The sequence below is a fragment of the Taudactylus pleione genome, unplaced genomic scaffold, assembly GCF_031769625.1.
Source record: "Taudactylus pleione unplaced genomic scaffold, aTauple2 ptg000768l, whole genome shotgun sequence".
Lineage (NCBI taxonomy): Eukaryota > Metazoa > Chordata > Amphibia > Anura > Myobatrachidae > Taudactylus > Taudactylus pleione.
The window spans coordinates 5,534-66,481 of record NW_028285170.1 but is presented as its reverse complement, the minus strand read 5'-3'; the positions used below and the strand labels follow the sequence as shown (position 1 = coordinate 66,481).

Sequence of the window (60,948 nt, the reverse complement as noted above, 5' to 3'; positions counted from 1 at the left end):
ATCCCCATGACACCACATTATACACGGGTCCTCGTCCCCATGACACCACATTATACACGGGTCCTCGTCCCCATGACACCACATTATACACGGGTCCTCGTCCCCATGACACCACATTATACACAGGTCCTCGTCCCCATGACACCACATTATACACAGGTCCTCGTACCCATGACACCACATTATACACAGGTCCTCGTACCCATTACACCACATTATACACAGGTCCTTGTACCCATTACACCAAATCATGGACTTTACTTACATTTGTAGTTTTTTTTCCCATGAATTATATTTATTGATTACTGACCATTATATTATTATATATCACCCTCTACCTCATTCCCCCCACACCTCGCCTTTTCCTTTATACACAAGTTATAACTAAACACAGCAGTGCGGCAGAATTTTCTACATCAGAGTCATTTTATTGCAAGATTACAAGAATATAGTTTCCTCCTGTAGTAACACTTGGAATGTTATTTATTGAATATTTAATACTACAGATTACTATAATATTGTGTGAATGCGGCATGAAAAGCAAATTATAAAATGAGCAGCTGCTGTATCCTGCAAACCTGGGGGCAGACACACAAGCAGCAGATAAGGTGGGTGGAGCTGGAAATCTGTAACTAAAAAGAGAATGGTAACAGCAGCACAGAGTAATTCAGCTCATATAACTCCATTACAGCTATGATCAGACAAGACTGACATGGATACAGCTAGGTAGTACAGAGTAATGATGTGAGGCTCCCGGCATACTGGTGCAGTGACGCTGTGCTGTGCACCTGTATATAGATAACAGATCATACATCCAATGCTCAGAGATGTGCAGTATCCTGGCATTTTCCATCAGGTGGGGTCTGTACATATTAGGAGCCATCCATGAGGAATAGCTGTCCTGGCTTTCTCTCTTTGGTATAATATGGTCCTTACATTAATGATGAGAGTAACATCCTGCACATAATAGTCCTGTAACGTCCAGTTACTCATACAGAGCAATTCCTGTTATTATTCATGGCTTGTGTACAATGTGTCATTTCTGTATTACTCATGTATTATAAGCTGCAGGATATGATACTCGCACAGTGCTGTCATTCCCTCCATGACACACATACAATAGAGATGACATATTATCTAATATATATGTACTAACAACATGCTGATATATACCATGATTGGAGGTAACAACAGGACAGGACAGTGCATCCATGCAGGTGCCCATCAGAGAGCAAATCCCCAACACCAGAGCGGTGTCACAGTGACAGGAGACAGGAAAGAGGAGAGAGGGGCACACGTGTAAGACAAAACCTTTCTTGTTTGGGTATGAGAAATGGATACTAAGACAGTCACAGTATAAAGATACTAAGAGCAAAGTTAGGATAAAGCTAAAACACAAAATAAAAACTACATAACAAGAACCTGGGAATAGGAAGAGCTGGTGCAGCCCCAATATATACCTATAATCACCCCAATATATATACCTATAATCACCGGTACCTAAAGTGACAGAGTAATACAGCTTTATGTCAGTTTATATCCAGTTCTGAATGAGTCATAGTAAATGTCTGACTGACCAATACTGACCCGGCTTATGCCTGACGTTTGTTCTTCGGTGGCCCTGACCTCGGCTCATACCCTGGTCTATAGCTGACTGCCCAGTCCCTATCTCTGTTATTTTCTCCTGCCAGCTGTGGCCTAGTGTGACCAGCCCGTGAGACACAACTCACCCTCATGCAGAAACCTCTATACCTCCTTGTGACATCTCTGGTAACATCAGAGTTTCCACTAAATCCCGTCTTACAGCAAATCACTAGATCTTACACCTAGGCCATCACAGAACATGTGCACCACCGAGAGGACAACTGGAGTCTATTCCAGCTTTACTAACAATGTACAAAAACTTTCAGGTTAAAAAGTGTGGTAAATACTAACAAGCGCCACATGCAGCTGTGTTACCCCACATGGACGTCAGACAGGTCTGTGCAGCGTTCGTTTTTCTTACTTGTTACCAAACTCTTTATCTCATATATTTGTAGGTGTATAACAAAGCTTGTATGGTCCTTTCTGTGATTTCCTCACTACCAAATAATCTCCATCTCCTGACCCTGCACATTACTGGTGGTGCCACCACTGTGGGATGTGAGACAGTGCAGGACATACTGAGGAAAATCTGTACTGATCCTACTTATCCTGTGATGTCCCTGTATTATTCCCCCATTACTACGTACCCTGCTCACATCTGTATTCTGCTGTGGATATCGGGAGCTGGATGCACATTACTGGTGGTGTCACCACTGTGGGAGGGGAGACAGTGCAGGACATACTGAGGACAATCTGTACTGATCCTACTTATCCTGTGATGTCCCTGTATTATTCCCCCATTACTACGTACCCTGCTCACATCTGTATTCTGCTGGGGATATCGGGAGCTGGATGCACATTACTGGTGGTATCACCACTGTGGGAGGTGACAGTACAGGACATACTGAGGACAATCTGTACTGATCCTACTTATCCTGTGATGTCGATGTATTATTCCTCCATTACTACGTACCCTGCTCACATCTGTATTCTGCTGGGGATATCGGGAGCTGGATGCACATTACTGGTGGTGTCACCACTGTGGGAGGTGAGACAGTGCAGGACATACTGAGGACAATCTGTACTGCTCCTACTTATCCTGTGATGTCCCTGTATTATTCCCCCATTACTACGTACCCTGCTCACATCTGTATTCTGCTGGGGATATCGGGAGCTGGATGCACATTACTGGTGGTGTCACCACTGTGAGAGGTGACAGTGCAGGACATACTGAGGACAATCTGTACTGATCCTACTTATCCTGTGATGTCCCTGTATTATTCCCCCATTACTACGTACCCTGCTCACATCTGTATTCTGCTGGGGATATCGGGAGCTGGATGCACATTACTGGTGGTATCACCACTGTGGGAGGTGACAGTGCAGGACATACTGAGGACAATCTGTACTGATCCTACTTATCCTGTGATGTCCCTGTATTATTCCTCCATTACTACGTACCCTGCTCACATCTGTATTCTGCTGGGGATATCGGGAGCTGGATGCACATTACTGGTGGTGTCACCACTGTGGGAGGTGAGACAGTGCAGGACATACTGAGGACAATCTGTACTGATCCTACTTATCCTGTAATGGCCCTGCACTATTCCTCCATTACTACGTACCGTGCTCACATCTGTATTCTGCTGGGGATATCAGGAGCTGGATGCACATTACTGGTGGTGTCACCACTGTGGGAGGTGAGACAGTGCAGGACATACTGAGGACAATCTGTACTGATCCTACTTATCCTGTGATGTCCCTGTATTATTCCTCCATTACTACGTACCCTGCTCACATCTGTATTCTGCTGGGGATATCGGGAGCTGGATGCACATTACTGGTGGTGTCACCACTGTGAGAGGTGACAGTGCAGGACATACTGAGGACAATCTGTGCTGATCCTACTTATCCTGTGATGTCCCTGTATTATTTCTCCATTACTACGTACCCTGCTCACATCTGTATTCTGCTGGGGATATCGGGAGCTGGATGCACATTACTGGTGGTGTCACCCACTGTGGGAGGTGACAGTGCAGGACATACTGAGGACAATCTGTACTGATCCTACTTATCCTGTGATGTCCCTGTATTATTCCTCCATTACTACGTACCCTGCTCACATCTGTATTCTGCTGGGGATATCGGGAGCCTGATGCACATTACTGGTGGTGTCACCACTGTGGGAGGTCACAGTGCAGGACAAACTGAGGACAATTTGTACTGATCCTATTTATCCTGTGATGTCCCTGTATTATTCCCCCATTACTACGTACCGTGCTCACATCTGTATTCTGCTGGGGATATCGGGAGCTGGATGCACATTACTGGTGGTGTCACCACTGTGGGAGGTGAGACAGTGCAGGACATACTGAGGACAATCTGTACTGATCCTACTTATCCTGTGATGGCCCTGCATTATTCCTCCATTACTACGTACCCTGCTCACATCTGTATTCTGCTGGGGATATCAGGAGCTGGATGCACATTACTGGTGGTGTCACCACTGTGGGAGGTGAGACAGTGCAGGACATACTGAGGACAATCTGTGCTGATCCTACTTATCCTGTGATGTCCCTGTATTATTTCTCCATTACTACGTACCCTGCTCACATCTGTATTCTGCTGGGGATATCGGGAGCCTGATGCACATTACTGGTGGTGTCACCACTGTGGGAGGTGAGACAGTGCAGGACATACTGAGGACAATCTGTACTGATCCTACTTATCCTGTGATGGCCCTGCATTATTCCTCCATTACTACGTACCCTGCTCACATCTGTATTCTGCTGGGGATATCAGGAGCTGGATGCACATTACTGGTGGTGTCACCACTGTGGGAGGTGAGACAGTGCAGGACATACTGAGGACAATCTGTGCTGATCCTACTTATCCTGTGATGTCCCTGTATTATTCCCCCATTACTACGTACCCTGCTCACATCTGTATTCTGCTGGGGATATCGGGAGCTGGATGCACATTACTGGTGGTGTCACCACTGTGGGAGGTGACAGTGCAGGACATACTGAGGACAATCTGTACTGATCCTACTTATCCTGTGATGTCCCTGTATTATTCCCCCATTACTACGTACCCTGCTCACATCTGTATTCTGCTGTGGATATCGGGAGCTGGATGCACATTACTGGTGGTGTCACCCACTGTGGGAGGTGACAGTGCAGGACATACTGAGGACAATCTGTACTGATCCTACTTATCCTGTGATGTCCCTGTATTATTCCTCCATTACTACGTACCCTGCTCACATCTGTATTCTGCTGGGGATATCGGGAGCTGGATGCACATTACTGGTGGTGTCACCACTGTGGGAGGTGAGACAGTGCAGGACATACTGAGGACAATCTGTACTGATCCTACTTATCCTGTGATGTCCCTGTATTATTCCTCCATTACTACGTACCCTGCTCACATATGTATTCTGCTGGGGATATCGGGAGCTGGATGCACATTACTGGTGGTGTCACCCACTGTGGGAGGTGACAGTGCAGGACATACTGAGGACAATCTGTGCTGATCCTACTTATCCTGTGATGTCCCTGTATTATTTCTCCATTACTACGTACCCTGCTCACATCTGTATTCTGCTGGGGATATCGGGAGCCTGATGCACATTACTGGTGGTGTCACCACTGTGGGAGGTGAGACAGTGCAGGACATACTGAGGACAATCTGTACTGATCCTACTTATCCTGTGATGGCCCTGCATTATTCCTCCATTACTACGTACCCTGCTCACATCTGTATTCTGCTGGGGATATCAGGAGCTGGATGCACATTACTGGTGGTGTCACCACTGTGGGAGGTGAGACAGTGCAGGACATACTGAGGACAATCTGTGCTGATCCTACTTATCCTGTGATGTCCCTGTATTATTCCCCCATTACTACGTACCCTGCTCACATCTGTATTCTGCTGGGGATATCGGGAGCTGGATGCACATTACTGGTGGTGTCACCACTGTGGGAGGTGACAGTGCAGGACATACTGAGGACAATCTGTACTGATCCTACTTATCCTGTGATGTCCCTGTATTATTCCCCCATTACTACGTACCCTGCTCACATCTGTATTCTGCTGTGGATATCGGGAGCTGGATGCACATTACTGGTGGTGTCACCCACTGTGGGAGGTGACAGTGCAGGACATACTGAGGACAATCTGTACTGATCCTACTTATCCTGTGATGTCCCTGTATTATTCCTCCATTACTACGTACCCTGCTCACATCTGTATTCTGCTGGGGATATCGGGAGCTGGATGCACATTACTGGTGGTGTCACCACTGTGGGAGGTGAGACAGTGCAGGACATACTGAGGACAATCTGTACTGATCCTACTTATCCTGTGATGTCCCTGTATTATTCCTCCATTACTACGTACCCTGCTCACATATGTATTCTGCTGGGGATATCGGGAGCTGGATGCACATTACTGGTGGTGTCACCCACTGTGGGAGGTGACAGTGCAGGACATACTGAGGACAATCTGTACTGATCCTACTTATCCTGTGATGTCCCTGTATTATTCCTCCATTACTACATACCCTGCTCACATCTGTATTCTGCTGGGGATATCGGGAGCTGGATGCACATTACTGGTGGTGTCACCACTGTGGGAGGTCACAGTGCAGGACATACTGAGGACAATCTGTACTGATCCTACTTATCCTGTGATGTCCCTGTATTATTCCTCCATTACTACGTACCCTGCTCACATCTGTATTCTGCTGGGGATATCGGGAGCTGGATGCACATTACTGGTGGTGTCACCACTGTGGGAGGTGAGACAGTGCAGGACATACTGAGGACAATCTGTACTGCTCCTACTTATCCTGTGATGTCCCTGTATTATTCCCCCATTACTACGTACCCTGCTCACATCTGTATTCTGCTGGGGATATCGGGAGCTGGATGCACATTACTGGTGGTGTCACCACTGTGAGAGGTGACAGTGCAGGACATACTGAGGACAATCTGTGCTGATCCTACTTATCCTGTGATGTCCCTGTATTATTCCTCCATTACTACATACCCTGCTCACATCTGTATTCTGCTGGGGATATCGGGAGCTGGATGCACATTACTGGTGGTGTCACCACTGTGGGAGGTCACAGTGCAGGACATACTGAGGACAATCTGTACTGATCCTACTTATCCTGTGATGTCCCTGTATTATTCCTCCATTACTACGTACCCTGCTCACATCTGTATTCTGCTGGGGATATCGGGAGCTGGATGCACATTACTGGTGGTGTCACCACTGTGGGAGGTGAGACAGTGCAGGACATACTGAGGACAATCTGTACTGATCCTACTTATCCTGTGATGTCCCTGTATTATTCCTCCATTACTACGTACCCTGCTCACATCTGTATTCTGCTGGGGATATCAGGAGCTGGATGCACATTACTGGTGGTGTCACCACTGTGGGAGGTGAGACAGTGCAGGACATACTGAGGACAATCTGTGCTGATCCTACTTATCCTGTGATGTCCCTGTATTATTCCTCCATTACTACGTACCCTGCTCACATCTGTATTCTGCTGGGGATATCAGGAGCTGGATGCACATTACTGGTGGTGTCACCACTGTGGGAGGTGACAGTGCAGGACATACTGAGGACAATCTGTACTGATCCTACTTATCCTGTGATGTCCCTGTATTATTCCCCCATTACTACGTACCCTGCTCACATCTGTATTCTGCTGGGGATATCGGGAGCTGGATGCACATTACTGGTGGTGTCACCACTGTGGGAGGTGACAGTGCAGGACATACTGAGGACAATCTGTACTGATCCTACTTATCCTGTGATGTCCCTGTATTATTCCTCCATTACTACGTACCCTGCTCACATCTGTATTCTGCTGGGGATATCGGGAGCCTGATGCACATTACTGGTGGTGTCACCACTGTGGGAGGTCACAGTGCAGGACAAACTGAGGACAATTTGTACTGATCCTATTTATCCTGTGATGTCCCTGTATTATTCCCCCATTACTACGTACCCTGCTCACATCTGTATTCTGCTGGGGATATCGGGAGCTGGATGCACATTACTGGTGGTGTCACCACTGTGGGAGGTGACAGTGCAGGACATACTGAGGACAATCTGTACTGATCCTACTTATCCTGTGATGTCCCTGTATTATTCCTCCATTACTACGTACCCTGCTCACATCTGTATTCTGCTGGGGATATCGGGAGCCTGATGCACATTACTGGTGGTGTCACCACTGTGGGAGGTGACAGTGCAGGACATACTGAGGACAATCTGTACTGATCCTACTTATCCTGTGATGTCCCTGTATTATTCCTCCATTACTACGTACCCTGATCACATCTGTATTCTGCTGGGGATATCGGGAGCTGGAAACACATTACTGGTGGTGTCACCACTGTGGGAGGTGACAGTGCAGGACATACTGAGGACAATCTGTAAATAGTCATGATGACAGATTAGTTATGTTCCCATATTACATCATGTGGTCTTGTTATTGCACAAATAGGCCAATAGTACTATAATAATCTAATACAGAGAGTTTTCCAAATTCCGCCATTACAGGCCATGGTTTAAGGATATCCATGCTTGAATCCATATGGTTAAATCAAACTGACTGAGGCACTAATTGAGTAACCTGTGCTCAAGCATGAAATTCCTTTAAGTCTGGCCTGTAATAGTGGAGTTTGGGAACCTCTGATCTGATAGAATAAGGAAAGTGAAAGCCATTACATGAGGAACCTGTTGGAGCCCTATGTTGGTGACATCCGTGTGGATATATAATCAAGTGTAATATATTAGTATATAGGGGCTGATTCACCAGAGGACACAATGACGATAGTTACACAGATAGAGCGAATGTTTGCCATCACACCTGCGTATAAGTCACACAGCGATCACACTGCAATTACAGAAGCAAAGAGGAATACATCACATAGTGAGTGGCAGGGTGACCGTTTGGGGGAGGTAATGGGGGTGGACAGAATTCTACAGGTGTGTCTGTCCGTGTGATCGCCATGTCATGGGCGTGTGTCTGTGTGATCATCATGTCATGGGCGTGTTTGTCCGTGTGGTCGCCATGTCATGGGCGTGTATAAATTAGCCATAGAGATGGCAGCTGCAGCATGAGACCTCTCTGTGTGTCAGGAGAGCTGCAGTGTTTGTGGCTGGTCAGACCTGATGTAAATGTTGTGTGCCTGCTTGATGTGCGGCGATGGTACCGATGATTACACAGGAGGGTGACATTGGATAATAATGAGAATGCAGCAGTGGGCGTGGTTATGGCGGCTGTGCCTCGGCATTAGCATATATTATCACCTGCGATCTGTAAGAGACTGCAGCTGCATTTGCTTCCGCTGCTGAATCAGACCCATAGTGTGATAATGCAAATGTAATTTATTCTTCATCAAGCAGGGACAGCAATCTAGGCTAACATTGTATTTATGCTTGTTCTGATAATTCTCAATATTACAGTACTGTAAATACCGCTGCAATTTCTATATATTTCTAGACGCTCATACACATTGTTTTTCTCCTGTGTGACGTCGCTGATGTGTAACTAGATATGATTTCTGTGTAAAACATTTCCCACACTCAGGACATGAAAATGGTTTCTCACCTGTGTGACTTCTACGATGTACTACAAAATGTGATTTCTGTGTAAAACATTTCCCACACTCAGGACATGAATATGGTTTCTCACCTGTGTGACTTCTCTGATGTGTAACAAGAGTGAATTTCTTTGTGAAACATTTCCCACACTCAGGACATGGAAATGGCCTCTCACCTGTGTGACATCTCTGATGTATAACAAGATCTGATTTCTTTGTAAAACATTTCCCACACTCAGGACATGGAAATGGTTTCTCACCTGTGTGACTTTTCTGATGTGTAACAAAATGTGATTTGTCTGTAAAACATTTCCCGCACTCAGGACATGGAAATGGCCTCTCACCTGTGTGACGTCTCTGATGTATAACAAGATCTGATTTCTCTTTAAAGCATTTCCCACACTCAGGACATGAAAATGGTTTCTCACCTGTGTGACGTCTCTGATGTGAAACAAGAACTGATTTGTGTGTAAAACATTTCCCACATTCAGAACATGAAAATGGTTTCTCACCTGTGTGAATTCTCTGATGTATAACAAGAACTGATTTGTGTGTAAAACATATCCCACATTCAGAACATGAAAATGGTGTCTCACCTGTGTGACTTCTCTGATGTTTAACAAGAACTGATTTGTGTGTAAAACATTTTCCACATTCAGAACATGAAAATGGGTTCTCACCTGTGTGACTTCGCTGATGTGTAACAAGTTCTGATTTCTGTGTAAAACATTTCCCACACTCAGAACATGGAAATGGCCTCTCACCTGTATGACTTCTCTCATGTACAGCAAGTGCTCCCTGCTGTTTAAAACATTTTCCACACTCAGAACATGCATATGGTCTCTCACCTGTGTGACGTCTCTGATGTATAACAAGAGATGATTTCTGTGTAAAACATTTCCCACACTCAGAACATGGAAATGGCCTCTCACCTGTGTGACTTCTCTGATGTACATCAAGTGCTCCCTGCTCTAGAAAACATTTCCCACACTCAGAACATGAATATGGTCTCTCACCTGTGTGAATCTTTGTATGTCTACTAAGATAACTTTTCAGAGTAAAACATTTCCCACACTCAGAACATAGAAAAGGCCTCTCAGCTGCGTGAACTTTCTTCTGATGTATAGAAAGACTGATCTGCTTGGTAAAACTTTTCCCACAATCAGAACATGAGAATGGATTATCACCTGTGTGATCTGAGCTGTGTGTAACACTAATGGGATTATCAGGAGAACATTCCTCATGGTTAGAGGGATCAGAGGATAGATAAGCACTGTGAGATGCTGGATGTATACTGGGGATAATGGGTTTTTCTCCTGGAGAGTCCTGTGAGAAGTTATTGTCTAGGTCACAATCTGTAGATAATATGAGACGTCTCCTCAAATTATTCCTGCTGCTGTGTCCATCTGCTGGGAACAGAATAATTATATGGGAATTACCATCACTGCAGAGCTATACCATACTGTGTAACTATAAGACGTGCCCGGCTGTACCCCAACATCTCCATACTGTGTAACTATAAGACGTGCCCGGCTGTACCCCAACATCTCCATACTGTGTAACTATAAGACGTGCCCGGCTGTACCCCAACATCTCCATACTGTGTAACTATAAGACGTGCCCGGCTGTACCCCAACATCTCCATACTGTGTAACTATAAGACGTGCCCGGCTGTACCCCTACATCTCATACTGTGTAACTATAAGACGTGCCCGGCTGTACCCCAACATCTCCATACTGTGTAACTATAAGACGTGCCAGGCTATACCCCAACATGTCGATACTGTGTAACTATAATAAGACGTGCCCAGCTGTACCCCAACATCTCCATACTGTGTAACTATAAGACTTGCCCGGCTGTACCCCAACATCTCCATACTGTGTAACTATAATAAGACGTGCCCGGCTGTACCCAACATCTCATACTGTGTAACTATAATAAGACGTGCCCGGCTGTACCCCAACATCTCCATACTGTGTAACTATAATAAGACGTGCCTGACTGTACCCCAACATCTCCATACTGTGTAACTATAAGACGTGCCCGGCTGTACCCCAACATCTCCATACTGTGTAACTATAATAAGACATGTCCGGCTGTACACCAACATCTCCATACTGTGTAACTATAATAAGACGTGCTTGACTGTACCCCAACATCTCCATACTGTGTAACTATAATAAGACGTGCTTGACTGTACCCCAACATCTCCATACTGTGTAACTATAATACGTGCCCGGCTGTACTCCTACATCTCCATACTGTGTAACTATAATAAGACGTGCCCGGCTGTACCCCAACATCTCCATACTGTGTAACTATAAGACGTGCCCGGCTGTACCCCAACATCTCCTACTGTGTAACTATAAGACGTGCCCGGCTATACCCCAACATCTCCATACTGTGTAACTATAATAAGACGTGCCCGGCTGTACCCCAACATCTCCATACTGTGTAACTATAAGACGTGCCCGGCTGTACCCCAACATCTCCATACTGTGTAACTATAATAAGACGTGCCCGGCTGTACACCAACATCTCCATACTGTGTAACTATAATAAGACGTGCCCGGCTATACCCCAACATCTCCATACTGTGTAACTATAATAAGACGTGCCCGGCTGTACCCCAACATCTCCATACTGTGTAACTATAATAAGACGTGCCCGGCTGTACCCCAACATCTCCATACTGTGTAACTATAAATAAGACGTGCCCAGCTGTACCCCAACATCTCCATACTGTGTAACTATAAGACGTGCCCGGCTGTACACCAACATCTCCATACTGTGTAACTATAATAAGACGTGCCCGGCTATACCCCAACATCTCCATAGTGTGTAACTATAATAAGATGTGCCCGGCTGTACCCTAACATCTCCATACTGTGTAACTGTAATAAGACGTGCCCGGCTGTACCCCAACATCTCATACTGTGTAACTATAATAAGATGTGCCCGGCTGTACCCCAAAATCTCCATACTGTGTAACTATAATAAGACGTGCCTGACTGTACCCCTACATCTCATACTGTGTAACTATAAGACGTGCCCGGCTGTACCCCAACATCTCCATACTGTGTAACTATAAGACGTGCCCGGCTGTACCCCAACATCTCCATCCTGTGTAACTATAATAAGACGTGCCCAGCTGTACCCCAACATCTCCATACTGTGTAACTATAAGACGTGCCCGGCTGTACCCCAACATCTCCATCCTGTGTAACTATAATAAGACGTGCCCAGCTGTACCCCAACATCTCCATACTGTGTAACTATAAGACGTGTCCGGCTGTACCCCAACATCTCATACTGTGTAACTATAAGACGTGCCCGGCTGTACCCCAACATCTCCATACTGTGTACCTATAATAAGCCGTGCCCAGCTGTACCCCAACATCTCCATACTGTGTAACTATAATAAGACGTGCCCGGCTGTACCCCAACATCTCCATACTGTGTAACTATAATAAGACGTGCCCGGCTGTACCCAAACATCTCCATACTGTGTAACTATAATAAGACGTGCCCGGCTGTACCTCAACATCTCCATACTGTGTAACTATAATAAGACGTGCCCGGCTGTACCCCAATATCTCCATACTGTGTAACTATAATAAGACGTGCCCGGCTGTACCCAAACATCTCCATACTGTGTAACTATAATAAGACGTGCCCGGTTGTACCCCAACATCTCATACTGTGTAACTATAATAAGACGTGCCCGGCTGTACCCCAACATCTCCATTCTGTGTAACTATAATAAGATGTGCCCGGCTGTACACCCAACATCTCCATACTGTGTAACTATAATAAGACGTGCCCGGCTGTACCCCCAAAATCCCCATACTGTGTAACTATAACACATGCATGCTCTATACATTATATCACACACAGGACATACTAGCTGCACCCTGCTGTGTCCTCACACTCTCCTGATCTCCATCTCAGTATGTGTAACAGAGTGCAGGCATGGTCTATACATTATATCACACACAGGTCATACTAGCTGTATCCTGCTGTGTCCTCACACTCTCCATATCTCCATCTCAGTATGTGTAACAGAGTGCAGGCATGGTCTATACATTATATCACACACAGGACATACTAGCTGCACCCTGCTGTGTCCTCACACTCTCCGTATCTCCATCTCAGTATGTGTAACAGAGTGCAGGCATGGTCTATACATTATATCACACACAGGACATACTAGCTGTATCCTGCTGTATCCTCACACTCTCCATATCTCCATCTCAGTATGTGTAACAGAGTGCAGGCATGGTCTATACATTATATCACACACAGGACATACTAGCTGTATCCTGCTGTGTCCTCACACTCTCCATATCTCCATATCAGTATGTGTAACAGAGTGCAGGCATGGTCTATACATTATATCACACACAGGTCATACTAGCTGCACCCTGCTGTGTCCTCACACTCTCCATATCACCATCTCAGTATGTGTAACAGAGTGCAGGCATGGTCTATACATTATATCACACACAGGTCATACTAGCTGCACCCTGCTGTGTCCTCACACTCTCCATATCACCATCTCAGTATGTGTAACAGAGTGCAGGCATGGTCTATACATTATATCACACACAGGACATACTAGCTGTATCCTGCTGTGTCCTCACACTCTCCATATCTCCATCTCAGTATGTGTAACAGAGTGCAGGCATGGTCTATACATTATATCACACACAGGACATACTAGCTGCATCCTGCTGTGTCCTCACACTCTCCATATCTCCATCTCAGTATGTGTAACAGAGTGCAGGCATGGTCTATACATTATATCACACACAGGTCATACTAGCTGTATCCTGCTGTGTCCTCACACTCTCCATATCTCTATCTCAGTAAATGTAAAATAACCAGTTTGTATCTCTCTAGGAATTAATATCTTCACTGGAGGTTAGATACGCTCTAACCTCTAAGGGGATCTACTGGAACATGCAAAAGAACCAGCTGGACTCAAATGAATCAGCAAAAACACAATGGAACAGAAAAATCCACATTTTAAACAATCGGGATCCACCATTACCCTCGCTGTGGACCTCCAGGCAGAAAATGTAATACTTTCCTAAAAGATAATTATACAGGTCTGGTTCATATCTCTGGTAAAACAGAATGAAACCAGTACAAGAAATCACATTCAAAGATGTTATTACCATCAGTGATCATTGATAATGTCAGGCAGTAGTGGTCAGGAAGGATCATGGGTAATATCCCATTGAAGGGCATGGGGAGGACCATCAACAAAGGTCATTTTTGAAGTGGACAGTAAAGAACATGAGTAGCTGGTAGAAGACAAAGATATGATGAGTGTGGGGAGGAGACTGGTCAGATCTCTGGGCTGGTAACACAGTGACATGATGTGAGGAGGAGAGCAGGAGTATAATAGGGGCTGATGGCTCCTGATGTATGAGATACACCAGAGAGTGTGGGGAGGAGACTGGTCAGATCTCTGGGCTGGTAACACACAGTGACATGATGTGAGGGGGAAAGCAGGAGTATAATAGGGGATGATGGCTCCTGATGTATGAGATACACCAGAGAGTGTGGGGAGGAGACTGGTCAGATCTCTGGGCTGGTAACACACAGTGACATGATGTGAGGGGGGAGCAGGAGTATAATAGGGGCTGGTGGCTCCTGATGTATGAGATACACCAGAGAGTGTGGGGAGGAGACTGGTCAGATCTCTGGGCTGGTAACACACAGTGACATGATGTGAGGGGGAGAGCAGGAGTATAATAGAGGCTGATGGCTCCTGATGTATGAGATACACCAGAGAGTGTGGGGAGGAGACTGGTCAGCTCTCTGGGCTGGTAACACACAGTGACATGATGTGAGGGGGAAAGCAGGAGTATAATAATAGCAAATGGCTCCTGAATCCCCCACTGTGCATATACATTTTATTCATTAGTTTGTACTGACAGAGGAGGGTGTAGGATAAGAGATTGCTGTAGTGACTGAACAGAGTATGTGACTCTTTTCTGCAATAAGTGTTTATTACTCACCTGTGCTGATATCTGTAGGGATTTCCTCCTCTTTACACTTCTGATCACCCCTCACATACGTCTCTTCTTCTCCCTCTATATCTTCTGCCTTTATATCAATCACATACGTCTCTTCTACCTCTATAACTTCTACCTTTATATCATTCACATACGTCTCTTCTTCTCCCTCTGTATCTTCTGTCTTCATATCAGTCACATACGTCTCTTTTTCTCCCTCTGTATCTTCTGCCTTCATATCAGTCACATACGTCTCTTCTCCCTTCATATCAGTCACATACGTCTCTTCTTCTCCCTCTGTATCTTCTGCCTTCATATCAGTCACATATGTCTCTTCTCCCTCTGTATCGTCTGCCTTTATATCAGTCACATACGTCTCTTCTTCTCCCACTGTATCTTCTGCCTTTATATCAGTCACATATGTCTCTTCTTCTCCCACTGTATCTTCTGCCTTTATATCAGTCACATATGTCTCTTCTTCTCCCTCTATATCTTCTGTCTTCATATCAACAAGATCTTCACTCTGAATGACACATAAAATAATCAAGTCTAATTTAATTGAGAATAAACAGTAAAATAATCAGTGTATAATACACACACAGATTCTCTATAGATCATATAGTCACAGTCACTTTGGTATACTGGTATCTACCTGATGCTCCTGTGGGGTCCTGCGACTCTCCTCTGTACAATCCTGTGAATAAAGATGATGGGGACATCTCTCTGTGGTATTTCTATTACTGGGTCCATCTATAGGAAACACAGTGACTGAGTACATTGTATATATGTGCTTATCAGGTAATGTGTGTATATAGGGCTCCCAAACCTGCTCTACCCTGTACAATAAATGACAGTCTCCTCTTACCCAGTGATGTGAGGTGCAGGTGATTCTCCATCATCGTGTCCTTGTACAGACCCATGTTCCTCTATATATTCCCTCTTCTGCATGGAGACATAGACAGTGACATCCTGACACCTTATAGGAACCTGACACACACAATGATATAGTCATCTCCCAGACACATCCCCTGGTTGTACTGTCATGTATTATTACTACAGATATAAGTGATGTTACAATGACACTCTCAGATCCCCTCACCTCCCCAGTCATGTCCCTGTATTATTACTATAGATAAAAGTGATGTCACTGTGACACTCCCCTGGATTTAGTCGTCGATCCAATTAGACATGACAGTCGCATCCACGAGTAAGTACAGCTATATGCCACACTTACGGTCCCACCACACACATATAAATATCCATGGTTGCGGGGCTAGATCGGGCCATGAGTGGAGCAGGTTGCAGGTTAGTTGGTGGCGATAACTCACCCCTTTGCGTCTACTTGAATCAAAGCCATAGTATTCCCAGTCATTTCACTCCTGTCTTTGTCTTTAATATAGCATATACACTAGATAAGCTCACTTAAAAAAACAGGGATCATATTTAAACATGCACCACCGAAAGATGTAATTTGAAATCTGAGAGCTCTCATGGTAAAGGTTGTTTTAAATTACAAAAAAACCCTCTATTTACTCAGGTAGTTACTGTAAGAGGCAATATGTGTATGTGTGTGTGTAGGTGGTCGAGTGATAAGTGAGGGGTTATATTTTGCAACAAAGGTTAGTTTCTTTGTATCACTCTATATCAGCTCTAAGAAATATGATGATAGAGAATCAGCCCTTAGTCACATCTCCATCTAACACCACTAGTAATACATGTGTCCTGTTATTCCCTAATAACTACAGGGTTATTACATCTGATGCTCCATCTACCACTGATCTGTATTATTGTATTACTGAGAATCAGACCTTAGTCACATCTCCATCTAACACCACTAGTAATACATGTGTCCTGTTATTCCCTAATAACTACAGGGTTATTACAGCTGATGCTCCATCTACCACTGATCTGTATTATTGTATTACTGAGAATCAGCCCTTAGTCACATCTCCATCTAACAGCACTAGTAATACATGTGTCCTGTTATTCCCTAATAACTACAGGGATATTACATCTGATGCTCCATCTACCACTGATCTGTATTATTATATTACTGAGAATCAGCCCTTAGTCACATCTCCATCTAACAGCACTAGTAATACATGTGTCCTGTTATTCCCTAATAACTACAGGGATATTACATCTGATGCTCCATCTACCACTGATCTGTATTATTATATTACTGAGAATCAGCCCTTAGTCACATCTCCATCTAACAGCACTAGTAATACATGTGTCCTGTTATTCCCTAATAACTACAGGGTTATTACATCTGATGCTCCATCTACCACTGATCTGTATTATTGTATTACTGAGAATCAGCCCTTAGTCACATCTCCATATAACACCACTAGTAATACACGTGTCCTGTTATTCCCTAATAACTACAGGTTTATTACAGCTGATGCTCCATCTACCACTGATCTGTATTATTGTATTACTGAGAATCAGTCCTTAGTCACATCTCCATCTAACACCACTAGTAATACATGTGTCCTGTTATTCCCTAATAACTACAGGGTTATTACATCTGATGCTCCATCTACCACTGATCTGTATTATTGTATTACTGAGAATCAGACCATAGTCACATCCCCATCTAACAGCACTAGTAATACATGTGTCCTGTTATTCCCTAATAACTACAGGGTTATTACAGCTAGTGCTCCATCTACCACTGATCTGTATTATTGTATTACTGAGAATCAGACCATAGTCACATCTCCATCTAACACCACTAGTAATAAATGTGTCCTGTTATTCCCTAATAACTACAGGGATATTACATCTAATGCTCCATCTACCACTGATCTGTATTATTGTATTACTGAGAATCAGCCCTTAGTCACATCTCCATATAACACCACTAGTAATACATGTGTCCTGTTATTCCCTAATAACTACAGGGATATTACATCTAATGCTCCATCTACCACTGATCTGTATTATTGTATTACTGAGAATCAGCCCTTAGTCACATCTCCATATAACACCACTAGTAATACATGTGTCCTGTTATTCCCTAATAACTACAGGGATATTACATCTAATGCTCCATCTACCACTGATCTGTATTATTGTATTACTGAGGATGATATTAGTGGTATTTGCCAACCAAGAGGAAATTGTTACCTACATGTGCATCTAAATTGGCAAAAAAATGTATGGTATGTACTAAGGGTCACATCTGTGAGAGAACCTGGCAATCGGGTCCCTTGTTTCATCCTCGTCTACCCAGAGGCCAGACTTTGTGAGAGAGAAAAGATCCAGACTAATATATAGTAATGTTCTTTATTGTGTTATTTATTAATGTGTGACATCCTGTACAAGGAGACGGCTGGGAGACGGGAATAATAATAAATCACAGGATAGTGACAATCTTACCTGTGGAAGTGTTCTTATGTCCACTTCAAGTGTCTGCAATAATCAGAGGCTTGGGTAAAACCCCTGTATAAGAGGGAAGAAACTACATATGAGATAAATAGAAAATGTCAGATATCAATTACCTACATAACGCATAAACACAAACAGGACCTAAATAAAGCATAACCACAAATAGCACCTACATAGAGCATAACCACAAATAGCACCTACATAGAGCATAAACACAAACAGGACCTACATAGAGCATAACCACAAATAGCACCTACATAGAGCATAACTACAAATAGCACCTACATAGAGCATAACCACAAATAGCACCTACATAGAGCATAACCACAAATAGCACCTACATAGAGCATAACTACAAATAGCACCTACATAGAGCATAAACACAAATAGCACCTACATAGAGCATAACCACAAATAGCACCTACATAGAGCATAAACACAAACAGGACCTACATAGAGCATAACCACAAATAGCACCTACATAGAGCATAACCACAAATAGCACCTACATAGAGCATAAACACAAATAGCACCTACATAGAGCATAACCACAAATAGCACCTACATAGAGCATAACCACAAATAGCACTACATAGAGCATAACCACAAATAGCACCTACATAGATCATAAACACAAATAGCACCTACATAGAGCATAAACACAAATAGCACTACATAGAGCATAACCACAAATAGCACCTACATAGATCATAAACACAAATAGCACCTACATAGATCATAACCACAAATAGCACCTACATAGAGCATAACCACAAATAGGACCTACACAGAGCATAACCACAAATAGCACCTACATAGAGCATAAACACAAACAGGACCTACATAGAGCATAACCACAAATAGCACCTACATAGAACATAACCACAAATAGGACCTACACAGAGCATAACCACAAATAGGACCTACATAGAGCATAACCACAAATAGCACCTACATAGAGCATAACCACAAATAGGACCTAGCGTTCCCGCTAGGCTGTTTCAGCGGGCGCCTTGCTCTGCCCTATTTTTGAAGGGCAGAAAGCACCCTGCCCTCCAGCGCGGAGCCCTGCTGAAACAGCCTTCGGGTTCCGTCCTCCATCCGCGGGCTGCAGTGTCCCGTGGGTGGGGAAAACGGCAGAGCGGAGGTCACCGCCGGTGAACGGATTCCATCACAGTGACCGCAGTGCTTGGGGGCTGCCCGGCTTGTCCGTAAGTACCGGGCATGCCCCCAAGAGTGACGAAAAGGGGACGCGTCACTTTTCAGTGACCATGCCCTTACTCTAGGTCTGGTTCCCTGCCTGTCACCGGACCTAGAGTGAAAACTAAGGACCTACAGAGAGCATAACCACAAACAGAACCTACATAGAGCATAACCAGAAATAGGACCTACATAGAGCATAACCACAAACAGGACCTACATAGAGCATAACCAGAAACAGGACCTACATAGAGCATAACCAGAAATAGCACCTACATAGAGCATAACCAGAAGCAGGACCTACATAGAGCATAACCACATACAGGACCTACATAGAGTATAACCACATACAGGACCTACATAGAGCATAACCACATACAGGATCTACATAGATCATAACCAGAAATAGGACCTACATGTAATCAGAGCAGCGATATAATAAATCAAGAAGCATCACAAAAAACATGTAAAGGATGACAGATCATTAATGACCCGGTTGGACAAGAACTCCGGCAACTGCTGACTGACACTAAATGGACGCGTACGCGCAATGTAGCAAATTTCAGCAAATCTCTATTCAAAAACATGGTTGAGATTCAGGTGAGAGGGAATACTATATGGAGGTGTTGGAATGGGCATTTCAGTGCAACACAAAAGGTACTGCTGCCCATTCCTACCATCACTTTGGTGGCAGTCGCCTTGCACGTCCGCTCTTTCTATACGCCAGTCACTAATCTGCTCAGGGTTAGTACTGCTCATGGGCAGGATGCGGGGGCCAGGTTAGAGGACAGAGCTGCAGACAGAACTGTAGTGATCAGCCTAGCACCCTGCTCCTGTCACAACCCATGCAGTTCCTTTTTCCTGTCTGGGGTGTCACTAACTGATCTGGTGGTTCTAGCACACTATGGTATGTATCTCAGCAGTTTGTTGCATTAGCAAGTAATATCACATATCAGTGTGTGCTGGGAGCTGTGTTATTCCCCCTCATATATCACTTACAGTGCCCTCTCTGTTATATAATAATAATAATAATACCACATATCAGTGTGTGCTGGGAGCTGTGTTATTCCCCTTTATATAGCACTGTACAGTTCCATCCCCCTATATAATAATAATACCACGCATCAATGCCCGCATCCCCCTATATAATAATAATACCACGCATCAATGCGTGCTGAGAGCTGTGATATTCATCCTCATATATTACTGTAAGGTCCCCTCTCCCCTATATAATAATAATACCACATATCAGTGTGTGCCGGGAGATGTGTTATTCCCCTTCATATATCACTGGGCCTGATTCAGCATTTATAGCAATAGCAACTGTATACGCAGATTCAGCAATAGTTACTGCGCATTCACCACACGTGTGCAGCGATAACACTGCCATTATGGACGCAGAGCAGAATCCATCGCAGAGTGAGTGACAGGCTGTAAGCGGTTTGGGGTGGTGACGGGCGAGCTTGTCCGTTTGAATGGGCATGCATAAATTAGCCACTGCGATGACATACACAGCTTGAGTACTCACGGCGTGACACAAGGCTTGAAGTTCTGCGTAGGGTCTGACGTGCCTTAATTGCGTGATGGGCCGATGTTCGTCAATGTTACCAATGTTTACACTAGATTGCAAGGTAAGACGGATGTGAGTAAACAGAAGTGGGCGTCTTAATGGCGGCTGAGCTTTTGCAATTACTAACATTGTCGCAGTTTCAATGCATGCGTATTTGCAGCTAAGAATGCAGTTGAGAGCCGTGCTGAATCAGACCCACTGTATGGTCTCCTCTCACATATATAATAATACCACATATCAGTGTGTGCTGGGAGCTGTGTTATTCCCCCTCATATATCACTGTACAGTCCTCTCTTCCCTATGTAATATTGACACCACATATCCGTGTGCGCTAGAAACTGTGTTATTCTCCCTAATATATCACTGCACGGTCTTCTCCCTAAATAATAATAATAATATCACATATAAGTCAGTGCTGGGAGCTGTGTTATTCCCCTCATATATTACTGTATAGTCCCCTCTCCCCTATATTATAATACCACATACCAGTGTGTGCCAGGAGATGTGTTATTCTCCCTCATATATCACTGTACAGTCCCCTCTCTCCCTATATAATAATAATACCAAATATCAGTCTGTGCTGGGAGCTGTGTTATTCCCCCTCATATATCACTGTATGGTCCCCTCTCCCCTATAGAATAAAACCACATATCAGTGTGTGCTGGGAACTGTGTTATTCCCCTCAAATATCACTGTACAGTCCCCTCTCCCCCTATATAATAATACCAAATATCAGTGTGTGCCGGGAGCTGTGTTATTCCCTCTCATATATCACTGTACAGTCCCCTCTTCCCTATATAATAATAATACCATATATCAGTGTGAGCTGGGAGCTGTTATTCCACCTCATATATCACTGTAGAGTTCCCACTTCCATATATAATAATACCACATATCAGTGGGAGCTGGGAGCTGTGTTATACCCCCTCATATATCACTGTACAGTCCCCTCCCCCCTATATAATAATAATACCACATATCAGTGTGAGCTGGGAGCTGTGTTATTACCCCCTCATATGTCACTGCACAGTCCCCTCCCCCCTATATAATAATAATACCACACATCAATGCGTGCTGAGAGCTGTGATATTCATCCTCATATATTACTGTATGGTCCCCTCTCCCCTATATAATAATACCACATATCAGTGTGTGCCGGGAGATGTGTTATTCCCCTTCATATATCACTGGGCCTGATTCAGCATTTATAGCAATTGCAACTGTATACGCAGATTCAGCAATAGTTACTGCGCATTCACCACACGTGTGCAGCGATAACACTGCCATTATGGACGCAGAGCAGAATCCATCGCAGAGTGAGTGACAGGCTGTAAGCGGTTTGGGGTGGTGACGGGCGAGCTTGTCCGTTTGAATGGGCATGCATAAATTAGCCACTGCGATGGCATACACAGCTTGAGTACTCACTGCGTGAGACAAGGCTTGAAGTTCTGCGTAGGGTCTGACGTGCCTTAATTGCGTGATGGGCCGATGTTCGTCGATGTTACCAATGTTTACACTAGATTGCAAGGTAAGACGGATGTGAGTAAACAGAAGTGGGCGTCTTAATGGCGGCTGAGCTTTTTCAATCACTAACATTGTCGCAGTTTCAATGCATGCGTATTTGCAGCTAAGAATGCAGTTGAGAGCATTGCTGAATCAGACCCACTGTACAGTCCCCTCTCACCTATATAATAATACCACATATCAGTGTGTGCTGGGAGCTGTGCTATTCCCCCTCATATATCACTGTACGGTCCCCTTTCCTCTATATAATAATAATACCACATATCAGTGTGTGCTGGTAGCTGTGCTATTCCCCCTCATATATCACTGTACAGTCCCCTCTTCCCTATGTAATAATACCACATATCAGTGTGCGCTAGAAACTATGTTATTCTCCCTAATATATCACTGCATGGTCTTCCCCCTAAATAATAATAATACCACATATCAGTGTGTGCTGGGAGCTGTTATTCCCCCTCATATATCACTGTATAGACCCCTCTTCCCTATATTATAATACAACATACCAGTGTGTGCCAGGAGCTGTTATTCCCCCTCATATATCACCGTACAGTCCCCTCTCCCTCTATATAATAATAATAATAATATTATCACATATCAGTGTGTGCTGGGAGCTGTGTTATTCCCCCTCATATATCACCGTACAGTCCCCTCTCCCCTATATAATAATAATACCACATATCAGTGTGTGCTGGGAGCTGTGTTATTCCCCCTCATATATCACTGTACGGTCCCCTCTCCCCTATATAATAAAACCACATATCAGTGTGTGCTGGGAACTGTGTTATTCCCCCTCATATATCACCGTACAGTCCCCTCTCCCCCTATATAATAATAATAATACCACATATCAGTGTGTGCTGGGAGCTGTGTTATTCCCCCTCATATATCACTGTACACTCCCCTCTCCCCTATATAATAATACCACTTATCAGTGTGTGCTGGGAGCTGTTATTATGGGACCCCCAGTGCTGCTGTATGAGGAGACTGTGTGACAGTACAGGGTATATAGCCCAGGCCTCCCCTCACTGGTATATACTATAGGTACAGAGACCCCCAGTGCTGCTGTATGAGGAGACTGTGTGACAGTACAGGGTATATAGCCCAGGCCTCCCCCCACTGGTATATTCTATAGGTACAGGCCACTCCCCCTGTATAGTAGGACACCACAGGCCGCTCCCCCTGTATAGTAGGACACCACAGGCCGCTCCCCCTGTATAGTAGGACACCACAGGCAGCTCCCCCTGTATAGTAGGACACCACAGGCAGCTCCCCTGTAGGACACCACAGGCTGCTCCCCCTGTATAGCAGGACACCAAAGGCTGCTCCCCCTGTATAGTAGGGCACCACAGACCACTCCCTCTGTATAATAGGACACATTACCTGCTGCTGCTGGACACAGAGACGTCGCCTTCCCCGCGCTCTATGTAACTCCGCCCACTTCCTGTCGTCACTTGTTGTTAATCTGTAATAGGCTTTATCTCTGCTTTGTAATTTTAACAATCTGATTGGCTCCTCGAAACGTCACTCACCTCATTATCAGGGAGGAGTGGAAGACTGCAGCCATAGAGACGGCGGGTGGGCGGAGCCGTGTTAATCAGCCCGGTAATCCTCTCTAGAATGACAGTCTTCTCTATAATACATGTCCTCAGTGTGGGAGGGCGGCGGCCATTTTCCTGTATACCAGTCCAGCTGCAATATCATGTTCCCTGGCCCTGAGGTTACATTAGGAGCGGCGGCCATTTTCTCCTGGTCTGAGGTCTCCCTCCTCCTATCATTCCCACAGGAAGCAGCAGGGACAGGGAGCAGCCAGTGTTGTGTCTGACAGCAGGTAATTATATTATTATTATTATTATTACTATTATTATTATTATTATTATTATTATTCTGTAGGCTGAGCAGACATTGGTGTCACTTTGCTGTACTACAAGGAGACCAGACACTGTTTCATTGCTGTAGTACAGCTGGAGCAGACTGTGGTGTTGCATTGTCACTGTGCAGGTAGGATACACTCTAGTGTCCTAATTTTCTAATGCAGGTGGCGCAGACCCTGCTGTTACTATAATACAGGTGGCGCAGACCCTGCTGTTACTATAATACAGGTGGCGCAGACCCTGCTGTTACTATAGCACAGGTGGTGCAGACTCCATTGTTACTATAACAGGTGGTGCAAACTCCATTGTTACTATAACACAGGTGGCGCAGACCCTGATGTTACTATAATGCAGGTGGTGCAGACTCAGTTGTTACTATAATACAGGTGGAGCAGACCCAGTTGTTACTATAATACAGGTGGCACGGTCTCCGTTGGTACTATAGACTCTGTTGTTACTATAATACAGGTGGTGCAGACTCTATTGTTACTATAATACAGGTTTAGCAGACTCAGTTGTTACTATAATACAGGTGGTGCAGACTCTTGTTACTATAATACAGGTGGTGCAAACTCCATTGTTACTATAATACAGGTGGAGTAGACCCTGCTGTTACTATAACAGGTTATGCAGACCCGGTTGTTGCTACAATACAGGTGGTGCAGACTCTGTTGTTAATATAATACAGGTGGAACAGCCCCAGTTGTTACTATAATACAGGTGGTGCAAACTCCATTGTTACTATAATACAGGTGGCGCAGACCTTGTTAATATAAAGAGAAGGAAATCGGGAGCGCTGATAATTTGTTTTAGTATCATACAAGACATCTAACAAAGATCACAAATCCAAATTCTAAGAGATTATTAACTCTGGATCTTTAATAAAATATTCTAAAATATTGACCAATAAAATTCTGCTTGTGTCACTAAGTAGTAGCATTTATCATATTAAATACAAACATAAAAACAATTTCAAAGTAAAAAAGAAACAATTGTTGCAGATCAAGGAAGAAGAAATCCTGTAACTCCTGGTGGAGGATAAATATATATGTTACACGTCCAGTTATTGTAACAGAAATCCGGATAATAAGTATGTTGGATAATGTTTCCCGGGATAATGGATGACCCGTATATTTGTATGCAGGATGAAAGGTTGAATAAACTTTATATAAAGCGGGTAATAAGTCTTATTTGTGGTTAGAGGTTCTTACCCGGTAACCTCCTGTGACTCCAATCCTGTAATAGTCAGGGGAAGGAGCACCCGCTGTCTGCTCCACAACTGATCCCGGCCGGTAACCTCCTGTGACTCCAATCCTGTAATAGTCAGGGGAAGGAGCACCCGCTGTCTGCTCCACAACTGATCCCGGCCGGGTAACCTCCTGTGACTCCAATCCTGTAATAGTCAGGGGAAGGAGCACCCGCTGTCTGCTCCACACCAGATCCCGGCCGGGTAACCTCCTGTGACTCCAATCCTGTAATAGTCAGGGGAAGGAGCACCCGCTGTCTGCTCCACAACTGATCCCGGCCGGGTAACCTCCTGTGACTCCAATTCTGTAATAGTCAGGGGAAGGAGCACCCGCTGTCTGCTCCACAACTGATCCCGGCTGGGTGACCTCCTGTGACTCCAATCCTGTAATAGTCAGGGGAAGGAGCACCCGCTGTCTGCTCCACAACTGATCCCGGCCGGGTGACCTCCTGTGACTCCAATCCTGTAATAGTCAGGGGAAGGAGCACCCGCTGTCTGCTCCACAACTGATCCCGGCCGGGTGACCTCCTGTGACTCCAAACCTGTAATAGTCAGGGGAAGGAGCACCCGCTGTCTGCTCCACAACTGATCCCGGCCGGATGACCTCCTGTGACTCCAATCCTGTAATAGTCAGGGGAAGGAGCACCCGCTGTCTGCTCCACAACTGATCCCGGCCGGGTGACCTCCTGTGACTCCAATCCTGTAATAGTCAGGGGAAGGAGCACCCGCTGTCTGCACAACTGATCCCGGCCGGGTAACCTCCTGTGACTCCAATCCTGTAATAGTCAGGGGAAGGAGCACCCGCTGTCTGCTCCACACCTGATCCCGGCAGGGTAACCTCCTGTGACTCCAATCCTGTAATAGTCAGGGGAAGGAGCACCCGCTGTCTGCTCCACAACTGATCCCGGCCGGGTAACCTCCTGTGACTCCAATCCTGTAATAGTCAGGGGAAGGAGCACCCGCTGTCTGCTCCACAACTGATCCCGGCCGGGTAACCTCCTGTGACTCCAATCCTGTAATAGGGGAAGGAGCACCCGCTGTCTGCTCCACAACTGATCCCGGCCGGGTGACCTCCTGTGACTCCAATCCTGTAATAGTCAGCGGAAGGAGCACCCGCTGTCTGCTCCACAACTGATCCCGGCCGGGTAACCTCCTGTGACTCCAATCCTGTAATAGTCAGGGGAAGGAGCACCCGCTGTCTGCTCCACACCTGATCCCGGCCGGGTAACCTCCTGTGACTCCAATCCTGTAATAGTCAGGGGAAGGAGCACCCGCTGTCTGGTCCACAACTGATCCCGGCCGGGTAACCTCCTGTGACTCCAATTCTGTAATAGTCAGGGGAAGGAGCACCCGCTGTCTGCTCCATAACTGATCCCGGCCGGGTAACCTCCTGTGACTCCAATCCTGTAATAGTCAGGGAAGGAGCACCCGCTGTCTGCTCCACAACTGATCCCGGCCGGGTGACCTCCTGTGACTCCAATCCTGTAATAGTCAGGGGATGGAGCACCCGCTGTCTGCTCCACAACTGATCCCGGCCGGGTAACCTCCTGTGACTCCAATCCTGTAACAGTCAGGGGAAGGAGCACCCGCTGTCTGCTCCTCACCTGATCCCGGCCGGGTAACCTCCTGTGACTCCAATCCTGTAATAGTCAGGGGAAGGAGCACCCGCTGTCTGGTCCACAACTGATCCCGGCCGGGTAACCTCCTGTGACTCCAATTCTGTAATAGTCAGGGGAAGGAGCACCCGCTGTCTGCTCCATAACTGATCCCGGCCGGGTAACCTCCTGTGACTCCAATCCTGTAATAGTCAGGGAAGGAGCACCCGCTGTCTGCTCCACAACTGATCCCGGCCGGGTGACCTCCTGTGACTCCAATCCTGTAATAGTCAGGGGATGGAGCACCCGCTGTCTGCTCCACAACTGATCCCGGCCGGGTAACCTCCTGTGACTCCAATCCTGTAACAGTCAGGGGAAGGAGCACCCGCTGTCTGCTCCACAACTGATCCAGGCCCGGTAACCTCCTGTGACTCCAATCCTGTAATAGTCAGGGGAAGGAGCACCCGATGTCTGCTCCACAACTGATCCCGGCCGGGTAAAGTGAATAGTATTGCAGGCTGTGACTCCGCTCTGTCCGGTGCTGTATGTGACAGTGGATATTAGTGATAGAAGATGCTAGAGAGCTGCTGGATTCGCCATGTAGCGCTGAAAGCACGGTTAAAAAAACGGTAATCCGGTGTCAAAAACAAGTATCCCAACAAGTAGAAATAGGTCGTGGTGAGAGTATCTAACGCGTTTCTCGGCCTTGTATAAACTGACCGTTATCTCACAAGCAATTAATCTCACTCTCAAGGACTTGTGAATTAATTGTATAATTCTGTGAACCTACAATGTATGACAAACGGATGGTTCATCCTGATAGAATCACTACATCAATGTGCTAAATGTATATAAACATAAAATATATACATACTGGCAGGAATGTAATGTATAACGGTGTCCTGCCAGTGTGACTAAGTGACGGTATAGTACACTAGTACATCTGTGTCATGTGCAGGAATGTAATATATAACGGTGTCCTGCCAGTGTGACTAAGTGACGGTATAGTACACTAGTACATCTGTGTCATGTGCAGGAATGTAATGTATAACGGCGTCCTGCCAGTGTGACTAAGTGACGGTATAGTACACTAGTCATCTGTGTCATGTGCAGGAATGTAATGTATAACTGTGTCCTGCCAGTGTGACTAAGTGACGGTATAGTACACTAGTACATCTGTGTAATGTGCAGGAATGTAATATATAACGGTCCTGCCAGTGTGACTAAGTGACGGTATAGTACACTAGTCATCTGTGTCATGTGCAGGAATGTAATATATAACGGTGTCCTGCCAGTGTGACTAAGTGACGGTATAGTACACTAGTCATCTGTGTGATGTGCAGGAATGTAATGTATAACGGTGTCCTGCCAGTGTGACTAAGTGACGGTATAGTACACTAGTACATCTGTGCGATGTGCAGGAATGTAATGTATAACGGTGTCCTGTCAGTGTGACTAAGTGACGGTATAGTACACTAGTCATCTGTGTGATGTGCAGGAATGTAATGTATAACGGTGTCCTGCCAGTGTGACTAAGTGACGGTATAGTACACTAGTACATCTGTGTCATGTGCAGGAATGTAATGTATAACGGCGTCCTGCCAGTGTGACTAAGTGACGGTATAGTACACTAGTCATCTGTGTAATGTGCAGGAATGTAATGTATAACGGTGTCCTGCCAGTGTGACTAAGTGACGGTATAGTACACTAGTCATCTGTGTCATGTGCAGTAATGTAATATATAACGGTGTCCTGCCAGTGTGACTAAGTGTTAGTATAGTACACTAGTCATCTGTGCCATGTGCAGGAATGTAATGTATAACGGCGTCCTGCCAGTGTGACTAAGTGACGGTATAGTACACTAGTACATCTGTGCGATGTGCAGGAATGTAATGTATAACGGCGTCCAGCCAGTGTGACTAAGTGACGGTATAGTACACTAGTCATCTGTGTCATGTGCAGTAATGTAATATATAACGGTGTCCTGCCAGTGTGACTAAGTGACGGTATAGTACACTAGTACATCTGTGTCTTGTGCAGGAATGTAATGTATAACGTTGTCCTGCCAGTGTGACTAAGTGACGGTATAGTACACTAGTACATCTGTGTCATGTGCAGGAATGTAATGTATAACGGTGTCCTGCCAGTGTGACTAAGTGACGGTATAGTACACTAGTCATCTGTGTCATGTGCAGGAATGTAATATATAACGGTGTCCTGCCAGTGTGACTAAGTGACGGTATAGTACACTAGTCATCTGTGTCATGTGCAGGAATGTAATATATAACGGTGTCCTGCCAGTGTGACTAAGTGACGGTATAGTACACTAGTCATCTGTGTCATGTGCAGGAATGTAATGTATAACGGTGTCCTGCCAGTGTGACTAAGTGACGGTATAGTACACTAGTACATCTGTGTCATGTGCAGGAATGTAATATATAACGGTGTCCTGCCAGTGTGACTAAGTGACGGTATAGTACACTAGTCATCTGTGTCATGTGCAGGAATGTAATATATAACGGTGTCCTGCCAGTGTGACTAAGTGACGGTATAGTACACTAGTCATCTGTCTCATGTGCAGGAATGTAATGCATAACGGTGTCCTGCCAGTGTGACTAAGTGACGGTATAGTACACTAGTCATCTGTGTCATGTGCAGGAATGTAATATATAACGGTGTCCTGCCAGTGTGACTAAGTGACGGTATAGTACACTAGTCATCTGTGTGATGTGCAGGAATGTAATGTATAACGGTGTCCTGCCAGTGTGACTAAGTGACGGTATAGTACACTAGTCATCTGTGTCATGTGCAGGAATGTAATGTATAATTGTGTCCTGCCAGTGTGACTAAGTGACGGTATAGTACACTAGTACATCTGTGTCATGTGCAGGAATGTAATGTATAACGTTGTCCTGCCAGTGTGACTAAGTGACGGTATAGTACACTAGTCATCTGTGTCATGTGCAGGAATGTAATATATAACGGTGTCCTGCCAGTGTGACTAAATGACGGTATAGTACACTAGTCATCTGTGTGATGTGCAGGAATGTAATGTATAACGGTGTCCTGCCAGTGTGACTAAGTGACGGTATAGTACACTAGTCATCTGTGTGATGTGCAGGAATGTAATGTATAACGGTGTCCTGCCAGTGTGACTAAGTGACGGTATAGTACACTAGTCATCTGTGCCATGTGCAGGAATGTAATGTATAACGGTGTCCTGCCAGTGTGACTAAGTGACGGTATAGTACACTAGTATATCTGTGTGATGTGCAGGAATGTAATGTATAACGGTGTCCTGCCAGTGTGACTAAGTGACGGTATAGTACACTAGTCCTCTGTGTCATGTGCAGGAATGTAATGTATAACGGTGTCCCGCCAGTGTGACTAAGTGACGGTATAGTACACTAGTACATCTGTGTGATGTGCAGGAATGTAATGTATAACGGTGTCCTGCCAGTGTGACTAAGTGACGGTTTAGTACACTAGTCATCTGTGTCATGTGCAGGAATGTAATATATAACGGTGTCCTGCCAGTGTGACTAAGTGACGGTATAGTACACTAGTATATCTGTGTGATGTGCAGGAATGTAATGTATAACGGTGTCCTGCCAGTGTGACTAAGTGACGGTATAGTACACTAGTCATCTGTGTGATGTGCAGGAATGTAATGTATAACGGTGTCCTGCCAGTGTGACTAAGTGACGGTATAGTACACTAGTCATCTGTGTCATGTGCAGGAATGTAATATATAACGGTGTCCTGCCGGTGTGACTACGTGACGGTATAGTACACTAGTCATCTGTGCGATGTGCAGGAATGTAATGTATACGGTATCCTGCCAGTGTGACTAAGTGACGGTATAGTACACTAGTCATCTGTGTGATGTGCAGGAATGTAATGTATAACGGTGTCCTGCCAGTGTGACTAAGTGACGGTATAGTACACTAGTCATCTGTGCGATGTGCAGGAATGTAATGTATACGGTATCCTGCCAGTGTGACTAAGTGACGGTATAGTACACTAGTACATCTGTGTCATGTGCAGGAATGTAATGTATAACGGTGTCCTGCCAGTGTGACTAAGTGACGGTATAGTACACTAGTCATCTGTATCATGTGCAGGAATGTAATATATAACGGTGTCCTGCCAGTGTGACTAAGTGACGGTATAGTACACTAGTCATCTGTGTGATGTGCAGGAATGTAATGTATAACGGTGTCCTGCCAGTGTGACTAAGTGACGGTATAGTACACTAGTCATCTGTGTCATGTGCAGGAATGTAATGTATAACGGTGTCCTGCCAGTGTGACTAAGTGATGGTATAGTACACTAGTACATCTGTGTCATGTGCAGGAGTGTAATGTATAACGGTGTCCCGCCAGGGTGACTAAGTGACGGTATAGTACACGAGTCATCTGTTTCTGAGTACACTAGCCTGCTATTCCAGGTGACGGTATGGAGCTACAGTACTTTTACCTGCTTTTCCGGGTGCTGGGATGGAGCTCTGAGTATATTAGCCATCTGTTCTGGGTGCTGGTATGGAGATAAAGTACGTTTGGGACTTGGTGCCAAAATACAGTTTTGAGTGCATTAGCATCCGTCCTAAGTGCCGGAATAGACCTCTGACCATCTTTACCAAATGTTACAGATGGCGGATGGAGCTCGGAGTACGTTAGCCAGCTTAGCTGAGTTCCAGAATGCAGCTCTGTGTACGTTAGCCATCTGTTTCAGGTTTCACTTTAGTATGTTAGCCAGCCATTCCTGGTGCCGGTAAAGAGCTCTGAGTGTGTAAGCTACCTGTTCGGGAGCCTAGATGGAGCAGTGAGTACTTCTGCTGTTCTTTGTGCCGGAATAGAGCTCTGATAACCTTAACCAACTGTGTCAGGTGGTAGATGGAGCTGTGCGTACGTTAGCCAGCTGTTTCAAGTGCCAGAATAGGGCTATGAGAACCATCTCTTCCAGCTGTCCCATTGGGTCTCCCAGTACCTTAGCCATCCATTCTGGGTGTCAAAATAGGGATCTAAATACTCACGCCCTTTATTGCAGCTGCTGGAATAGGTGTTGGAGTAGTAGCTATATCTATTTGCCAGAACAGGTGTTAGGTTACTAATTCCATCTCTTCCAGCTCCTGGAATAGATGTCTCAGTACCATAGGTGGACCTAGAACTTTGTCCCCACAGCAACATTTTGAAGGGACCCCTGCAGAACAAACCCACTCTGAGGGAGGGAATCTGCATACGAGGGGTCCACAATAACAAGTCACCCATTAGTCTGCCCCCAATACTGGAACACTGTTGATAACATCATCATAACTAGGGAGGGAGCTATTAACCCTCTCACCTAGGAAGGCTCAAGCCAACCATGGTTACCAAGTCACTAATAGAGGGAGGGCACCTGAGAAGCTGGGTCAGTGAACTTCTGAGAAACAATGACCAAGACTCTATGGCTCTGGGATTGAGGGGATTTAGTGGTCACTCAGTGTAATCTTATGTTTTTATGGACAACATGATAGCATAGTGGACAGCATTTCTACTCCGCACTGGGGTCATGGATTTAATTCCTGCCCAAGGTCCTGTCTGTCTGGATTTTGTATGTTCTACCCGTGTTTACATTGGTTTCTTACACTGGTAGGTTAGTTGGCTTCTGTCATAAATACATATTAAAGGGAAGGGAAATGGGAAATGTCACCGCACAGGTTTCAATTCACCGTATAATAAAGTAATTAATTATATGGGATAAAAATAATTGCTATTGTATCCACTCTATAATCAATTATTCCCCTCAGGGTATGTGTAGAATTGTGGAGGTGCTTCTCAGAGTAATTAGAACAATGTAAAATAAAATGTGGGAGGTCTGGGCCAGCCACAAAAGACTCTATAGAGAGAGCACGCAAAATAGCAAGTTATCACCCATTATTATCTGACTAAAGTTTAACCTTTAATTGGATTGTTAGAAACAAAGTAGAATTGAACTCACACTTGCATATAACAGATATAGACAAGTTGACAAAACTACAGTATATTGTAATCACTGTAGTTATTGGTCATTTAAAGGTGAAGTATTACAAAAATTACATAGATACATCACTAACATAAATGTTAAAAGGTCTTAATGTAAAAAACACCAGGTACAGAATAATAAAACAAAATTTGTTCCCTATGTAGGACATGAGGTGATCACCGTCAATGATAGATCTACAACAAAAACCCCTAAAGTAAAGAAATAAAAGTTGGGTGTATCTAGTTATGCAGCTAGGCTCTGCTGTTCCCCCTCATACAATGTAGAGGAGAGGGAATGAGATCAGAATCTTTATCCCAGACTTCTCTATACACCTTTGAGATTTGATTGTTTCAATACTTGTATTTCCCAGTGATTCTCATACCAACCTAAGAATCCTCTCATTGATTGTCCAATACTTGTGGCAAGACAACCAACAGCAGAGATTGGGGTTGATGAAGTGGATCACTGTTGACTTCTTTTCAAGGGGTGATTGCGCTAGCAGATCTCTCATTCCCTCTCCTCTACATTGTATGAGGGGGAACAGCAGAGCCCAGCTGCATAACTGGATACACCCAACTTTTATTTCTTTACTTTAGGGGTTTTTGTTGTAGATCTATCATTGATGGTGATCATCTCATGTCCTACATAGGGAGCAACTTTTTATTTATTATTCTGTACCTGGTGTTTTTTACATTAAGACCTTTTAACATTTATGTTAGTGATGTATCTATTTAATTTTTGTAATACTTCACCTTTAAATGACCAATAACTACAGTGATTACAATATACTGTAGTTTTGTCAACTTGTCTATATCTGTTATATGTAAGTGTGAGTTCAATTTTACTTTGTTTCTAACAATCCAATTAAAGGTTAAATTTTAGTCAGATAATAATGGGTGATAACTTGCTATTTTGAGTGCTCTCTTTATAGAGTCTCTTGTGGTTGGCCTAGACCTCACACCTTTTTTTTTACATTGTTCTTTCATAAATACCCCTAGTGTGTATGTGTGTGGGCTGTCCATGTGGTAGGAAATGTCGATTGTAAGCTCCACTGGGGCAGAGAGAGATGTCAGTGACTAAATATTCCCTGTAAAGCGCTGAGTAATATGTGCGCACTATATAAATAACTGGTAAGAAATAGCTTCTAATAATTATATTTATTTCTAGATTTCTGTACAGTGAGGAGTCAGATCCTTGTTACTAGACGTCACGTGAGTGTGAGACGTGTCCTCTATAAATCACTGATCACTGAGGATGGACATGAACAGGAATCACATGACTGAGAGGATACTAAATCTCACCCTGGAGATCATCTACCTGCTGATTGGGGAGGTGAGGGGATCTGGGAGTGTCACAGTGACATCACTTATATCTATAGTAATAATACAGGGACATGACTGGGGAGGTGAGGGGATCTGGGAGTGTCACAGTGACATCACTTATATCTATAGTAATAATACAGGGACATGACTGGGGAGGTGAGGGGATCTGGGAGTGTCACAGTGACATCACTTATATCTATAGTAATAATACAGGGACATGACTGGGGAGGTGAGGGGATCTGGGAGTATCCCAGTGACATCACTTATATCTATAGTAATAATACAGGGACATGACTGGGGAGGTGAGGGGATCTGGGAGTGTCACAGTGACATCACTTATATCTATAGTAATAATACAGGGACATGACTGGGGAGGTGAGAGGGTCAGGGAGTGTCACAGTGACATCACTTATAGCTACAGTAATAATACAGGGACATGAATTGGAAGGTGAGGATTATCTGGGAGTGTCACAGTGACTTTTTTTAAAAAACAAAGAGAAAAGTAGAGTCTTTTACTAAGGTGCACCATTATGTCAGTCCACATTAATCATTCCTTAGTTAAAACATATTAATCTTTATTTATATTCAATTAAAATTATGACATTTAAGGGTTACCACAACTGACAGGGGTTGTCACAGTGACATCACTTATCTATAGTAATAATACATGGACATGACTGGGGTGGTGAAGAGGATCTGCACTCAAAGTATCTTTTTGAATACACAGGATTACATAGTAATGAAGAAGACATCTGATGACTGTGAGACGTCTGGCAGTCATCCCCGTGTGTCAGGAGAACAGAGCAGGGCCCAGAGCCCCATCACGGTGCCTCCACCTCTCTCACTGATACACAAGATAGACAATGACAAGAAGATCATCGAACTCACCAACAAGATCATTCAGCTGCTGACTAGAGAGGTGACTTCTGGGACATTATATAGTAACACCAGGGGATGTGTCTGGGTGATGACTGGAGAGGTGACTGCTGGGAATGGGACATTATACAGTAACACCAGGGGATGTGTCTGGGTGATGACTGGAGAGGTGACTGCTGGGAATGGGACATTATACAGTAACACCAGGGGATGTGTCTGGGTGATGACTGTATCATTGTGTGTGTCAGGTTCCCATAAGGTGTCAGAATGTCATTGTCTATGTCTTAATGCAGGAGGGGGAGTATATAGAGGGACACAAGGGTCTGTACAAGGACGTGATGATGGAGAATCGCCGGCCTTTCACATCACTGGGTAAGACGAGACTGTCATTTATTGTACAGGGGAGAGCAGGTATAGGGGCCCCCTAAATACACACATCATCTGATAAACACATATATATAATGAACTCAGTAATTTTGTGTCTCCTACAGATGGACCCAGTAACAAAAATGCCCCAGAGAGATGTCCCCGTCCTCTTTATTCCCAGGTTTGTACAGAGGAGGTTCACAGATTCCCACAGTTAGATGTGATTTATGGTCTCAATAATATACCAAAGTGACTGTTCATTGTATGATATGTAAAGTGGATGTATTTATGCCCGATATGTAATAAGACAATGCTTTTATTAGCTTTTTTAAATATTGGGCATAAACAGGATCAGAAGCTCTGGGTTTTGCAACCTATCACTTCATAAATAAACCTTTATAAGTCTAATGCACTGGAGTTTAGTCTCGAGTAATGACATCAGACAATATTAAAGTGTTATTTTATTGTTTTGTTAGGTTGACGATTTGGCTAATATTAAAATAGAAGAGACAGAGGAAGAAGAGACATATGTGACTGACAAGGCAGAAGATATAGAGGGAGGAGAGACGTATGTGACTGATATGAAGGCAGAAGATATAGAGGGACAAGATGAGATGTATGTGACTGATATGAAGGCAGAAGATACAGAGGTAGAAGAACAGACGTATGTGACTGATATTATGGCAGAAGATAAAGCGGGAGAAGAGACGTATGTTACTGATATGAAGGCAGAAGATATAGAGGCAGAAGAAGATACATATGTGACTCATAATAGCACAGAAGATATAGAGGGAGAAGAAGAGACGTATGTGACTGATATGAAGGCAAAAGATACAGAGGGAGAAGAAGTGACATATGTCACTGATATGAAGGCAGAAGATATAGTGGGAGAAGAAGAGATGTATGTGACTGATAATAAGGCAGAAGATATAGAGGGAGAAGAAGTGACATATGTGACTGATATGAAGGCAGAAGATATAGAGGGAGAAGAAGAGACATATGTGACTGATAATAGCACAGAAGATATAGAGGGAGAAGAAGAGACATATGTGACTGATAAGGCAAAAGGTATAGAGGGAGAAGAAGAGACATATGTGACTGATATGAAGGCAGAAGATATAGTGGGAGAAGAAGAGATGTATGTGACTGATAATAGCACAGAAGACATACAGGGAGAAGAAGAGACATATGTGACTGAAAATAGCACAGAAGATCTAGAGGGAGAAGAAGAGACGTATGTGACTAATGATAAGGCAGAAGATTCAGAGGGAGAAGAAGTGACATATCTGACTGATATGAAGGCAGAAGATATAGAGGCAGAAGAAGATACATATGTGACTGAGAATAGCACAGAAGATATGGAGGCAGTAGAAGAGACTTGTGTGACTGATAATAAGACAGAAGATACAGAGGGAGAAGAAGAGACGTATGTGACTGATAATAAGACAGAAGAGAAAGACGGAGAAGAAGAAACGTATGTGACTGATATGAAGGCAGACGATATAGAGGCAGAAGAAGATACATATGTGAGGGGTGATGAGCAGTGTAGAGAGGAGGAAATCCGTACAGATATCAGCACAGGTGAGTAATAAACACTTATTACAGGAAAAAAGCCAGACATTCTCTTTGCTCAGGCACTTTATGGGGTGGTCACAGGATATAGAGCAGATGCCGGCATCTTGGATGAAAACAGATGTTTATTGAATCAAATCAAATGTCCTTAAAATGACAGTACTACCAGGTGAAGGTAATAGAATACACAGAGCATACAGATGCTTTCATAGTTTTAGCTGTAACTAATCCAGGCTACTACTCAAATTTTACTTGTGAATCAGTCGGGATGTTTTTACAGTAATCCCCCTGACTTACGCTGGCTGCCTAGCGCTTCTATAGAGCACTGTTTTTATTATATGGCATTTTTCTGTTTTGCCCTTGTAAAATAATTGGATTTTACACTGAGGCTGGACATGCATAATATTGTACTAGTGGAGCCGGGTTTAGTTTACACGTGAAGAGAGCTGGTAACATGATTGGAGACCGGTGTGGTATATAAGGTTGATATTCATTATGTGGAAACTGAGAAATGTTGACGTGATAGAATGTGAAATGTCCCTGGTTGTGACTTACCGGCTCCCGGCAGCAGCGGCGTATCCAGAGAAGTCTTCCGGGTCCGGGCAGTCATGTGACGAGTAGTTTCAGTGCAGACATCTGATGGAGTGGCTGTTCCGGGAGGTATTCTTCCCTAACCCTGAAGTGAGTATCTTGGAAGTTATGTTTTCTTTTAGTTCTATCATCAGGAGAAACTCTTCTAGATGATTATATAACTAAAAGTTACCCACTTCATGTCCACCTACTGCCAAGGGTGGTAACTGAAGCGCTGACAGCGCCAGCTTTATATTCCAAGGCTCTGGATGCATATATGGCGGCTGTATATGTTATACACCCTGCTAGAAAGTCTTTACTTTTGGAATCAGAGCCAACTTTCTCAAATTTATTTGTGGGAAAATGTACGTTAGATGAAAACTCCAAGGGACCACCATGGCATCTATTAGGAAGGCTGATTGATCCTTGACCTTGCAACAACACCTGGCCATTTTATTGTTGAATTGAGAAACCATTAGATCTATCTCTTGCTGACCCCCATATAGTTATCAGACTGTTAAAGGCTTCTGGATGCTGAGACCATTCCCCTGGAAGTATAAACTGGCCACTCTGAAAGTCCATCTTCCAACTCTCTATTCCTGAAATAATACTGCACATATCGCTGGAACATGAATCTCCGCTGAAGATAGGATCTGAAAGGATTCTCTCATTGCCAGGGACCTTTTTACAGCTCCCCTGATGATTTATGTATGCTACTGCTGTAATGTTGTACGACTTGGTTATTATAGGTTTTCTGTTGGCAAAAAGACCCTGGCTAGTTGGGTATTGAACACTTCAAAACTTTCCTGCGTTGACTGGGAAGCATCTTGGAATTTTGGTAGTTGGTAACCCAGACATGGAACTCTAGGACGTTTACTGTCCTTATCAGATCTACTTGAAGAGCCTCTATTGACTTTGCTTTGAAAAGCAAATCATCTAAATAGAAAACCAGGGTTCGCAAAATACGCGATATAGCGCGTTTTTACGCACTACAGCAAACTGGGGACCCAGATTTAAAAACTGATCAGGTCCTGTAGGACCCGCTGGCTCTGTTTGTGCTGTTGTAGCCAATGGCTGCGCTGCGACGTCTCCCCCAGTCAATGGCTGCGCTGCAGCGTCTCCCCCAGCCAATGGATGCATGGCGTCTCCCCCAGCCAATGGGCGCGCGGCGTTTCCCACAGCCAATGGGCGCGCGGCATCTCCCCCAGCCAATGGGCGCGCGGTGTCTCCCCCCAGCCTATATGCGCGGCATCTCCCCCCGCGGCGTCTCCCCCCAGCCTGTATGTGCGGCATCTCCCACCAGCTTGTATGCGCGGCATCTCCTTCCGCGGCGTCTCCCCCCAGCCTGTATGTGCGGTGTATCCCACCAGCTTGTATGCGCGGCATCTCCCCCTGCGGCGTCTCCCACCAGCTTGTATGCGCGGCATCTCCCCCCGCGGCGTCTCCCACCAGCTTGCATGCGCAGCGTCCATCGGGCAGCAGAATGTCAGTGGTACCGGGACCCTCCGGCAGCCTGCTCTCCTTCAGCAAGCTGAGCGCGCTGCACACAGGAGGCAGGGAAGGTGTACACTGCATGGGACAGGAGGAAGCTGTAACAGTGACCCGGCTGGGGGCTCCCAGCAAAAGCAATGAGGTAAACACTACCCCATGTGCAGTCTATCTTTACCCCCTCCATACCCTCAGTTCTGCCCCAGCTGCTATTCTAACTATTGCCTGCCCTTAACACCCTCCTTGCCCCCCAGTACTGCCCTAGTTATCTACCCTTACCACTCCCTACACCCAGTATTGCTTGCCCCTAACCTCTTCCTTGCCCCAGTACTGCCCTAGCTGCTAACAACTCTTTTCCCCTATATGCCTCCCATACTGCCCCTGCTACTATCTACACTTGCCCCCTCTCTACCCCCAGTGCTGCCCCAGCTGCTATCCTGACCCAGCTCTGCCCCTAACCCCCTCCTTGCCCCCCCCAGTACTGCCCTAGTTGCTATTTACCCTGGCCACTCTCTACACCCAACACTGCCTGTCCCTAACCTCCTTGCCTGCAGTACTGCCCCAGCTGCTATCTACACTCACCCCCTCCTTACTCCAAGTACTGCTTGCCACTAACCCCCACCGTACTCCCCAAGTACTGCGTCAGCTGCTATCTACCATTGCCCCTCACACAACCTGCCCCTAGTACCCTCCATGCCCCCCAGCACTGTCGCATCAACTGTCTGCACTTACCCCTCCCTACCCCCAGCCCTGCCTGCCCTTACTCCCCTATAGCTGCAGCTCTACCCCAACTTCCCCCTACCTTTACCCTCAGCTCTACCCCAACTGCTTTATACCCCCCAGCACAGTCCCAACTGGTGCCTGCCCTCAACTCCCATAATATGTAACGGGACCCTGAAAAAGTGGTGTAGGACCCCAATTTTTTAAAGTGAGGGGTCCCTGGGACCCACAATTTTTTCCACTCACCGCGATCACTGAAAACAATGGTTAATCCAACAGATGTTACCTAGGCTTACCATGCCTTTTGTAAAAATGTGAGGGGCTGTGGCTAATCCAAAAGGAAGAGCCCTGAATTGGAAATGTAATCCCTCAAGCAAAAATCGTAAAAATACATTGATGGCTTTCCCAAATAGGTATGAGGAAGTAGGCATCCTTGAAGTCTATACATGGCAAAAAGTAGTCTGTCGATTCTGTTTGACTGTTCTAACATATTCCATCCAGAATCTGTCTTGCTGTAGTTTAAGTCCTTTTAATTTAAAATTAGTTTGTAAACTCATATCTGGTTTTTGAACTAAAAACAGATTGGAATAAAATCTAATTTCTCTTTGACTTTTTGGTACTGAGACAACCACTCCTGAATCTAAAAGAACCGTTATTGATTGATCTAAGGCCAGACACTTCTGTTTGTCGTTTAGTATCCTTGTTGAAAAGTACCTTTTTGGTGGAGAAACTGAAAGGCTGAGGATGTAACCGCTTTTTATTATACCTGTCTCCTGTCTGAAGAGAATCTTCTAGTTCCTGAATGATAGAAGACTGGCACTCAAAACAGACACTTCACGGTGTATGCCCTTCCTGTCATGCTGACCTATCCTGGAGCCTAGGCACTAGTTTTCCTACCTGCTCGTCCTGACAATTGTGAAGATGAAGGAAACAACACTGATCTTTCCTTTAATATCTTGGTTCTAAATAAATCATCAGATGGTGTCTCCTGATTTTCAAGATCCAAAAAGTCAAAGACCTGACACACTGCTTTAACCAAGTCATCCACACCCTGAACACCTTCCTTATTCTGTTAAGGATTCTTCCGAAGAATCATCAGACTCAGAAAACGCAGACAATATTATACGAAGTAATTACACATCGTACATACAGAGAAAACAGAATATTATACTGAGTAATTACACAGACTACATACAGAGGGAACAGAATATTATACTGAGTAATTACACATCGTACATACAGAGAAAACAGAATATTATACTGAGTAATTACACATCGTACATACAGAGAAAACAGAATATTATACTGAGTAATTACACATCGTACATACAGAGAAAACAGAATATTATACTGAGTAATTACACATCGTACATACAGAGAAAACACAATATTATACTGAGTAATTACACAGACTACATACAGAGGGAACACAATAAATATCTGGATAGAAATTATGAGACTTGTCAGATACTTATCTCAGACTTCCGTCCATGTGCGCAGTCCCTGAGAGGAGCTTTCCCAGCAATCATCACTTGACCTTCTTTCCAGGTATCAATAATTTATTGTCACATCCACATTACAAATGTATCCACGAAATTGTGAAGCAAGAAACTCACAGATAAAAATACATAAAATACAATAAAGGTTAAGAATTTAAGATAAGAATCGCAGAAGGAAAAAAACTGTTCCAGAGTCTGCTAGTTCGACACCCAATACACCTAAATTGCTTACCAGAGGGCAATAAAGAGAACAGAGTATGACATGGGTGGCTAAAATCGGCAACAATCGCTTTTGGAACACACATTTTAGCATAAATTTCTTCTAATCTAGGCAGGGATTGGCTAATGGTTCTTTCAGCTGCTTTGACCACCCTAGCTAAAGAACCACGGTCCGTACATTTGGAGTTGCCATACCAATAGTAATGGAGTACGTTAGAAGACTCAATTATACAGCGATCAAAATGTACAAGTAATGGGCTTGATAAACCACTTGCTCTAAATTTCCTTAGGAAGAAAAGGCGTTGCAGAGCATTCCCAACTACTGATGAAATATGTGACGACCACAATAGGTCATCAGAAAAGTTGATTCCTAAAAACGTAATCCCACTAACCCTCTGAGCCATTTAAAAATAAGGCTCGGGGGGCACTTTTCCTACTTATTCTAAAATCTATCACTACCTCTTTGGTTTCTTTTATTATTCAGCAGCAAATTATTACCCTTAATGAGTTGATCCACTTCTGTCCTGTAACTCTCCTCATCCCCATCACTGATTAAACCCACTATCGTGGTGTCTTCAGCAAATGTTATAATTACGACTGTGCCATGTGCTGCATCTCTTCTGGGCTGCCTGATGGTAAGCCTGACCTCAATGTGTTACCCATTTGGTCAAGGGTAGACCCTGGGTACATCTGCTGGCTAATCTAACCCTTTTAGAGAGAAGGCTGTTGCCGTGTATCCAGCCACCCCTCTTTCATTAGGCAGGGTGGCCTTTCCACATACTTCTGGCTGCCGGCTGACAATTTGTATTGGTCAACAGCTGACTTTACCATGTAGAGCGTGCCAGTATCTCCAGTGCTGGTCTCTTACTGTGATATGCCTGCTGTGCAGAGATTCCTTGGAAGTACTGCCTCAAAATGTCCCAGCTGCCTCTGTTAGGGTGGGTACACACCTAAATGACCGACACACACTTAAAAGATTTAATGAATGACGTGCAGCATAGCCAATCACACGATATCGCATGCAACCATGGGAAATCAGGCATACACACTGCACGATATGCGTGATTTGTCATCCCAATCTGCCCAAAATGGGACAATATTGTGCAGGTGTGTACCCAGCCTTAGAACTCTGTTTCCCCAAGCTTTTCATAGGCATCTCATTAGGATCCATCTGCTCAATACTCTATCTCCTTCTCTAACTAGGCCATGGTCACCCTGGCATCCACCTTAACTATGGCCTTCATGGCAACAATGTTGTCGTCTGTGGTGGCAGACACAGGTGGGCTGCAGCGCTTCTCTTCTTTCGGGACCATCTCCCATGCCGAAATTCTGCAAACCACTAAAACAGTGATCCAGGATGGTGCTTTCTCCCCAAAAGCAACTTGTAACCGGTCACAATTCTCCTGCTGTTGCAGACTACTCTTGTAGTTGTAGAAGATCATGGCTCTCCAGTGGCCTCTGCTGATCTCCATAAGGAATTTGTAATGGAAGTGAACAAGCTGACTACTTTGGTGTGCAGTGCTGCTTATATACAGTTCTGTGCTTTAACCAGAGATTACACTTCAGAACCAGTCAGATTTTGTCTATCTATGCTCTGCACATCCACAATCTTATTGCACACCCCCCACGTGCTTGATATTGAAAGCATCACAAATTATTAAAATATACAACATGTAAGTTATGCTATATGTATAACACACCTTAATGTCAGAAACTGAGTTATGAATTATATCTTCTAACATTTTGAATTTACCCATGTCAAGTACATTTGGAGATTTTTCAGCATAATCTTTATTGATCAAAGTAAACTTGTTATTTTATTCCCAGCAGATGGAGATAACAGCAGGAATATCTCGGAAGAATGTCACATTTTCTCAACAGCCTATACAATAGAAGATAACATCACACAGGATTCTCCAGGAGAAAAGCCTATTACCCCAATTATACATCCAGTACCTCACAGTGGGGATATGTCATCTGATCCCTCTGACCTTCAGCAATGTTCCCCTGATAACTCAGATACTGTTATACATAGTACAGCTTTTAGCATAGCTGCAATCTCTCCCTGTTCTATACATGGCAAAAGTTTTACACAGGACACAAAGCTTGTTACCCATCAGTCAGCTAAGGCCGTTGTGAAGCCATTTCCATGCTCTGAGTGTGGGATTTTTTTTACATATAAAACACATCTTGTTAGACATCAGAAAAGCCACACAGGTGAGAAACCATTTCCATGTTCTGAGTGTGGGAAATGTTTTAAATATAAAATAGATCTTGTCAGACATCAGAGATTTCACACAGGTAAAAATATGTTTTCCTGCGCATACTGTGGGAAATATTATGCACATAAATCAGAAGTTATTACACATCAGAGAAGTCACACAGGTGAGAAACCATTTCCTTGCTCTGAGTGTGGGAAATGTTTTACACAGAAATCATATCTTCTTGTACATCAGAGAAGCCACGCAGGTGAGAAGCCGTTTTCATGCTCTGAGTGTGGTAAATGTTTTACACGGAAGTTTTTTCTTGTAACACATCAGAGAAGTCACACAGATGAGAAAACATTTCAATGCTCTCAGTGTGGGAAATGTTTTACATATAAATCACATTTTGTTAGACATCAGAGAAGTCACACAGGTGAGAAACCATTTCAATGCTCTCAGTGTGGGAAATGTTTTACATATAAATCACATCTTGTTAGACATCAGAGAAGTCACACAGGTGAGAGGACATTTTCATGCTTTGAGTGTGGGAAATATTTTACAGAGAAATCAGATCTTGTTAGACATCAGAGAAGTCACACAGGTGAGAAACCATTTCCATGCTCTGAGTGTGGGAAATGGTTTACTTATAAATCACATCTTGTTAGACATCAGAGAAATCACACAGGTGAGAAACCATTTTCATGCTCTGAGTGTGGGAAATGTTTTACAGAAAAATTGGATTTTGTTAGACATCAGAGACGTCACACAGGTGAGAAGCCATTTCCATGCTCTGAGTGTGGGAAATGTTTTACACGGAAATCAGATCTTGTTAGACATAACGTACATCACACAGATTAGATATTCTCATGTTCTGATTGTTGGAAAAGACAGAAATCAGATCTTGGTAAACCATTCCTTATTTTCACTGAAGAAACTGTGTTAACAAGTGAAAATGTATTTAAAAAAAAATATATAACTATTTAGTATATCTTCTGACCTGGGTACTTCAATGGCCTTTGACATTTCTGTTTCATGATCCAGAAAGTTCATAGCTTGTATTACTGTCCTCATAGTGCTTTTTTTGCTTTTATCTATTTTGTAAGATAATAAGGAGAGTTACCCTGCAGTGTGTATAGCAGTTTTTGGAATCTGATCACCTGAATGGTATAAAAGTTTGTAGGAAGACACAAAGAACAGTAGCCAAAGTGATAACAGTCCTGTCATCTAATAAGAGACCATAAGGTCTGAAACCTGACCGACAAGTTCCTGCCGCCCACCTCCTTCCCTCTATGTAATAACTATTATATGCTGCAGGGGGGCCAGGTGCCCACAGCAATGGGAGGATAGAAACAGTTACAGTATATCAGGGAAGTATTTGTTAGAAAAAGAAATAACAGCTGTCGCACAACATCAGGACACAACAACTGTGAGGACTGTCCTATGTGTGGGTGTCCCTGGTGCTGCTGGTGGTGTCCCAAATTTGTGTATATTTCTATGTATGTAAATAATTATTCTCTCTCATTTCTTCTCTTTTCTGAGCTTAGAGGATGAGGCTATAAAGATCTTTTTCAAACTTAATATTGTGCAGTATGTACTAATATATTTATACTTGCTACATTGTAATCTGTAGTTTTATTTCTCTGGGTTTCCACGTGAGAAATTCAGCCAATCATCTACCTCCAGTATTTGTATCCTAATGTCATGTACTAATTAACTAAGCCAAGTATCACTAATAAATGCTATTTTTTATTTACTATGTCTGTTTGATGTTTAATCTATAGACAGATATATGTAACACACACATTGTGTACCCAACCGGTGTTACACAACCAATTATTTTTTATTTACTGTTGATATTGTTTTATATATAGTACCTTAAAAAAAATAAAAGGTCCACTTACATCATGTGTGGAACAATTAATGCCATGTAGCAATTGGATCACTTCCACTACAAAGCTTTCACAGATCAGCAATGACAGATAAAGTCTCTGGAGGTGAAATGCATCAGTCTTAACACTTAAGGTGGATGCTGGGTGTGCTCATAGGGAGCTGCTATGTGAGTGAGGTAACCTTCCTTACAAATGGTTAAAGTAAAGTAGAAGAACACTCAGCGCTCACCTTCCATGGTGTGTATGGGGTAACTGGTGTATAAAACACTCAGCGCTCATCTTCCGTGGTGTGTATGGGATAACTGGTGTATAAACACTCAGCGTTCACCTTCCGTGGTGTGTATGGGGTAACTGGTGTATAAAACACTCAGCGTTCACCTTCCGTGGTGTGTATGGGGTAACTGGTGTATAAAACACTCAGCGTTCACCTTCCGTGGTGTGTATGGGGTAACTGGTGTATAAAACACTCAGCGTTCACCTTCCGTGGTGTGTATGGGGTAACTGGTGTATAAACACTCAGCGTTCACCTTCCGTGGTGTGTATGGGATAACTGGTGTATAAATACTCAGTGCTCACCTTCCATGGTGTGTATGGGGTAACTGGTGTATAAATACTCAGCGCTCACCTTCCATGGTGTGTATGGGGTAACTGGTGTATAAACACTCAGCGTTCACCTTCCGTGGTGTGTATGGGGTAACTGGTGTATAAAACACTCAGCGTTCACCTTCCGTGGTGTGTATGGGGTAACTGGTGTATAAAACACTCAGCGTTCACCTTCCGTGGTGTGTATGGGGTAACTGGTGTATAAAACACTCAGCGTTCACCTTCCGTGGTGTGTATGGGGTAACTGGTGTATAAACACTCAGCGTTCACCTTCCGTGGTGTGTATGGGGTAACTGGTGTATAAAACACTCAGCGTTCACCTTCCGTGGTGTGTAAGGGGTAACTGGTGTATAAACACTCAGCGCTCACCTTCCGTGGTGTGTATGGGGTAACTGGTGTATAAAACACTCAGCCCTCACCTTCCATGGGGTATAAGGGGTAACGTGTATAAACACTCAGCGTTCACCTTCCGTGGTGTGTATGGGGTAACGTGTATAAACACTCAGCGTTCACCTTCCGTGGTGTGTATGGGGTAACTGGTAAATAAACACTGATAGATTTAAAACAGACTCTTCAACTGTCTTATCACCGGGCAGAGCTCGTTATATGTGTCAAAACTCTTGGTGGGGATATCCCATTGTTACATCAGCTGATGTGGAGAAATAACACTCCAAACAGATAAGTCAGTTTTCAGGTTCTCTGTATTAGAAAAAGTACACAGGTTTTATAGGCGTTCTTACAGATAGGATAATCTCACAGTGTAACATATACAATTATCAGAAAGTGCAAACATTCATTAATTCTTGGCAGTTCATTACTGAGAGCCCATCAATTACCCCACAGTCATGATTATATCTTCTCTATTTAAGAAAGGGAGTCTAGTATAGAAAGGGAGTCTAGTATAGAATGGAGTCTAGTATAGAAAGGGAGTCTAGTATAGAAAGGGAGTCTAGTATAGAAAGGGAGTCTAGTATAGAAAGGGAGTCTAGTATAGAAAGAGTCTAGTATAGAAAGGGAGTCTAGTATAGAAAAGGAATCTAGTATAGAAAAGGAATCTAGTATAGAAAGGGAGTCTAGCATAGAAGGGGAGTGTAGTATAGAAAAGGAGTCTAGAATACATGTTTGGGAGTCTAGTATAGAAAGGGAGTCTAGCATAGAAAGGGAGTCTAGCATAGAAGGGGAGTGTAGTATAGAAAAGGAGTCTAGAATACATGTTTGGGAGTGTGTTCATGGCACTATCTGCACATTTTAAACATCTGCACATTCCAATTCTCTGATTCTCTGAAGGTCAGCAAAAAAAACCTTCACAGTATTCTGTAATTTTCTCTTCTGAATACTTAAAGGCGTTTTACCCGGAGGCTTGTTCACAAAGGAATGGTAGAATGTGTCTGGGCATTCCTTTGTGAACAAGCCTCCGGGTGAAATGCGCGTCATTCACGGTCACGTGACCACCACTGTAAGATTCACCGCAGGCTACACTCTCCTGAGCCGGACCAGACGTCTTACTTGTGGGCTGCAGACACACAGCGTCTACCCAGGCACCTAACAGCTGATCACAGACACGTAACCGCCATTGCGCGATCCACTACAGGCACACACTCTTCTGAGCCAGACGTTCAGGTTTTGCCTGTTGGATTACAGACACGCAGCATTCTTCAGCTGACAGGAACAGAGCACAGCGCAGAATTCCCTTCTCACAGTGCAGAATACACATGGTCAGACAGGTACCTTCTCTATCTCTCCTGGTAGTGGTAGTGGTTTGACTGCTCCTGGGCGCATTTAAGCCCTGCAATGCCCTAAATGGTAACTGGGCTCATCTAACACCTGGCAGAGCTTTAACGCACCCTATCATTGCTGTTGTTTCTATAGACACCAGTCTCCTCGCTCTCTCATCACATGGCTTGCACTACCCCCATGTGAAAGCAGAAGTGGAGAGATATTTAACAGTGTCTTACTTTAACTTTTTCTTATCTATGCTTTGATGAATCATAGGATAATGATCAATATATTAATCTCTCAGTATTCAACATGCATATAATTGACTTTTATTTCTATGTGACACTGCTCAAGAACTATTGACGCATTATAAAGGATACTGTGCCTTTTCTGTATAGTGATTGGATTCATGATATAAGGCTGTCTGCATAGCATTAGAGAAGATATAGGTTTCTAATGTCATATGCTAATGATCACTGTTATCCATCATCTTTCTGCACATATAGAAGGTTTTATATTAGAGATAACTCAGAATACATTGTACTATCTGCCTGTGCTTGCTGGAATACACAAAATGTTATTCTTTTTCTCCCTCACATATGGGATAGAGGAATAGCTCTATGAATATTTTAGCCCCACTTTTTCTGTCGTAGAAAGAACTATCCCTCTCTCAAGCAGGATTTAGTATAGATTTGTCTATTTTTATATTTATATATATATATATATATATATATATATACTTTTCTGGTTGAACTACAACTATTAAATTCTCTTTGATGTCTTGTGCACTATTATTTTAAGAGTATTATTACAATTTACGTTTTAATTTATCAACTTATCATATTCAATTAACTTTCATCATTTAAGAGTGCCCCACAAAATAGTCTTCTTGGCCTGTCTGTGCAGGAATTCTTTCTGCTTTATGAGGGTACTTAAGTCAGTCTTGTGGGTGGGATGTACCACATATGTGGGCTCACCCTGGGAGTAGTGACTTATGGCAGCAGCACGTGCGGCCTGGTCTACCAGTCTCTTGCCATCAGCTTCGGGTGTAGTGTCTCCTGTATGTGCTTTTATCTTTATCACTGAAAGCCTTTAGGGTAACTAGAACGCAGTAGACAGTGCTCTGATATGGATAACATATCCTGTGTGTGTAACTCCATCTACATTGTATCTGGAACCATCTACAAAGAGAGCAAGGTCGGCATCTACAATAGGAACATCTGAAATATTAGATAAGGACAATGATTCCTGCTTCATTAGTTCAACACAATCATGATTGTATATTTTCAGTGTCCTCCTTGATGCTGTCACTATCACTGTCATTGTTATTTGTACTTGTATCTCTTGAAACCTGCGGGAGCAATGATGCAGGATTCAACACTAGACCTTTTAAGAGTGACATTACTTGTACAACAAAACTACCTCATATTGTGTAATCCTAGCAACAGACAAATGCTTTGTTTGAGCCCTACTGAGGATCTTTATAACCCCATGTGGTACTATAAGGGTTATGTGTCCTAACACTATGTTAGCACTTTACAGGGTCTAAGTGACGAGAGTTTTCATGTGATTGTGCAAGGACCCCCTGAGCATGTGAGTTAGACCCATGGCAAAACAGTATAAAGGCTCACTATACTCAGGTACAGCTAATGCTAATGCATTAATGATGTCTTGTTATACAACATAAAAACTTCAATTAATTCAAGTGTTAATTAAAGCGGACTCTGTTGTATAGGTCCCTCTAATGCATCATACAAAAGTTACCATTTATTTTCAGAAGGTATCCCTCTTCTTTAGATACCCTACAACATTTACTGTGCAGAATATTCAGTAATGCTATTATTTCATGCAAACAATCCTGCTCTGAGTCAACACATAAAAGTAAATTGTCCACATATTGTATAACGATTGTGATTGCACTGGCAGGAAGCCAATCTTTTAAAACCAATGACCTTGTCTCTGAGTATTCACTAGGGCTTGTAGCACCCCCTTGTGGCAGTCTAGTCCAAGCACATTGCTTTTCTTGCTGTGTAGAAGCAATAGTTGGATTTCTTTTGTTATTGGGATTGAAAAACAGTAAAACTGTGAGGTGGGTGATATGCCATTCAACACGGTGTGCGGATTAGGTACAGTCCATGTATCAAGCTGTAACCTTTTATTAATCTTTCTTAAATCACGAATCATCCTAAAATAGGGAGATTCATCTGGAATTGGGGTGTTCCTTTTAATAGGAAAAAACTAGTTCCGACTGGAACGACATTCCCTAAGTACCCTGCTTTCAGGTTATCTACCTGTTTGGTTACTGCAGCCACTTGATCTGGTCTTAAAGGGTATTGTTTAACTTGCACATGTAGCTTTAAGTTTCTTTTCCATGGGCTGGATGGGCAGTAGCCTTACATCCATTTTACCCTTTGCCCATAACATATCAGGGACTTTAGCAAATATCTCAGTTAATTATAAGTTTTCAGTGTTAACAACATTAATGAGATATGTTAGTACATTTCTGTATCAAAGGTTATTTTTCCAAGAAGTCCTGGTTTGGAAGTTAAGTCACTTCCCCATCTTTGTATGTTATTGTGGCATTTAATGCTGACCATAGATCTGCCCCTAACAGATTAAGTGGGCAGTCATCAGAGACTATTACACCATTATTTACAATAATCTGCAATGGATTTGTCTTTGGTAAATACTGTATTTCACTATCCAGGCTAGTGAAACGGGACTACAGAGGAGAGCAAAAGTTCTGGTGAGATTAATTTGGACTGAATAAAACTTTTAGCGGCTACAGATGGATACAGTATATTGTGGGCCACTAAGACTGGTTACATTGGGAAGTATGTGACTCTGGGGGCTATCTTCCTATACTTGTCTATGTGTTCTGCCCTGGATTCACAGAGACGAGGGCAGTGGAAACACAAACCATTCTACATATAAGTTTGGGATCTTTGACTAATTGTAACATTAGATAACATTGTAGCAACAGGTGACGCTTTTAGCCTATTTTTTTATTAAACGTGCACCAATATTTTGCCCAAATGGCGCTAACTGTTGTCACTTTCCTGATGATTGCACAACATAAATAGGCTGTGGTGCTCGCTTGTCCTTTCTCATTATATTACAGACAGTACATTGTCTATCAGCCCAATAATAACACCCTCTACACTCACTTCTCCAGCATTTTGTAACATTGCTGTTAGTAATCAGTGACAGATTGATTACGTCCTTATAATACCACAATCAGAGAACTTTTATACATACTTATGTATTGTACTGAGACAAAAGCCAATAGCAAAAAACAATAATAATTTTGATTTGCAGATGTCACTAACTTACACAGCAGATCAAAGTCTCAGAAATAAAAACTTCCTGTTTAGTATATAAAATGATTGTCACTGAGCCTCATGTAAATTAGGCATATAAAGGCTAAGACCAGAACAATGATGTCGTACCTTCAAATATTTAATATCTCACATCACATTTAGATTTTATTGAACATACACATTAATTTATGTATCTTCCACGTTATCTACTTCTTGAACCTACTAATCCCCATTCATAGCTTCTTTTTACATTTAATATCATAAATAATTTATCTCTCTCCACAATTTAACTTGAGGACATTCACACTTCCATGTATTTTTCCTACAGGGATCTATATATTTCTTATCCCCATCCCAACTTCTGGTATCTGTTCTGGGTTCAGTATATGATACCTTCAGTCTACAAACTCTGCAATTTACAGCACCACAATGCTAAATCATCACATGCCTGACAATCTCTATTGGGCATAACTATTTCTTTTTAGCAATATCATTTTTCACTGAACAATTTGGACCTACTGTCCTTACAGGTGTCTCTTCAAAATAATCCTTAAAGGGCATACAATTAATCTCTTATTCCTTTTCTTGTGACTCTATCTCTAACAAGATCTGTTCTGACACTTTTATTTAATTCCAAAGTTTGCCTTCAAGTTTGTTACTCTTTATGTAGGGGCCATATGACTTATGTATCTGTCGTAATTGAATTGGGTTAAGTGTGTGCCATTTCTGTGTATGCCAACCTTTTTAAAGAGTTTGGACATCAATTCTGTCACCCCAGGACTTAAAACTGTGCGCATATCTGTGGGGGGTCTGACAGTCGGACAGGTGCTTACTGTCTGTATTACCCATATCTGTGGGTTTACAAAACCCTTCTCTGTGGGTTTACAAAACCCTCCTCTGTGGGTTACAAAACCCTTCTCTGTGGATTTACAAAACCCTGTTCTATTGTATGAGGTATCTCCTACTTAGGGAATGAATACCAGACAGTCTATTTTTTCTGTTACTAAGGTGGGTATCCTTAGTAGATCTGGGCACACTATAACCGTAACCATACCTTTTGGGATATAGATTGACTGACTGGTAAATTAGTTATAAACAAATCCCAAAATTCTCCTACTCTGGTCTGGAGATAATCTCCAGCAATATGGTAATCTGCCAAAAGACAAAAGGCACTTCTATGTTTGTTTATTCTGTATCTGGAAGTAAAAAGATCACAAGGTGTATCAAGGGACAATATTCATACCAACCAAAGAAACCAATTATCAAACTGTTAAATAATAATAACACATTTGCATTTCTCACATTCAAATCTATAAGGACTATAGTCTGTATACATTTTTAAAGGTTCATTAGACATGTAATTTCATAAAATAGAACCCAAAGCAAAAACAAGAGCCTGAGACACATAGATATCTGTTCCTGAATCCCTAGGCAGACACTGGAGCTCACAAAACAGGGGGGTCTATCTTAAGTTATAAGAAATCCTTACTGTGCCATCTAAGTAATGCAGCAAAAGCGGTCATCCCAATTCTCTGGAATTCCTGTGACCCACCCACATGTAAAGATTGGTTCCAGATCATTGATTATTATTTTAATTTTTTTTTAAACTTTTCTTTATTTGTGGAAGCAAGTAACACCATACACAAAATTTGTAACATCAATCAGTACAAATCATTGTCGTAGCAATTGACTTACATACAAGTATTCAGTACATTAGACTTTAAAAAAAACAAACAAATTATTATATAAAACATAATAATAGTAAAATACTGTCTGACGCTCACCCGCTAGACAACCTTATAAGAGGGTCTCCCGAGAGGACCCGAGTCTCATACCACTGTGTCAGTCGCATACTATGATGGATCTGGTATTGTGAAGAAAATTGGCAGGGTAGCTATGAGACTCCCATGTGTCGAAAAAAGACGCAGCTTTCTTTTCCTTATCGAACATGGGCCCTCATTCAGAGCTGGACACTCTGAGCAGAGCGCTCACTCTGAATGAGGGCCGTCCTCCATAAAAATGGAGCGTCCTCCTGGACGTTCGTATAGCTGTGGGTCACCACCCACAGCTCATACGAGCGTGCAGGATGATGATCGCGATGGTCTTGACCATCGCAACCATCGCCAGTGCGACCAGAAGCCTGTGGTCAGGGTTTTCGACCACAAGCCCTGGAGTGATTTTGGCTCTATCAGAGCCAAAATCACTCCCACTGACATCACTAGTGATGTCAGTGGGGCCGGCTTCAGACGTTAGGCGTTCCCTTGGGAACGCCTCCGTCTGGGAGGCACGCCCCCGGCACGCCCACCAAAGGGGGCGTGCTGTCAATCAACATCAACAGCACGCCCCCTTTGATCAGACACAACGAGCGAAGGAAAGTCCTTCGCTCGTCGCGTCTGGCGCATGCGCACCATCGACCCACTTGCGAGCGGACAGCCGCTTGCAAGTGGGTCTGAATCAGGCCCATAGTTTCCACCCAATCCATCCGAAAAATTAAATTTAGTTTTTCCTTGTATAAAGGAAAATTGATTGGAGTTGGGTGTATCCACTCTTGCAATATGGCCTTTTTTGCGGCTTCGATTATTGCGAGTAATAATTTCCTGCTGCCCTGGGTTAGTCTTTGTCCCCTTGGAAATATGCCCAAGACAGCCCATTCATGGGTAAAAGGCACATAATTCACTAAATGAGTCTCTGCATCATATTTTACTCATCTCCAGAAGCCCTGAACTACTGGGCATTCCCAAAGGCAATGATAGAGATCTGCCTCATCGCCCGCACATCTAGGGCAGACGTGAGAATCAGACCCATTTTATATCGCCTGTGCGGGGACAAATAGGTCCTATGATACACATTTAGAAAAAGTTCATTATATGCACTAGCAGTCAGTAATGATTGTGACCTCGTCAATCCACGTATTAAATCTGTAATAGTGAGTGATGGGAATCGCGCCAGCCATTGGCGCAGTCCTTGGCTAATCAGATTATGATCTAAATCTTCACTGAGAAGTTTGTAATAGATGGATATGGCCTTATGGATAGGTGTCAAACTCGAAAAACATTGATCTAGCGGGTTTTGCCAGTCAGCTGTTGAAAATGTCCGTATCACGGAGGCTATATAGTGTTGTGCTTGGAAGTAAGCTAAAGGATAAGCTCGCAGGGTCTCAAATTTGTCAGTTGCCTCACAGAACACCAGGGGTCTCCTCAATTCCAAGTCTACTAGATGACGTATAGTGTGAACCCCTCCCACTCTCCAAATCGTGAAAGGATAAGAAGCTGCTCCCTCCTGAAACTCTAAATTACGCTGCAATGGGAGGTGGATTGATTTATAAGCATTTAAATTGAGCTTATGTCGCAGTATATGCCAGAGGCATCTAGTAGTCATTAGCAGGGGGTTATCACGAACTTCTGGTGGAACTTCTTGGTCGTGAATGTGTAAAAAATATTTTAAGGCCATTGTGGGAAGGAATTGTGATTCTAGGGATGTGTTGGCATACACTTCCTGATCGTTTAGCCAATCAGCCAAAAACCTCATCAAGGAGGAGTGATTATATATCAAGATATTGCGAAAGTATATTCCACCGTTAGATTTAGGTTGACATAATTTACGAAGACTAATGCGGGCCCTACCACCCTGCCATATGAATGACCTGAAGAGCTTGTTAATTAATTGGATATCTTTTGTGGTAAGTGGAATGGGTAATGTCTGTAACATATATAAAAGACGAGGAAAAGTCATCATTTTAATGAGAGCAGCTCTACCTAAGTACAAGAGGGTCAAATGTTTCCAACCCCTGAGCTCCTCAGTAATGCTGTGAATCAGTCGTGTTAAATTTTTATCGTACAGTTGAGCAGGGTTCTTAGGCTAAATAATGCCCAGGTACTCTAAATGTGAGGAGGCCCAGGAGAAGGAAAAAGACGAGCCCAACGAAGGAGTGGAGATAGTGAGATGAAGAAACATTGCACGTGATTTATCCTCATTAATCTTCAAGCCAGAAATGTCACCAAACAGCTCAAACTTGCACATAATCAGGGGTAGAGTGTGTTGAGGGTCTGTGATATATAAAAGGATGTCGTCTGCATATACAGTCAATTTAACGCTATGTGTACCAACCCGGACTCCTCGGAATTCAAACCATTGTTGTAAAATGCGAAGTAAGGGATCTATGGCAAGGTTGAAAAGAAGGGGGAAAGAGGACATCCCTGGCGTGTTCCCCGTCTTAGTTCTATGGGTGTACCATGCAGCCCATTAATCAGCAATGACGTGGAAGGGGAATGGTAGAAGAAGCGCAGTAATTTAACAAAATATGGGGCAAATCCCCTGCGAGTCAGAGTTTCAAATAAATGAGGCCAGAGTATCATATCGAACGCTTTATGTGTATCTAGACTAAGAAGCATGTTCTGAGCTTGAGAGTTTCCATTAGAGGCGATTATAGCAGCCAAAGCGGTGCGAATACCCTTAACCGAATGCCTATCAGATACAAACCCTAACTGATGGTCTGTTAAAAGGGACGGTAAGATTTGTTGCAGGCGCGTAGCCATGATTTTGGCGAGAAGTTTAAAGTCCAAGTTTAACAGCGTTATAGGGTGATATGAACCTAATAAAAGGGGATCTTTCTCTGGTTTGGGCAGAAGGATCGTGTGTGAAGAGTTAAAATAGGGAAGTGAAGGGGAATGGCGATGAATATGTCTAAATAAATCCAAGAGTAGTGGAGAGGTGTCCTCTTGGAGGATTTTATAATAGTCACCGGAAAAAAACCATCAGGACCGGGTGCTTTATGAGCAGGTAGGGCTCTTATAGTGTCTCGAAGTTCTTGATCAGTGATATCGGAGTCTAGGATGTCGCATTGGTCTTGAGTGAGTGTAGGGAGACGGGCCTCATCCAATAGTAACCGTTGTTGTTCCACGTCAATTGACTGGGGAGAATATAGAGTAGAGTAATAATTTGTGAAAAGTGACCAGATATCCTTTGAATCGGTAATTGTAGATCTAGTGGTGGGGTGGTGTACTGCTGAAATATGATTCCTGGGCTTCCGAGATTTGGCTATATTTGCTAAAAGGCGGCCTGTCTTGTTGCCCCAGTGATAATATTTGTGTTTAGAGATTTCTAGACTATGTTTCGCCTGTGAAAGAAGGAAATCTAATAATTGGCGGGCTAATTTATATTGGTGCAGTTTATCAGATGAAGGGTCCATGGTATAGGCCATGAATGTTTGTGTAACTGTCGCTCGTAATGAGGAACAAGTAGCTGACATTTTGCGTTTAAGCTGTGCCATGTAGCTAATGATATGGCCTCGTAATACTACCTTTGAGGTTTCCCACATTAAACCAGATTATCGTCAACAAAATCCGACCATTTTGACTTAAGAAAAGATCGAAAATCAGTTGAAGAGGCCAGATGTGCAGGAAATCGCCATATATTATTACGGTAAGGTTCCGATGGAAATGTAAGTGACACTGTAAGAGGCGCGTGGTCGGAGATTGTGATATCATGTATTCGAGCACTATGGAGATGGGACATTAAAATATCGGATAAAAGAAAATAGTCAATGTGCGTCAAAGAGCCGTGAGCTGCCGAAAGATGTATGTAGGAGCGGTCAGTCGGGTTTAATAGACACCAGGGATATGAAAGATGTAATGCGGTTAATAAAGATGGGAGTACCTGCCATGTGCTAGAGGCTGGTCTAGCTGGTGGGGGAGCTTTATCAATTTGGGGATCTAATACTGTGTTAAGGTCTCCCCCTACAATTAAAGGGTAATTTTCTCTTTGTTGTAATAGTTTAGTTAATTGATGGAAAAAAGATGAGGAGTCCGTGTTGGGCGCGTAAATATTAACCAATGTAAAGCGAGAATGTAAGATTTCAACATCCAGAAAAAGAAATCTACCATATCTATCCACGATCTGATTTAAAACAGTGAATTGTAGACCCCGCTTTAAGAGAATGGCAACACCCCTAGATTTAGTGCGGAATGAGGCTGCAATGCATGAATTAGCCAAGGGGCACGAAGAGTGGCCTCGTCCCCTGTACGCCAATGAGTCTCCTGCAAAAACATTATATCAGGATGTAACCCCTTGAGATGAGTGGTCACCCATCTGCATTTTATGGGCGAGTTTAGACCCCCGACGTGCCACGAGACCAAATTTAACCTAATTGGGCTACGGGATGAAGACGGATTTATCACTGATGCGACTGTACTATCTCTTAATGCCATTCAAAAAAAATGGATGAGCTCTAAGCCTGTGGATGAGGGTCAGACACGTAACAAAACAAATATTTGTATATGATTCAAAGTGAGAGAAGAAAAAAAATGAAACAGTAAAATGGTACAATAACAATGATGCATAGTGCACTGCCTCACAAAACTCCAATTTTCAATTTTCCTTCCAACAAGTAAATAGGATAGGTGTCGCCTGGGATAGGCTGCACATGTCCAAATACAAAACAAATATAATAACATTTAATTACCCTAAAAAAAAAAAAAAAAAAAAAGGAAATAGGGGTATCATGAGTATAACTAAGATATAATATTGTAACCCAGTTCAACCACTGAGAAAACATGAATCTAAATTGAGGTGACCTATGTGGAGTATATCTACTTGAACAAATGTATTAATAAGGAGTACGTACTCCAGTATTTGTTCAGCCTCTAGATCAGAAATAACTAGAAACAATATTATCTCATTTCAGGTCAGATTTAAACATCACGTTTTATTAATTTGTGAATCGGAGCCCAGTTAATAAGTCCGGCCATAATCAAGGTGGTGGGGGTGACCGAGAAGGTGAGTGAGGTGGGAGAAGATGGCGTTTCGCCTGTGCGGGATCCTCAAAAAATAATGGACGGCCCTCTTCAAATACTCTTAATTTTGCCGGGTATAGCAGGGCAAATCTACGATTGTGGGAGTGCAGATAATTACAAATCTCAGAAAAAGCTTTGCGTTTTTGGGCTACCAGCACAGAAAAATCCTGAAAAATCAATATTTTGTGGGAGTGTGCCATTAAAGAGTTAGACTTGCGATAGGCAATTAAAATGTGTTCCTTAGCTTGATAGTCCAGAAATTTTGCTATAACCGGACGGGATCTATGATTGTCTCCCTGTCGTTCAGGGCCTATACGATGTGCTCTCTTGATTTGGGGGGTACCCAGTGTATCTGCTATGTCTAAGGCTAAAGGTAAATCTTTAGCAATGAAATCAAGAAGCTGTGGACCATTGTAAGATTCTGGGATTCCAATAAACCGTAAATTATTTCTACGGTGACGATTTTCCAAATCGTCTATTTTCTCCTTCAGAGATTGAATAGTGGAGGAATGGGGAGATGTGTCATCTTGAATTGTTTGAACTCTATCTTCAGTGTCACTAACTTTCGTCTCTAATGTGGTTAGACGAGCAGCATGTGCATCAGTTCTAGTTAGAGCCGCCTCTATCTTCATTTCAGTGCTCTCCAATCTTTTATCAAACTGGGGCATTAGTACTTTGGCAATGGCCTCAGCCATTTCGAGCATGGGTAAAGAGGAGACGGGAATGGTGCCAGAGTCAGAGAGGTCAGGGGGACCCACGACATCCTGCGACTCAAGGGGGGATGGGGAGGGGGTATTTTTATTTGTAGACTTGTTTGACTTTCCCATGGTAACTGTATGAGATGTGTCTGAGGATGAGGAGGCTTTGGGAAAATATTTTTCCATGCCCTGTTGGCCAGCACAGAGAATAATACCAAGTTAGACAATGAGGTCACCTACTATACACCAGATTTAGAAATGTGACATATACAAAATATTTGGATTACAAGTTAAAGTTTTTACAATACCCCTTTCATAAACAGCATAACATTACATTTTGATCAATCTGTCAGCATTAAGGACAAAAATTTATTCAAATTACTCCTGGGTATTGTTATTGAAAACCTATTCAACAATAATCCTGAAATACTTGCAAATGAAAATATAATTTCCCTATCTGTACTTAATAGGAAATAATACAAATAAGGAGTTTCTTACAGGAATCAAATTTATCCTGAATCACCACTAGGTGGGAGTGTTGTGTAAAAAAATAACACAGATTATACTTTAAATGGCAGGATTTTTCAGGGACAGAGAGAGTCAACAAATTTTTAGTCCCCAATACCAAGCAATGTGAAAACTGAGACTCCACAGAAGGTACCTCACTTTGAACAGCCAGGACCAGCCGTAATCCCCATGATCTGTTCGGCCGGAGACAGCGCCGAGTGAAGGATAAAGGGGATAAAATGGGTATCTCTGGGCAACTGCACCGCAGGGAAGGAACGGATGAGCCACCTGGGACACCAGACCGCGCAGCATTTTAGCTGTAGTCAGTTTTCCACCAGCAGGGCAGAAGCAGCAGGTCCACCGGCAGTCAGCCTACAGGCAGATAACATTTAAAGTAGGCAGCCGGCGTGTCGCGACAGCAGGTCAGAGCCGGAACTGGGGGTGCCTGCCTCTGAGCTCCAGACAGGGAACCAGCCGTCAGCCACACGAGCGGAGCCGCCTATAACAGGATCCAATGGAAGGGCCAGGATGACAGTCGCAGTATCAGCTGCGGAGAAGGACAGCGGCACTCAGGATCCGGTAGGTCTTCTAAGTTGAAGTCGTGTAGGGCATCCGCAGATGTGATATCAGCTGAAATTCTTATACCAAGGGGCCCCACCGATACTTCAGTAACTGCGCAGACCAGAGACAAGGCCGGCGAGCCAGCAGGGGGCGTGGGGGGTAACTCTCCACAGCCGGATTCACATACCGATGTCAGCAGCAGTCTGGATCCCCACTGAATGGAAGCCTCCACTGCACAGCCGCTCTGCGATATCTCATCTGCTTCTGTCCCGCTCAGCACCACCGCACAGATCAGATGGGAGGACCAGGATGCCAGTCGCAGTGTCAGTCGCCGAGGGGGGCCAGCGGCACCCAGGATCCGGTAGGTCTACTGTGTTCGG

The 60,948-nt window shown here is 43.6% G+C and overlaps 2 protein-coding genes across 3 annotated transcripts; one reads left to right on the top strand and one right to left on the bottom strand.

The window, feature by feature from the left end:
* Nucleotides 1–7,915: 7,915 nt before the first annotated feature.
* LOC148476840 (uncharacterized) lies at nucleotides 7,916–16,156 on the bottom strand. Of its 2 annotated transcripts, none has more exons than XM_088457554.1 (4): nucleotides 16,108–16,156; nucleotides 15,895–15,992; nucleotides 15,246–15,765; nucleotides 7,916–10,624 (listed from the first exon to the last, which is right to left on the bottom strand). In XM_088457554.1, exons 1-4 carry the CDS (start codon nucleotides 16,139–16,141, stop codon nucleotides 9,120–9,122), a joined length of 2,157 nt encoding a protein of 718 aa, XP_088313680.1. In that variant the 5' UTR covers nucleotides 16,142–16,156; the 3' UTR covers nucleotides 7,916–9,119. The 2 variants fall into 2 exon arrangements, with proteins under 2 accessions (XP_088313680.1, XP_088313681.1); XM_088457555.1 differs by having other exon boundaries at nucleotides 7,916–10,621.
* Nucleotides 16,157–24,602: 8,446 nt separating this feature from the next.
* LOC148476839 (uncharacterized) lies at nucleotides 24,603–46,330 on the top strand. Its single transcript, XM_088457552.1, has 7 exons — nucleotides 24,603–24,760; nucleotides 34,815–34,979; nucleotides 35,697–35,888; nucleotides 36,139–36,217; nucleotides 36,337–36,392; nucleotides 36,688–37,792; nucleotides 44,107–46,330. Exons 2-7 carry the CDS (start codon nucleotides 34,902–34,904, stop codon nucleotides 45,339–45,341), a joined length of 2,745 nt encoding a protein of 914 aa, XP_088313678.1. The 5' UTR covers nucleotides 24,603–24,760; nucleotides 34,815–34,901; the 3' UTR covers nucleotides 45,342–46,330.
* The last annotated feature ends 14,618 nt before the right edge of the window (nucleotides 46,331–60,948 follow it).

Bases quoted from the DNA above. Each gene is read 5' to 3' on its own strand.
- LOC148476840 (XM_088457554.1), bottom strand. From the start codon at position 16,141: ATGATGGAGAATCACCTGCACCTCACATCACTGG. The intron at 15,766-15,894 runs GTAGATACCAGT...TGTGTCATTCAG, and splicing joins GGACCCCACAGGAGCATCAG to AGTGAAGATCTTGTTGATAT. The intron at 10,625-15,245 runs GTGAGTAATAAA...TTCTGTTCCCAG, and splicing joins CCCTACAGATATCAGCACAG to CAGATGGACACAGCAGCAGG.
- LOC148476839 (XM_088457552.1), top strand. From the start codon at position 34,902: ATGGACATGAACAGGAATCACATGACTGAGAGGATACTAAATCTCACC. The intron at 34,980-35,696 runs GTGAGGGGATCT...TTGAATACACAG, and splicing joins TCTACCTGCTGATTGGGGAG to GATTACATAGTAATGAAGAA. The intron at 37,793-44,106 runs GTGAGTAATAAA...TTTTATTCCCAG, and splicing joins CCGTACAGATATCAGCACAG to CAGATGGAGATAACAGCAGG.